The sequence below is a fragment of the Silurus aristotelis genome, assembly GCF_946808225.1.
Source record: "Silurus aristotelis genome assembly, chromosome: 2".
In the NCBI taxonomy this organism is placed as follows: Eukaryota; Metazoa; Chordata; class Actinopteri; order Siluriformes; family Siluridae; genus Silurus; species Silurus aristotelis.
Window position 1 is genome coordinate 4337496 of NC_139575.1, and position 67500 is coordinate 4404995.

At 40.9% G+C, this 67500-nt stretch overlaps 6 protein-coding genes across 8 annotated transcripts in view; 2 read left to right on the forward strand and 4 right to left on the reverse strand.

Moving 5' to 3' along the window:
- Positions 1-3051: 3051 nt before the first annotated feature.
- LOC310738323 (fatty-acid amide hydrolase 1-like) lies at positions 3052-20793 on the reverse strand. Its single transcript, XM_083563260.1, has 15 exons — positions 20512-20793; positions 18770-18883; positions 17041-17181; positions 13172-13305; positions 10701-10907; positions 9885-9925; positions 9547-9671; positions 9348-9473; positions 7817-7914; positions 7634-7733; positions 7322-7365; positions 6295-6334; positions 5118-5226; positions 4778-4923; positions 3052-4154 (listed from the first exon to the last, which is right to left on the reverse strand). The coding sequence occupies exons 1-15, from the start codon at positions 20719-20721 to the stop codon at positions 4020-4022; spliced, it is 1770 nt and encodes a 589-aa protein (XP_083419386.1). The 5' UTR covers positions 20722-20793; the 3' UTR covers positions 3052-4019.
- A 1210-nt stretch (positions 20794-22003) lies between these two features.
- LOC310739112 (uncharacterized protein) lies at positions 22004-24624 on the reverse strand. The gene is made up of 3 exons (XM_083564751.1): positions 24503-24624; positions 22470-22681; positions 22004-22364 (listed from the first exon to the last, which is right to left on the reverse strand). Exons 1-3 carry the CDS (start codon positions 24610-24612, stop codon positions 22090-22092), a joined length of 597 nt encoding a protein of 198 aa, XP_083420877.1. The 5' UTR covers positions 24613-24624; the 3' UTR covers positions 22004-22089.
- crbn (cereblon) lies at positions 24543-34949 on the forward strand. 2 transcript variants are annotated; one of them, XM_083563457.1, is made up of 11 exons: positions 24543-24720; positions 25843-25952; positions 27509-27711; positions 28613-28771; positions 28849-29002; positions 29106-29168; positions 29786-29870; positions 30394-30509; positions 30665-30729; positions 31500-31631; positions 33979-34949. In XM_083563457.1, exons 1-11 carry the CDS (start codon positions 24630-24632, stop codon positions 34154-34156), a joined length of 1356 nt encoding a protein of 451 aa, XP_083419583.1. In that variant the 5' UTR covers positions 24543-24629; the 3' UTR covers positions 34157-34949. The 2 variants fall into 2 exon arrangements, with proteins under 2 accessions (XP_083419583.1, XP_083419584.1); XM_083563458.1 differs by having other exon boundaries at positions 24586-24720; positions 25776-25952.
- A 7928-nt stretch (positions 34950-42877) lies between these two features.
- Positions 42878-47415, forward strand: vhl (von Hippel-Lindau tumor suppressor). Its single transcript, XM_083564773.1, has 3 exons — positions 42878-43440; positions 44548-44670; positions 46402-47415. Exons 1-3 carry the CDS (start codon positions 43233-43235, stop codon positions 46593-46595), a joined length of 525 nt encoding a protein of 174 aa, XP_083420899.1. The 5' UTR covers positions 42878-43232; the 3' UTR covers positions 46596-47415.
- A 1067-nt stretch (positions 47416-48482) lies between these two features.
- On the reverse strand, positions 48483-55572 carry LOC310739159 (ghrelin-like). 2 transcript variants are annotated; one of them, XM_083564820.1, is made up of 7 exons: positions 55461-55572; positions 51216-51268; positions 50897-50995; positions 49888-50033; positions 49617-49693; positions 48699-48810; positions 48483-48588 (listed from the first exon to the last, which is right to left on the reverse strand). In XM_083564820.1, the coding sequence occupies exons 4-7, from the start codon at positions 50009-50011 to the stop codon at positions 48575-48577; spliced, it is 327 nt and encodes a 108-aa protein (XP_083420946.1). In that variant the 5' UTR covers positions 50012-50033; positions 50897-50995; positions 51216-51268; positions 55461-55572; the 3' UTR covers positions 48483-48574. The 2 variants fall into 2 exon arrangements, with proteins under 2 accessions (XP_083420946.1, XP_083420947.1); XM_083564821.1 differs by lacking the exon at positions 55461-55572 and having other exon boundaries at positions 50897-50968; positions 51216-51314.
- Positions 55573-64177: 8605 nt separating this feature from the next.
- ip6k2b (inositol hexakisphosphate kinase 2b) overlaps positions 64178-67500 on the reverse strand; it is an 8524-nt gene continuing 5201 nt past the window's right edge. The window contains exons 2-5 of the mRNA XM_083563556.1: positions 67162-67375; positions 66925-67073; positions 65672-65847; positions 64178-65573 (exon numbers count right to left, since the gene is read on the reverse strand). Of these exons, the coding sequence (XP_083419682.1) occupies positions 65049-65573; positions 65672-65847; positions 66925-67073; positions 67162-67375 (1064 nt within the window). The 3' untranslated portion in view covers positions 64178-65048. The remainder of the gene's footprint in view (positions 65574-65671; positions 65848-66924; positions 67074-67161; positions 67376-67500) is intronic.

Here is a 67500-nt window from a genome sequence, read left to right on the forward strand (position 1 = left end):
AGCTTATGCTCAAGCCGCTGCATCCCTGCACACCATGGCGGTGCATCAGGCATATCAGGCTGACCTGCTGCATGAGCTGAATGTGGAAGGTGCCCCGGGCAGCCATTTTGATGAGCTTCTTCATACGGCAGATCTGGCTATCAGAGCCACTAAAGAGACCGCTAGGGCCATTGGCCGGTCTATGGCTTCCCTGGTGTCCACAGAAAAGCACCTGTGGCTCAATCTATCAGAGATGTCTGATAGAAACAGGGCCGTACTGCTGGACCCCAACCTCTTCAGGCCTCTTCGGCGACTACGTAAGCTTGGTGGTTGAAAAGTTTCAGGAGAATAAGAAACAGGTGGTGGTGTTCCAGCGGTACCTCCCATCCCGCTCACATGTGCACCCACCGAGCAGCCCCAACCGCAACCCTCTACCTCCCATCAGGAGGGTCAGAGATGCAGGGTCGCAACTTGCTCTACCTCTGTGAGGGATCCTGCTTGGCGCTCGCCGTCAGAGCCTCATGAGGTGACAGATCATCTTCAACAAAAAAGTCCTGACATGGAACTTTCTGGGGATCCGGGCGTGAAGGGGCGCACCACATCAGTGTATCCGGTGCTTGCCTTGTCCCGGCCCCCCCAAAAACCTGGTCCGTTAACCCTGTCACCCTTGATGCTTCAGAGCACGGCCTGCTCCAGCTTGCGCTCTCCTTGGTCTCCACCCAGCATTGTAGTGGTCCAGAAGATCTCGCCGCCTTCCTCTAGGTCCCTAGAGTCATTTTTAGGGCACTGCCCTGGCACAAAAGGTCAGTTTAAGAGACTCATACACTTAAGGCACTTTCTGGCAGCTTGGAAAGCTTTTCCAGATGTGTCTCAATGGGTACTGCACATTGTAGAGCGAGGCTATTTAATTTAGTTTGGGTCTCCTCCACCCTGTTTTCACAGGATCCTCTCCACCCTGGTGGAAAGCCAGCAGGCTCTGCTCATGGAACAGGAAGTTAACACTCTCCTGACGAAGGAGGTCATACATCAGAACGAGAGTCCGGGTTCTACAGTACTTCATAGTTCCCAAAAAGGATGGAGAGTTGCTTCCTATCTTAGATCTATGTCAGCTGACATACTGACCCTCAAGCAGGCCGTTCTTCAAATCTGATCAATATCGTGTTCTTCCGTTTGGCCTTGCCCTCTCGCCCCATACCTTCACAAAATGTGTGGATGCGGCTGTGGTCCCAGGGCATCCCCATCCTCAACTACATCGACGATTTGTTGATATTAGCATCATCAGAGCAGTTGGCGGTACGGCATCGGATGATGTCGTTTTTGCCCACATGAAGGTGTTGGGGTTTCGCCTGAATGGCAGAAAGAGTGTGCTTTCTACATTACAGAGAACCACCCATCTCGGTGTCATATGGCATTCGACTACTTTGCACGTGCACCTTTCCCCTGTCCGCATTGTGGCCATCCTTACTGCCATCAGGAAGGTCAGAAAAGGGCAGCCTCTCACTGTCAAGCTGTTCCAGAAACTGCTAAGGCTTATGGCAGCTGCGTCTGGTGTTATTCCACTTGGCCTGCTGTACGAAACCCCTTCAGTGGTGGCTCAGGAGATGGAGGGAGCAGAGCTGAAGATTCTAAGGTTTTTCCTTCTTCAAACAATAACTTCACTAATAACGTTTTCTTGCTGCCTCATATATCCCACCCAATAACAGGTGCCATGATAAAGAGATAATCAGTGTTAATCACTTCAGCACAAATAATGTTATAATGTCATGATGTTAGACAGACCTGTAGGTTGGCAAACAGACACACAGCTTTACGGTCAGACAGAAAGACAGGTATCTCGACAGACAGACAGAAGCATATGTATAGTTAGTCTCACCCAAGCAAACACACACTCCACATTTGCATTACATTAAACCAAGTGAAAGTGTGTAAACAGAGCTCAGGTGTGTGTTGAGAAGCACAAGTTTCTTACTAAACCTGTAATTTGAGTGCAGTATGAAGTGCTCTGATGAACAGGTAAGACCAGTGTGTCTGTCTGAGCACCTTCGCTGTGGCTTTTTAAAGTTTCCTCCTCACCTTCTCCTGTTTTCTCCATTTCAGTGGAACAACACTCACAACAGCACAGCGGCTCCACTGCTACACCAATACCATTACTTTAAAAAAGCTATTGTTATTAATATTAAAAAGACGACAATAGACTGGACTGCTGTTTTGTAGAATTTATTTTAAAAATATAAAAATATTCATTAAAACCATTTCATAAAAAAAACAAATACAAAAAATTAAGTTTCCAAACTTTTGACAGACACTGTTTTAAGCAGGTGCATAAAAAGCTGTAAATCAATGATGCTTTAAAAAAAACAATTATGAATAGTTCCTTTTTTTAATCAATTAACAAAATGGAAATTTTGTTAATTGATTAAAACCAGAAGAGGAATCCAAATCAAATCAATATTTGGCATGACCACTCTTTACCTGCAAACATCATGCATTTTCTTTTAGGTATACTAACAATCAGTTTTTAAAGAGACGCGGCAGGTTGGTTGTTCCAAACACCTTCGGGAACTGACCAGAGATCTTCTGACGTAGGCTGCCTCGAATCGTTTTCTCTTTAGATAATCCCATACAGACTTAATGATGTTGAGATCACGGCTCTGTGGGCACCAAAATATCCAGAACTCCTTGTTCTTCTCTAAGGTCAAGAAACTTCTTAATGACATTGGTTGTATGTTTGGGGTCGTTGTTCTGCAGAATTGATTTGGCGCCAATCAGACGCCTCCCTGACTGCATAAACTAGTATCTGCCTGTATTTCTCTGCATTAGGACACCATTAATCCTGATCAAATCTCTAATCTCTATTCACCCAACTCACACACACAAATGTTTATATAAATTATTAATTAAATTTAATTAAATGAATTACAAATTATATAAGCAGATACATTTATGCATTTAAATCTCAAAATCTGTATTTTCTTTTACAAAAAAACTTCTTTATAAAAATGTCTAATGGTAAAAACACTAAACAAATGAAATTAAAATGAATTAAAAATGAAATAATAACTCAAACACCCATTGACATACCCATTTTATTAAAATTGTTCAAAACATCATGTTATATTAATATCCCTGAATGATAGTTATCCAAAAAACAAACAATGAAATGCAAGTCCAAGCAGACGAGGAAAAATTAATAGCACCACTGAAAAGGCCACGTTATAGTGGCTGAGCTGCATCATTGGAACATTTTCACAGTACGTTAATGTTTTGTAGATCGGGTTGGTCGCTCAAGTTGGGTCTAGTTTAGCCTACACACACAAGCAAATTGATTCAGTAATTTTTTACTAAAATCATGTAAGATATACGAATTCGAATCAAAGTAAAAAAAATAAATAAATAAATCTACATTTCCACCAATTGTTTTTTGTAAGTTTTACGGTCCTCATAATTTTCTTTCCAATTTCCATCACCATCATCTGCTTTCCATCATCACTGAATTTTATGTAAACATTGCATTATGTTCTTGAACCCTAGTAAAATATACTTCACAATTGCTCCCTGCAGTTAATTCCTGTTTAATATGATCAAACGAAACAAACAAACAAAAACAACTATGAACTCTGGTGATCCAATTATGGACAAGGAAGGAGTCTCCGGTTTCAGAGCTTGGTAATATTCATCTTCAGGATTTACATTTAAGGCATTAAGCAGAAACCCTTATCGGGAGCAACTTACAACAGTTGAGGGTTGAGGGCCTTGCTCAAGCTTGGTGGTGCTGGGATTTAAACTCATGAACTTCTGATCCAAGGTCCAACGCATTACCATTGAGCTACCACCTCCCCAGGATGGCACAACTCATCTTGCCTTGACCGTGTGTCCGTTTAGTAAACATGTAATACAGTGTTGAGAAACCACACGAACATGTAGGTGATTTAGAGATGCACTAGTGCTGAACTAGTGGCTGTTTACTTCTATTAGTTGTTAGCTGACATCTTGTGGCTTCTTATCAATGATAACGCAATTTATATTAAAAGTGTGTGTATTTAGTCTGGTGGATTGGAGTATTTCTTAGCCCAGACCGTTTCCACTTCTCTCATTAGGCGTAAACACAATTCTTCCTGCCAGGGCGGCGCCACACACTGCACTGCTATGGGCAGACCCACACCACCTTGTATGGCCTGTAAAACACACACACACACACACACACACACACACACACACATTATAATAAATAACTCCTAAAGTCAGGCACTGATGTAGGTGAGGTGAGGAGGCCTGAGGTGCAGTCAGCGTTTACATTCATTGTTTAATAGGAGCTCTATAGCAGGAGCTCTATAGCAGGAGATCTTCAACACATATCCAACCCATGGAAACCCTTGTTCATGGAGCTGGCGTTGCGCATTATCACGCTAGAACAGGTTCGGATCTCAAAGTTCAAGTGAAGAGAGAATTTCATGCTATCAAATGCATCCAAAGATGTCCTGTACAATTGTGTGCCTCATCAAAGTTTGGGGAAGAACCACATTTGCCTGGAAAAGTACATAATGCGCGTGGCCTTCTTTAACGATTGACTACACTACTGAGAACCTTACGTCAATTTTTATCGGCGAGTATCGCTAAAACTGCACTCTCGCATTTTTAAATAAAACATTTCCTTTCTGCATCCTTATAACTGCACTTTTCAGAGCAGAAATGCTGGAAAGGATGAAGCTCCTTTCATAAGTGCGTATGCATCAAGTTCCCTCCATATCCCACCGTGCAACCTGAACCGAGAAAAATTGTGTCATGGTGACATGTTCACCTTGACGAAGGTCCGGTCCCAGATATCTCTAAAGTTCCCTTTGTAGTGTTTCAGCTGATCTTCATCTTCAGCTGTGACCTTGGTGACGGGAACGACTCCCGCAGGGAAGTTGAGGACGTTGTAGGGAGCGATGTAGCTCAGAGCACCTAAAAACATACAAAACACACATTCGATTCAACTAAACTGGTTGACTGTTTGGTTGTCAAACTCCGCCCCATTCTGTTTAGCCCTGCCTACTTTTATGCAAATTGTGCAAACTACAATTTAAGCATGCCGATGTCAGGAAATAATTGAACATTTTTACCACCCTGAGCTTTAAATGAGAAAAAAGGTATATTACCGCTCAGTTTTCCAGTGTAGTTGAAGTTGTAGGCTGGTCCCAGCATGGGGCAAAGCAGAACGTCTATCTCCAGCCTCCTCCACTCAGCTAACGTCTCATGGATATAAGCCTACAGACATGAAAAACAAGCTGTAATGCTTCCTGTAACATTAATGATGTCAGGCAATAACATTATGACCACCTGCCTAATATCGTGTTGGTCCCCATTTTTGCTGCCAAACCAGTTCTGACCAATCAAGCATCAACAGCATGAAATTCTTCAGCAGTTTGAGCTCCAGAAGCTTGTCTGTTGGACCTTCGCTCCCCACGTGCATCAATGAGCCTCGGCCTCCGTCACCGGTTCACCACTGTTCCTTCCTTGGAGCACTATTGATAGATACTGACCACTGCAGACTGGGAACATCCCAAAAGAGCAGAAGTTTTAAAGATGCTCTGACCCAGTCGTCTAGCCATTTTGTCAAAATCCTTCCGCTCGCCCATTTTTCCTGCCTCTTACGCGTCAGATTTGAGGGCAAAATGTTCACTTGCTGCCTAATAAATATATCCACCTACTAACCGGTACTATGATGATGCAACTGCTCATAATATTGTTATGTCTGATCTGTATATTTTCCAATAAAGCGCATCCTGAGTTGTTTGTTCGTTTAAACCACAGCAACTCATCATTTACTATTTCAAATAATGATGGAACGGCACATCGTAGGTTTACAGTTGCATATACAGAGCGTCGACGTTTTGCCTCTGTGTTAATACCTGTGTAATATGTAAGAAATAATAATGTAGTGCAGTAAAGAAAACCTGTGAATTTCTACAGCTGCTAGAACAGGAAGCTAACCAACAGTCTCTGACCAATCAGATTTCAAGCATTCACATAATATGTGGCTTCACTCTCATCGCACCTCAGGGACTCATGGTATTCATGATCCGCATGTTGGATTTGGCATGTTTTTACGCTGGATGCCCTTCCTAATGCAACCCCCCCACTTATCCGGGCTTGGGACCGGCACTAAGAGTGCACTGGCTTGTGCAACACTAATGGCTGGAGTTGGTTCCCTGACCGGAGATTGATCCCGGGCCGTAGCGATGAGAGCACCGCATCCTAACCACTAGACCACCAGGGAACTGTGCAAATTTCTTACTGGTTCAAAATTATTTCGAGCTCCACATGCATACATACCTCAACCTCCACGTGCTGCTTCCACAGTCCTGCTACATTCCTGCAAAGCAAAAAAAAATTGTATTGTAATTTGCACAGGACTGAACAGGATGGCTTTGGGTGTTGTAGGTTTTCCCTTGAATTTCACTTGGACTCGGAGAATCAAACCTTTGTACCTCTCATGACCCTGTACACAAAGAAAGCTCCATGAAGATATGAGTTGGACTTAAAGAGCTCCTGCTATAGAGCGCTGATCTTAATCCTACTGAACAGCTTTGGGATGAACGTGAACACTGACTGCACCCACCCCAGGCTTCCTCACCTTCATCAATGCCTGACTTTACTGTGCTTTCTTGTTTAACATCCCATTCCACATTTAGTCCCCATTTGGTCCTTAGAAGAAAAGGTCGACCGATAGTGGATTTTACCGATACAGATAGCTAGGTTCGATTGTAATTGGCGATAACCGATTAACCAACTGGTAGTTTTAAAAATAAATATTAGATAAAAAAAAATTTATATAAGGCTCCATGTAAAATAGTACTGAACTTCATTACAAAAATACTAAAATAAATGTAATTGTAGCAGACCTTCTCAGCCCCTGAAGCGCAGACGCAACCCGGAAAAACTATCGGTATGTATTAGTGCTAATGAATTGCCAAAATACAATGAATCAGTCGACCTTTATTTAGAAGCTCCTACTCTGGGAAGATGTTTTGGAGTGTGCATATTAAGATTTGTGCTCATTCAGCCACAAGGGTGTAAGTAAAACCAGGTAGTGATGTAGGTGAGGTGAAGAGACCTGGGGTGCAGTCAGAGTTCACATTTATCATGTTCAATAAGCGTGCAGCTCTATAGCAGGAGATCTTCCATGCCACCCCATGTAAAGTATATCTTAATGGAACTCACTTTGTGCACAGGGGTATTATCATGCTGGAACAGGAAAATTCCATGCTACAGCATCCAAAGACGTCCTGTACAATTGAAGAATCACATATGGCTGGAAAAGTCTCAAACTTTTGTCAACATCATGTATTTGCAGACTTACTTGACTCCACAGCTGCCCTGTATACCTGCAGCCACGCGTGGATACTGAGGAGAAAGGACAAAGTATTTATAGTGTGGCTGATGGTCTTTAAAAAAAACTAAACAATTAATAATAATAATAATAATAATAGTAATAAAACACAAAATATATACATGTAAAATAGATAACAGTTTAGCTGCTACTAAACCCACCAAATACATCAAAATGAGAGTAATTATCTTTTTCCCTTCAAATAAAAAATGATTTTTTTGGTATTGAATAATTTGCAATATATCCATACCGTACATGAACACAATTATTCGAATAACTCACGATTGGTCCGAGGAGTAGTGTGATTATTTTCTTCATAAACAGGGGACATCTAAGTAATGACACCTGATGCTGCAAACACTGATCCACTGGACCTCCCTCACTAAAAACACATCACACTTTACGAGATTGAGGAACAGTAGCTAGAACAATAATGACTAAATGACAGATGAAGTTTCGACTCACAAATGCTTTAGCAGTGTACAGCCTCCGTCTGGAATGTTTCCCCTCACGACGAACTCCTGCATGGTGTTGAACATCCGGGAAGGGTAATACGGGATCAGCTGCAGCCGAAAAGAATTAGGATAGTGTATTTATGGTTATGTAATCATAGGTTTGCAAAAAAAAAATTTTTTAAATACTTTTCTAGATTTCCTATCAGTAGCTGCCCCAGTTTTCCATCTCTCCGTTCTTTTCTCTTAATTTTACCAATTTCTGGGTCACTAGCTTTACTAATTTTCTACATCCTTGTCTCTCTAGTTTCCTGTCTGATTGGTTTCGGAGTCTCTCTGTGGAACTGCGGAGAGGTCAGAGTGCCCATGCAAAAGTTCCTACAAGGTACACTCAAGCATCAGAACCAGAGCAATAGAAGAAGGTGGCCCGGTCTAAAGAATCACATCAAGTGGGTGGCCATGTTTGTGTTCATCGCTTACATGAGGAAATGACTAGAGATCGACCGATGCGTCGGTTTTGCCGATTAATAGGCACCGAAAGTCGATTGCTGGAACTATCAGCAAAAATTTAGCAATAGTTTTTCTGGGTCGCATTATACAGTACAAGAGTGACCTCTAGAGGTGAATCACAGATGCCACTTGCTGAGTCGTTTCGTATGTAACTGTTTTTATTTTTTTGGAGCCTTACTTTTTGTTTGTTTGAATGCGTTCATTTTTTCCTCTTAAAACGCATTAATATAATATATTCATATATATTTCATATAACACATTTACAGAATTCAGTACTAATTTTTTATTTTTGCAATAAAGCTCAGTACTATTTCACATGGAGTGTTTATTTTTATCCTACGACCTCTAGAAAAAAGGCCATAGGATGATGTAAGGAAAGAAGGTGGGCCGGCAGAGGCTTTGGGATTCTCTGGGTGATGTTCTGCTGTGAAACCTTGAGTCCTGGCGGTCATGTGGAGGTTACTTACCACCGTGACACGTACCACCTACCAAACGTTCATGTTAATGGTATATCCTAACTACAGGATATCTTTCAACAAGATAATGCATCCTGCACAGTCAAAAGAATGATCAGGAATGGTTCGAGATCCAAGATGTGGACCCCCAAATTCCCAAGATCTCAATCTGATAAAGCATATTTTGTATGCACTAAAAAACAAGTCTGATCTATGGACTCCCCACTGATCATCTTACAGGACTTAAAGGATCGGTTGGTAAAATCTTGTTGTCAGACACCACATTATACCTGGGAATGTGGTAGCTCACTAGTTAAGGCATTGGACTTTGGACCAGAAGATAATGAGTTTAAACCACTGTACCACCAAATCAAGCTACTACTGCTGGGCCCTTGAGCAAGGCCCTTAACCCTAAACTGTTCAGTTATATATATTATATAATTGTAAGGTCACACTGGATAACAGAGTGCGCTAAATGCCATAAACGTACACCTTCAGAGGTCTTGTGGAGTCCAGGGCTTCACAGATCAGGTGGTTTTAGAGGTCTGATTGAAATGCATTTGACCCGAGCACTCATACCGTGTGTCCTGCTTTTTCCAGGAGCTCTTTGGTCTTCCATAGAGCTCTGCTCATTGCTGGAGACGGCTGATGGTACTCGTCGTTCTCGTAGTATCCGATCCTCAGGGGCTCCGAGCTCTCGTAGACCTGTTCACAAAGAAATGTGTTGAGTACCAAGAAGCATGACACACAAACACCACTGCACTGCAGTGTTCAGTACCTCCTGGTTGAACGGTAGTGGAGGAACCGTAGGGTCCAGGGTGAACATGTCTGGGCAGAGTAAAGCTTTCATACACAGAGCCAGACTCTCCACATCACGGGCCATGGGACCAACGGCCGACAGGGCTGCAAACACACACACACACACACACACACACACACACACACACACACACACACACACACACACACACACACACACACACACACACACACACACACACACACACACACACACACACACACACACACACACACACACACAGACACGTTTGTTCCAGATGTGCTAGTTACTTCAAAAAAATGCTTGAAAACTTTGATTTGTTGTGCTTCCGTTACCAGTCTTCCCGCCTTTCGCGCACGAGCCGAGTCCCTGCAAGCTGCAAAATAAACAGAAAACAAAAAACAAGAACATAATACTATTAAATACTGTTGTATTACAATAATCGCACAACCTTCTACAAAGATTTACAGCTTTGTTACAGTAATGTATTATACATTGCTGGAAATTTATAATTTTTCATTCAATATGATCATTTACAGAGTAGACCTTTATTCGATTTCAGAATCGGTATTTGTGGGGTTTACACTCGCAACAGGGGATAAATAAGGAACCTCTTGATGAATACTCAAATAAGATTCTACATATACTGTTTTTCCATCATTGAACAGTTAAAGGAGTTTAGGTTGAATCTATAATGATCTCAAATATAATTCAAATATAAGTGAACTTTATGTAATAAATATTCTGGCATGCTTTATACCTGATCAGTAGCTAATGATTAATTATAACCAGTACTAAAGCTATTAATAATTTACTTGTCTAGAAAGACAATGTATCCAAATTGCAAAAAAATTATAATAATAATAAAGAAATAAATAAATCAATCAATCAATCAATCAATCAATAGATCAATAAATCATTTTACTTTGTCTCAATGGTGAACTTTAACACACTAGATTATATTAGTTAAAAAATGTGTTAAATAAATTATAGAAAGTAATCTAATAATTATTTAAGTGTAACTTGATCCATTAGAGAATAAAGTTTAAATAAATGAATAAATAAAACTAAATAAATAATAAATTAAATGCAAGTTAAAAATAAAAAAAGATATAAATATTTGTATTTGTATAAATAAATAAATAAACCACCTGATCCTGTTGTTTGTTGGTTTTAAGCCACAGATGCCACAGAAGGCTGAAGGGATGCGGATGCTTCCTCCGATGTCGCTTCCCAAACCCAGAATAGATCCTCCTGCAGCAATCAGAGCTCCCTCACCTCCTGAAGAACCGCCGGGTGTCTTCTCGATGTTGCAGGGGTTCACAGTCCTCCCATATATGGGGTTACTACATTCATAGCTTTGATAAATAATAATAATAAAAAACATTAATTTTTAAATGAATACACAGAAATGCACAAAAAAAATACAATGAATTGCAAAATGATTGTATAATGCTGACACTTCTTCCTATAAAAGGGCCAGATATCAAACTTTGAGGGTTAAAGTAAATTATATTTATTTCATTAAATCATTATACTGTATTACATTAAATTTTTCCCCTGTTATCATTTCATAATATTTAGAAATAAAGTAATACATTAAAAACTTAACATTTTAGTTCATGCAGATTTATTCTGGAAGTTTTCTTGTTATAGAAACTTGTAGTACAATTAAAACAGAACAGTAGAGTTTGATGCCTAATTCATGCTTCAAGCAAGACAGCCATATTCATGTAATATCAGTCTCCTCTAATTAGAGACATGAGACATTCTTATTTTTCAAAAAAGTCTTTAAATTGTAAAAATCATCTATGTTTAATTTTAATCTATTATTTTTTGCTGTTTAAAAAATACAGCAAAAGATGTTTGTGGACACGACCATAAGATTGGCATGTAAGCACAGTCCACATTCCACCACTCTTCTGGGACGATGTTCTACTGGATGTTTGCTGACCTCCTATACAATTGTGTGCCCACAGCTTTAAGAGTTTGAGTGAAAAAGTCAGGTGTCCTAATGCTTTTGTTCGTATACAGTGGTGTGAAAACCTTCAAGAATAAAAACCTTCATTTAAAAGCTGTGTGTTTTCTTTTACTAATATTTGAATTAGTTGGATGATCTGAAACATTAAAGTGTGAAAATACATGCAAAAAAAATACAAAATCAGCACTTTTTCACACCACTGTATCCTCTAGTAAAAAATATTTAAAGGCAAGATTTGTTACAGGGAAACTCACTCAAATTTCTGAAAAAGGTGAATGATACAGGACATTAATTCCAATCATTGTGTATGATTATTAGTTTATTAGAAAAAACGTCATTCGTAGGAACCTCATGGTATGATGGAGATTCCACATCATCGAAGTCTAAAGCTAAAGATATTTTTTTTTAACAACAATTAAAAGCAAACAGATTCATTTTAATGTGGTAAATTAGATTTGTGAAATGATCCAATGAAAAGGCAAATGCTCCATAGCATTAAATTTAAATACCGTATTTTTCAGACTATGAGCTGCTACTTTTTTTCCCACGTTTTGAACCCTGCAGCCTAAACAACGATGCGCCTTATTTATAAATTTTTTCTGGGTTTTTCCCGGTTTTTACCCGCCAAAAAACAGAACCCCATAACATTAGACCAATGAAATTTCCAAACGGAAACGAAAAAAAAAAACCACGCACCTCACCTGTGTTCTGAGCTGCACGGCTTCGGGAGAAAAAACACGATTGGTTTTGTTTTACGCACGATGATGCCAAAAGATAAACTCCCGAGAGAAATAGTTGTGAAAGGAAGGAGGAAGACAGTGAACAATGACTTTCTTGGTAGGCTACTGTTTAGATACAAGCCATTGAAGCGCATTGAGTCTGGGTGAAGGGCGAGCTCACTAACTCCAGTTGCAACAGAAATTATATAAGCACAGACAGGTTTTCAAAACTCGTGCTTTAAAAAATTTTTTGGCAACAGCGTTATGGGTTAGTCAAAGAAACTTAGAAATGAGCATCAGAAAATAATAGGGACATATTCCTCGGTCTTGCACACATGCAGTAATAGCGGAAAAATGCGGCGGCAGGCTGTTCCCAAAATACCGCTCTGCTCTTAAAGGAGCCACAACATATTCCACCCGTTACACCGTGTAACAGACACTGTCTTTCGTTAAAGCCTGTGTAAAGTTCATTAGTTTCAGTGTGGCTTATTTATGATCAAAATAACAATCTTTGTCAAAAATACAGCATTACAATATAATTGGTCATTTATTAAATTATTTAGAATGTGTATTGTAATGTACGAATTATAACACACTTCAGAGCTTCCGACACTTCGGGCACAATTGTGTGTTCTGACCAGAAGCTTGTGAGTTTGAATCCCAGGACCACCAAGCTGGATAGGGGTGTGTGCCAAATACCATTAATGTAAATTCCTTATATTCATTTTCACTTTCAGAAGATTCATCCATTTCTACCTGAGGCCCCTCAGGTTTTTGCTCGGTCAATTCCTCGTTCAAAGTCAATATAACTTTGAGATGATTTTTTTTATTAGTGTTAAAACACTACTAAGCATGTGTAGAGTCAGTGTCACTGCTGAAGCTTATGGCTGAAAAAGTGCTGTTTTAAGGAGCGTTTCCTTACTTGAGGAGACCCTGTGGGATGTTGGTTTTGATGAAGGGAATTGCTCCCTGCTTCTTCAGCACTGTGACCACCACACTGTCCTTCAGTGCAGGATTGTCCAGTTTAGTCATCACACCACAGGTAGAGTCATAGCCCTATACAAGCACATACACAAACACAATCTTACAAAGCCAGAACAGTAAAAACACGAAACTTCTACGTCTCTAAAGGTCTAGAGGAGATGTGTATGGAACTTTAAAAAAAAAAAGAAAGAGAGAAAAAAAAAAAGCAAGCTCAGCACCTCAGGTGGTTTAGAATGTAAACTTAGTTTGTGCTGCTGTTTAGTTTCGAAAGCTGTAATGTCTAAAGGTTTGAATGTTCCAATATTTGCCTAAACAAGATCCAGTGATCAGGTTACAGCATCCAGAGTCCTAACTAAGACCAGAAGATATACTTTCGGGAAACTTTCCATGGGAACTTAATCTGGGAACTTAATTTTGCCAATATTCCCAAATTGGAAACTTACCAGGAATTTATGGAAAATGTATTAGAAATGGTAGGAAATTTATTGAAACTAACATATAGAAACAAATATACACATTGTTTGTATATAGATTTTTAAAAGTGACATTTATTATTTTATTGTTAGTATACATTTATTTTTTTTTTTTTTTTAATTTACATGAACAAATCAATTTTTTACATTATTTTGTGTTCAGGATTGCAGAAATGATGTGTGTTGTGTTATGGAGGAATGTTATGGATGTGTGTTGCATGTATGGGTGTGCTGTGTGCATGTGATGAATATGCATTAAGAAATTGCATTAAATCTAGTTGTTTTAGCCCAAATATTTCTGCAACATTTTTTCTTTAATGACATTTGAGTTCCCTGTCACCTGCACTTTTGTAAATTCTCAGTTTATCCCGTCTTAAATTCCCATGGGCAGTTTTTAATCTTGAAAATTCCCATGGGCAGTTTTCAATCTTGAAAATTCCTGGAATTTTACAATGCTATTCCTCACCAATGTCTTAACCTTAAAAATAATCCAATGCAAAAGTCATTTTATTGTCTTTAATGAGCCACTGTGACTGCTATGAAGAAAAGATGCAGGCTCTTTGTTAGTACCTAGAATAGCAAAGACTATGGCAGAGGCAGAACTTTCCATACAAAACCCACAGTTATGAAACCGCTCTATCATTTCTGTCCAGACCTCAGTACAGACTGAAAACCTTGCAGTTAATTCAACCTTTTTTGTTAGCAGTTACAAAAAGGTGCAGATTTTTGTTAAACTGGGATGCCTGAATTCGTTTCAACTCAATTTACACGGCATGACTCTAAAGTTATAACTATAGAGGAGAAATTATTTATGATCACATTTATGATCCAGGGTCACACAGATTTCATCCTCATGTCGTCTCAATGAGATTTTTCTTGCCAACATCACCTATAGCCCACTTTAGGGATCAGTTGAAATCTACATATGGATTTGCATAAAGCATATTCGTGACAATGTAAACCCAGCCATTAGGGGGGCACAAGCCAGTGCACTCTTAGTGCCGGTCCCAAGCACGGGTAAATGGGGAGGGTTGCGTTAGGAAGGGCATCCAGCGTAAAACATGTGCCAAATCAAATATGCAAAATTTTTGTGACAATGTTCTTGGAAAGTGCTATATAAATAAAATAGTATAGAATTTAAGTAAAAGGAAAGGTTTGCAAAGTATATCCTCAAACATATTTTACTTTAAGTTGCTATTTCGTGTGCAATTTATTTTAGTTTAATTTTTATTTTAGTTTAATGTATATTAGACAGCTTTTAGGGGAAAAGGGAATGCAATATGTAAATCAGAGAACAGTTGGCGAAGTTAAACATTGATTCAACCAAAATGATTACACTCAAATCATTTATATACATTTGAGGAAATTACATTCCAAGTTGTGTGTGTGTGTGTGTGTATATCTATCTATCTAACTAATATATATATATATATATATATATATATATATATATATATATATATATATATATATATATATATATATATATACACACACACACACATATACACAGTGAGGAAAATAAGTATTTGAACACCCTGCTATTTTGCAAGTTCTCTCACTTAGAAATCATGGAGGGGTCTGAAATTGTCATCGTAGGTGCATGTCCACTGTGAGAGACATAATCTAACAAAAAAAAATCCAGAAACCACAATGTATGATTTTTGAACTATTTATTTGTATGATACAGCTGCAAATAAGTATTTGAACACCTGTCTATCAGCTAGAATTCTGACCCTCAAAGGCCTGTTAAAATGTCCACCTCCACTACATTTATTATCCTAAATGAGATGCACGTGTTTGAGGTCGTTAGCTGCATAAAGACACCTGTCCACCCCATACAATCAGTAAGAATCCAACTACTAACATAGCCAAGACCAAAGAGCTGTCCAAAGACACTAGAGACAAAATTGTACACCTCCACAAGGCTGGAAAGGGCTACGGGGAAATTGCCAAGCAGCTGGTGAAAAAAGGTCCACTGTTGGAGCAATCATTAGAAAATGGAAGAAGCTAAACATGACATGCAAGATCTCACCTCGTGGGGTCTCAATGATCCTAAGGAAGGTGAGAAATCAGCCCAGAACTACACGAGAGGAGCTGGTCAATGACCTGAAAAGAGCTGGGACCACCGTTTCCAAGGTTACTTTTGGTAATGCACTAAGATGTCATGGTTTGAAATCATGCATGGCACGGAAGGTTCCCCTGCTTAAACCAGCACATGTCCAGGCATGTCTTGTTTGCCAATGACCATTTGGATGATCCAGAGGAGTCATGGGAGAAAGTCATGTGGTCAGATGAGACCAAAATAGAACTTTTGGGTCATAATTCCACTAAATGTGTTTGGAGGAAGAAGAATGATGACCGGGGCCATGTATTGCGAGATTTTGGGGAACAACCTCCTTCCCTCAGTTAGAGCATTGAAGATGGGTCGAGGCTGGGTCTTCCAACATGACAATGACCCGAAGCACACAGCCAGGATAACCAAGGAGTGGCTCTGTAAGAAGCATATCAAGGTTCTGGCGTGGCCTAGCCAGTCTCCAGACCTAAACCCAATAGAGAATCTTTGGAGGGAGCTTAAACTCCGTGTTTCTCAGCGACAGGCCAGAAACCTGACTGATCTAGAGAAGATCTGTGTGGAGGAGTGGGCCAAAATCCCTCCTGCAGTGTGTGCAAACCTGGTGAAAAACTACAGAAAACATTTGACCTCTGTAATTGCAAACTAAGGCTCCTGTACTAAATATTAACATTGACTTTCTCAGGTGTTCAAATACTTATTTGCAGCTGTTTCATACAAATAAATTGTTTAAAAAAATCATACATTATGATTTCTGAATTTTTCTTTTTTTAGATTATGTCTCTCACAGTGGACATGCACCTACGATGACAATTTCCATGATTTCTAAGTGGGAGAACTTGCAAAATAGCAGGGTGTTCAAATACTTCAAATACTTATTTTCCTCACTGTGTATATATATATATATATATATATATATATATATATATATATATATATATATATATATATATATATATATATATATATACACACATATATACAGTGAGGAAAATAAGCATTTGAACACCCTGCTATTTACTGTTACTATATACTGTAATTGATTTAGAGCCGGGTTTCACCACTTATTATTGGTTTGTTTTAATACTCTACTCAAATCCAGTGTCTGTGTGTATCTTAAATCCAGCTCAGATTAGCACGTCCTCATTCCCAACTCATCCCGTAGGAATTAAAAAAAAATTAAAAGAAGTAATAAAAATGAACAAAAATATATGGAAACTACTACAAATTCTAGATTAATAGTGATAGTCTTTACTGTACCTCATAATCCAGATTGTCCTTAATGCTGATGGGAATGCCATACAGAGGTTTGTTCTTGCATAATTCAAGGTCTTCCAGTTGGTTCAGACACTCCATGAGGACAGCGGTGCCACAGTTCACTTTCCTGTGCACCTCCAGAGCCTGTAAGTCACAAGACCAATTGAGATGTTTTTTTTTTAAAGAAAAAAAGAGATTATATTAAAATAAAGAAAAACAACTACTTAGACAGACAATTCAAAGTGCATGCATCATATATGGAAAAAGAAACAAATGCAGGAAAAACGATTGCAGGACAGATATATGTCCTCCCCCTCCCCCTCCCCCTCTCCCTCCCCCTCTCCCCCTCTCCCTCTCTCTCTCTCTCTCTCTCTCTGTCGCCTTTCTACTCTTCTTCACTCTCTCTGTCCAGCTTAACATGCTCCTGAGTTTCCAGTGACCAGTGATCTGTCCCTTCTTCTTTTCTGTCCCACCCGATTTATTCTTATGCCCATGTGTCAATTGGAGGCCAGTCTGTGCACCTGGGAATGGTTCCACATGACCAGCCTAAGGATCCATTAAGTTACTGATCAACTCAAGGATGAATTTGGTCTGTAATTAATATCACCAATGGCTGAGGATTGCAATTTGCATGAACAGTTCTGTATTTAAGCGCCCATCACTAAACAGTGCACCGCACAATGATGGAACAGTAATGAACAGACATTCGGTGAAGAGGATGGTTTCCTTTTGAGTCTGGTTCCTCTCAAGGTTTCTTCCACATGCCATCTCAGGAGGTGGTAGCTCGATGGTTAAGGCATTGGGCTTTGGATCAGAAGATCACAGGTTCAAATCCCACCACCACCAAGCTGCCACTGCTGGGCCCTTGAGCAAAGCCCTATAACCCTCCCCCCATGCTCAGTTGTAAATCGCTCTAGATAAGGGCGTCTGCCAAATGCCGCAAATGTAAATGTAAATCTCAGGGGTGTTTTCCTTGCCACAGTCACCACTCATTTGGGATAAAATTATAAATAACTAATAGGCATTAAAGTATACATTCCAACGTTATAACCTCCTTATGTCTGTAAAACTGCTTTGGGACAATGTCCTTTGAATTCTCAAGTCATGCTTATAGGACGACGACGACACCCGATTCCTCATAACGGTTTAAAGACACGATGTACAGAACTTTACACAAAGATAAAGCAGAAAAATAAATAATAAATTAAATGCAGTAAAGCCACAGTGCAGACAGGATTTGCATTTCACGTGTCGGCAAATCAAATCGTCTAAAATTGATTTACAGAATTAAATTAGAACAGAATATACCTTCACATAATCCCCCAGACATGTTAAATATTTGAATCCCTGCCATCACGATGTTCCAGTCTATTTATCAAAGGCTTTTCCTTTTCACATTTTTTATTTACGGCATCGTCATTAATAGGCTGTATATTAACTTATTGGGGGAAAACCGGGAGTTTTATGTGAGATCAGAGATTGAGCACCCCCATATAACCAAAATGGCATGATCCACGATTCAGAATACTAATGTTAAGATTTGACTGTGAGATTGGTATTCGAATCAGACTCCTTAACGATCAATAAAGTGATGAAGTGAAGTCTCAAACAGAACGTGTTTCATTCAACAAAAGCTGAAGAATCTGATAAGGCTGTAGCAGGACACTCACAGCAACACCATCAAGATATCGTGTGAGCACGAGTGTATAATAAACAGGAGTGTGAGGGGAACCTTCTGGATGTAGGCATGGATCACAGCGTCGGGCCGCAGGGATCCCTCTCTGATCTGCTGACGCAGCTCGACCAGCGAGAGAATCAAAATAGAGCTCAAATCAACACCAGGATTCTGCAAACACAAGATTGTTTAGGCCAGATGTTACAGTAAGGGTTGATTAGTAGGCCTAGTTCTGCGTTCTGTTGACAAAACATGGTTCATGTGAAAAAAAAAAATGGTGTGGAAAAGATGAGTTTACATTTAACACAATGCCATACCAGAATGTCACCAATGCCATGAATTGTTTTTGTGCTTACTCGGTAAAGGAGGTGGTAGCTAAGTGGGAAATATTTTGGCCTTTAATCCAGCCCCATTAAGCGCACACTCTTAAGCAAGGCCCTCAAACCCATAGCTGCTCTGTTGTAGAGGCCGACCGCTTTATCGGTTTTAATCGGCAACGATAGTTGATTGCTTGAACTATTGGCAAAAATTCATACAGGCAGTTTTTCCAGGTTGCGTCATACAGAACGAAAGTGGCCTCTAGAGGTAAATCACTGACACCACATGCTGTTTATTTGAAGCGTAATTTTTTATTCAATTTGGATGTAACTGGTTATTTTGAGTTTTACTTTTTGTTTAATTTTATTTAATATTGATTCATATAATTAATAAATTCATATTTATATAATTTAGCACATGATTCAAAAAAATTTTTTTAATGTAAATAAACAGTATTATTATATATGGAGCGTTAGGTTTGTTTATTAATCTTTTTATCCAATATGCATTTTAAAAACTATTGGTGGATTAATCAGTTATTGGCAAGTATGATCTAACCTAGATATTGATAGCGGGGGAAAACCTTTACCACCTAACTAGGGCTGAAACGTAACTGATTAATTAACCAATAGTTTTTAAAATTGGTGGAAAAGGTTGGTGGGGTTTTCGGCACGTGGAATCTTCTTGCAGATGCAGATTGCTAATGTATTGTCTTTCACAAACCCTCAACAAATTTGTCTCGCAAGTTTTGCGTTATCTGATCGGCCTTCATGGAGATCGTAGCTCAAATCCAGATCCAAGTCTCAGATGAAAATTGCCGACAGCTTATTTATTTGCTTTTACACGAATCCTACTTTATTCTCATTTTACACGCAAGTAACAGCTTTAGACTAATCATGAGAGCAATTCTGATTTAAGAAATCATATAACCATATTTATGTACGTGCAAGCATGTATGTTTATATGTATGCAGATAGATAGATAGATAGATAGATAGATAGATAGATAGATAGATAGATAGATAGATAGATAGATAGATAGACCTACATGTCAACCTACATGTCTGTAGACATACACATAGCGACAGACAGGCAGACAGACAGGCAGACAGACAGGCAGACAGACAGACAGACAGACAGACAGACAGACAGACAGACAGGCAGACAGACAGACAGACAGACAGACAGACAGACAGACAGACAGGCAGCTTGGAATGTAAACTCAATCTGTTCCACACACCATTTTCAATGGAATGTTATGTATAAATTATTGTCTAACGTGTCTTGAACGAATAAAAATTATTAGTACACAATAATAAATAATATAAAAATACAAAATTGCTGTTTGCAATGCAAATTATCGCTCGTGGTGCAAGTTACATTTGGATAAAAACGTTATTGTAATTAATTGTAAAAGGAAAACCCGCACTGTTACAGGTGAGTGCAGTATGAACAGGTGAGACAGGTGTAGTATGGACATACCCGAGTCCTAAATTGTAGGACTGCTTTTTCAGCCTGTTGGAGCTCCCACTGTCTCTTCGCTCTGGCTCTCTGCATTTTCTTCCTCAATTTTAGTCCTTTTCTCCATTTCAGCAGAAAACCATTCACAAAAGCAACACAGATCGCCGCCACCCCTACGGAGAACCAACCATAATACATTATTCCACTCGTCTGCTCAGACCTGCTCCTCATACCTTCTATATATCAGTCACACTCAGAGCTCCAACAAGCCCCGCCCCCCGCTCTGCTTTACGTCACAAGAGGAGCGATGATCAGTCAACTTCCGGGTTATCGCGTTTTTCGAAAAAAAAAAACAACTTGAAATTTTCGAGAAAAAAAACCTAGTAAAATAAATATCGAGAAAACAACTTGAAAATTTCGAGAGAAACAAATTGTCAAGTCAAAAAACTGAACAGTTTCGAGAAAAATACTCAATATATATATAAAAACTTAAATAAAAAAAAGAGATACAAAAACAAACAAACAAAAAAATTCTTTTTTGTTTTCTTTCTCAAATTTTTCTAAAAAAACTCTAAAACTTCGAGAAAAACATTTTGGAGAAAAAAAAACCTCTCTCTCTCTCTCTCTCTCTCTCTCTCTCTCTCTCTCTCTCTCTCTCTCTCTCTCTCTCTATATATATATATATATATATATATATATATATATATATATATATATATATATGCAAGGTTGCAAGTTTGGGCAGATGTCACTTGTTTTGCATTATGCCTGGAGTGGAAGATCAAATTAAACTTTACTTTTCCCTTGGATTAAGCAACAAGGAAATACGTTATTTTAGCCCAGAATCACCAGATCATCATAGGTTTGTTTTGTTTTTACAAAAATGGCCTCATGCTCTATGACAAATTGAAGGCGTATGGTATAGGGATAAACGGGTTTATCGATGGTCTTAGTCGTTTGGTTGTACGGATTGAGGCTTATACAACAAATAATGACCCCATGGTTGTGGCTGGTACTTATATTTAAAGCTTTCTGGGGTCCATAGAGGATGCGTGCGGACTACGGCACTGGAAAAACCACACCGACGCCTTTGCCAAAGATTCTAAGAAAACAAAGCGTTCAGTTCTGGATTAACATGTTCAAAAGTTTCCAAGACAATGGCCACTTCTCTGGAGACATTTTGAATAAAAGCATAATCCAATTCTGCTTCATTGGCCTTCTTCAGTTGCAGAATAACTGCACATTTGTTATTCTGCACATGCAGAATAACAAAATGAGTTAGAACTAATCCTCTAATGCTCAGAACTTACACTTCCCACAAATAAAATTATCGCTAGTGACGGAGAAAGACTGACTAAACATGTCACACTTCACCCACTGAATGAGCTGCTCACCATATCAGAGAAAATCCATACCTTAATGCGGTTACTGAAATGTGTTCGCAGTTCTCCTGGACATATTAGTTCATCAAACACACACACACACATTCACAGAAAAAAACTCGTTGACCATCTTAATTAAAACTCACGCTTTATTTCATCTCAAATAAAAAAACAATCAATATTCTTACAACTGTAATTACTCTTCTCCTCTGTGATCTTACAGCATACTGAACATATCGCTGAGATGATCACCACCATCATCATTCTGACCTTCATCCCACATAGTAAAGCTCCATCCCTGACCCAAACCTGCGTCTTCCCACATCATAAACTCATCCTCCAGTCGCAGTGTGTTGAGGAGTTCATGTAGACCGAAGGCCAGGAAATCACCGTTACCATAGGAACCGTGCTGGTCATCACCCTGCTTCTTCTCCATTTCAATGTTTTGGTCGTAAACTCTCCGTTGCGCTCGGTTAGACAGCACCTCGTAAGCTGAGGAGGAAAAAGTTTAGCAGAGAAGAAAGTCATGATGCACAGGAAGAGAAAAAAATCTGTAATAGAGATAACGTGTGTGTGTGTGTGTGTGTGGATACACACCTTGAGCAAGCTGTGTGAAGACATGTTGAGCATCTGGGCTGTGGTTCCTGTCGGGGTGAAGCTTCCGGGCCAAGTGGTGAAACGCTTTCTTAATCTCTCTTTCAGAGGCCGAGCGAGGAACTCCTAACACTGAATAATAATCAGCCAAACACACGGATACACACACGAACAGCAGCAGCACAAACATGTGCATTGCCAGAGCCATTGACTGCCTGTGCATGGACACACACACACACACAAACACACACACACACACACCCTGATCATTAGCTAATCTAGAAATCTTCCAGAAAATACACCTTCACTAACTAAATTTTTTTTTATGATGTGTGCGATATATGCTTAATAATTTATTAAATAAATAATAATAAAAAATAAGTGTATTTTCATCTGTGATAGTATTGTCTATCTATACTATATGGACAAAAATTTGTGGACACCTAAACACATCCCATTCCATATTGAGTCTCCATTTGCTGTTATAATAACCTCCACTCTTCTGGGAAGATGTTCCACTAGATTTTGGAGTGTGCTTGTACATGGGTATTAGTGAAGTCAGATACTAATGAAGGTGAGGTGCAGAGGCCTGGGGTACAGTCAGTGTACACATTAATCTCAAAGATTTTCACTAGTGAAGGAAAGCATTCCCCTTTATTTTGGTGACAAGCTGAGGGAGGCGAGATTTAGATGGTTTGAACATGTGCCGAGGAAAGACATGGGGTATATCGGTAGGAGAATGCTAAGGATGGAGCCACCAGAAAGGAGGAAAAGAGGAAGGACAAAGGAGGAGGTTTATGGATGTGGAGAGGGAAGACATGCTTTTATTTGGGTTTAAAGAGAGAGATGTAGAGGACAGGGGGGTATGGAGACGGATGATCCGCTGTGGAGCCCCCTAATGGGAGAAGCCGAAAGAAAAAGTAGGAAAGCAGTCCTCTTTAGTTGTATTTCGACGCTTCACCACTAGAGGGAGATTCACAGTTTACCAAATCATGATAATTTACCTATGTGACATCACAGTGCACCTTTCTCCATTCACCAATCTCTCGACCGAGTGCTTAAAAGGTCTAACACTGAGCAGCATTCGTCCTCACGAAACATATCAAACAAAAGCTGCCAGATGACAGCAAAAATCACACCACACAATCAAATCTTACACCTAGTAAAGTTTGAGTGTTCGGAGTCCTATACTGTGAACACACTGGGGTGAGTACAATCTCCTGATCAGGGTACACCAGATAACCTTCCTAACAGATAGTGAAACGTCCTTGGTCTTTTGAGCCATATAGTAAACCTTCTTAACAAATAGTCTGGGGCTTTACAGCAGGAGAGCTTCCACATTTTCCCACCCATGTAAAGCATATCTTCATGGAGCTGGCTTTGTGCACAGGGGCATTGTCATGTTGGAACAGATTCGGCTCAACTGAAGGGAAGATTTCATGCTACCAAATGCATCAGAAGACGTCCTTTACAATTGTGTGCCTCCAACTTTGTGGGAACAGTTTGAGGAAGGGGATCCAAACCTGTTCCAGCATGACAATGCCCCTGTGCACAAAGCCAGCTCCTTGAAGATCTGATGTGCATGGTTTGTAGTGGTAGATCTCTTGCTATAGAGCTCCAACCCAAATGATCACCTTTGGGATACATGTGAATGCTGACTGCACCCCAGACCTCCTCACCTCCATCACCACCTGACTTTACAACCAGCCTTGTAGCTGAATGAATCTCCACAACATCTTTCCAGAAGGGTGGGGGTTATTATAACAGCAAACAGGGACTAAATGTGGAACTGATGTTTAATAAAAATAAATGAAATGGTATTAGCTGTTGATATAATCCTTTTTTTTTTAAACACATAATGGAAGTCAGCCATTTTCAAATAAAATAAACCACATCTTGTTTTTCTAATTAATTTGTGCAAGGATTCACATTTATTCGGAATAAGCAGGAATAATTGTACAAAAGTGGACATTTGGTAACTACCTTATAAAAAAACAAAAACAACAACAACCATAAAACAAAATCTGGGTTTGTACCGTTTGCACAGCGTGGTGTAGTTCCTCCTCCGGACAACAGGGGGGCAGTAGCGTCCCGGGGTCTTTTCACTTCTTTTCGTTATCTGACCGTGTTTTGGGAGAGGAATCATGGTGTAAACACACGGCCATGGCTGATGAGCAAGAAGGAGCTGAGAACAACAACAACAACGACTACGAAGTGAACGACGACATGGGGAACCAGCTGCAGCTCTTACCGGGTGAGTGTTGGTCTGAACGCGGTGGAAATGATCTTCCACCACGCTGACACCCTTCCACCCCGAGAAAAGGGAAAGAAGAAAAAGCTGGGTAACTGCGCACTTTTCCCAGGCCAGACACCTGATCGGGGGGGAACCTGAGGACGAACCTGAGATTTTACACGTTTCATGTTTTGTTCAGATCTGATCTTAGAGGGATCTGAGAGTCCTTCATCCAAACAGTCTATGGTTTCAGACTGAAAATGAAGCAATACAAGGGGAAAAAATGCATTAAAGTCAAAATGAAACCATGAACCAGGTCTGGATCTGGAATTCCACCTTATTTTATCAACAAATCAGATGTGCACTTGTTTTTATTTCAGGCGGTTAAGGTTCATTTCCTACCTTATAATAACATCAGAACCAATAGCTGAAATGATTGACAGCTTCCCCACCACATGAAGCCACGCCCATTTATTCTATTCCACTACATATTAGTGTAAATATAAATGTTTTGACCCCCAAGCAGGCTGTTGCTTTCAGTTAAGTTCAAAAGAACTTCCTGACTTCATAAATGATCAAAGCAAAGTGGGTTCCAGACGTCCTATCCTGGGACCATTTCCTGATATGAAGACCTCCATTCTTCTGAGAAGAAAAGTATTGGAGCAACTGAATTTTCCATCCATATGTGGTTCTTCTCCAAACTTCTACCACAAAATCGGAGGCACACAATTGTGTGTTGCTGGAATCCCAACCCAAAACCTGTTCCACGATGACCATGCTCCTGTGCACAAAGCCAGATCCATGAAGATGTAGGATGGGGTGGAAGATCTCCACAAGTACCCTCCACAATCTAGAACATCTTCCATTTATCTCACTAATCCAACTGAGGTGCAGGTGAGGGTTAAGGGCCTTGCTCAAGGGCCCAGCAGTTGATGTCAGGTTTCATCCTGGTACTGTAATTGGATTGGAAAAACCCCCCAGAGGTATCCCCCCATCCCTATGTATTATATTTGGAGCTTAGTGTAGCTAGATGTAGCTGAGGTTGAGGAACTGATGCATCACGCTGTTTTTTTAAGGTTTGGGACACGCCCACAGCCGCTTGTGCAACCGTGCGAGATCCTAATGTTCTCTGTCCTTCTGTAGGAAACGAGGAGGAGGAGGAAGACGACATGGAAACGGAGGATCGGGACAGCGAGGGTGCAGAGAAGCCGAGCATCATCAACTTCGACCCCAGCCTTCCCACCTCGCACGCTGTGAGATCATGATTCTGAGAAGATGTTTCTGGTGAAATGTTTGTGACGTGTGTAATGTTTTTACTGTCATTCCAGCGATAAGTTCGACTATGATATTAAACATTACAGTCAGGGGACAAACAAAAAAAGTGCAAGAGCTTCTCTCCTGATTTCCCATTTTACTGCAAGTTCTACATCATCATCATCATCATCATGAGGAAACCAGACTCGGGAGAGATGTTCGAGCGAACACCAGACACAGAATCCCCGAATGCAGTGCAGGGTGTTGATGTTTGAACAGGGAGACGATGGAGATGGACAGAATAAAAGACATGCAGCATAGTAACGTCGCAGTAGATACATGTCTTTTTTATTGTTGGGAAAATTGCTGCGAATACGACCAGCAACCGGATTCGCGTCACGCTCCAGGGAGAAAACAAATCAGGCATCTGAGTGGTTACGGCTCTGGGTTACTGAGCGGAAGGGCGGGGGTTTAAGCTCCTTTCTTTCTTTCTTTCTTTCTTTCTTTCTTTCTTTCTTTCTTTCTTTTGTTCGTTCTTTTGTTCTTTCATTCTTTCTTTTATTTGTTAGTCCTCTTTTCCCTTTTCTTTCTTTCTTTCTTTCTTTCTTTCTTTCTTTCTTTCTTTCTTTCTTTCTTTCTTTCTTTCTTTCTTTCTTTCCTTTTTTCCTTCCTTCCTTCCTTCTTTTTCTTTCTTAATTTCTTTTTCTTTCTTAATTTATTCGTACCTTAAAATTCTTTCTTTCATTCTTTTCTTCCTTACTTCTTTCTTTCTTTCTTTCTTTCTTTCTTTCTTTCTTTCTTTCTTTCTTTCTTTCTTTCTGATTCTTTTTTCTTTTCTTCCTTTTCTTCCTTTCTTTCTTTTAAATTCTTTCTTTCTTTCTTTCTTTCTTTCTTTTTTTCTTTCAGATTCTTTTTTTCTTTTCTTCCTTTTCTTCCTTCCTTTCTTTCTTCATTCTTTTAAATTCTTTCTTTCTTTCTTTCTTTCTTTCTTTCTTTCTTTCTTTCTTTCTTTCTTTCTTTCTTTCTTTAGATTCTTTATATCATTCCTTTCTTTCAGATTCTTTGTTTCTTTCTTTTCATTATATATTTACTAAATTGGACGGCAGGGCGGTACGACTATAATCAATGCTGCCTCTATTTCGTGACGTGTCTATCGGTTGTACATCGTCACGTGACACTAGTTCGCAGGCCCGTTTCTGTACTTGCGCGAGTACGAATGTAAAGGCATGAGGAAGAAACCCTGAGAGGAATCAGACTCATCACTGAATGTCGGTTTATTACAGTTCCATCGATGTCGAGGTGAAAACAAGCATCGCTATCTTCAGCTAGAAATGGAAAAGAGGTGAAGCCCAATGCACAGATTCGGGGAAGTTGTCGAAGTGCATCAGTGTAGGAAAGTGAACGTATCAGTGTGTGAAATAAAAATGAATGTTTTTTTTTTCTTTGTAGCTCATATTAGTCTACATTTTCACTTCTATTACATTCTTTCACTTTTACTACATTATATACTTAACTTGTTACTTATATGACTTCCTGTTGTGTGTGTTTGTGTCAGTACCTGGGTTTAGACATGGAGGAGTTCCACGGGCGCACTCTCCATGACGACGACAGCGTGCAGAACCTCCCCGTCCTCCCTCACGCCGCCCTCATCCTGATCCCGGGTCAGACGCTGCCACTGCAGCTCTTCAGGCCGCAGGAGGTCAGCATGTTCCGCAACCTCGTCAGCCACGACCGGACGTTCGCCGTGCTGGCACACAGGTGAGCGCTCCATCAGGGAATCACACGCTTTTATCAGACGAGGTCTTGAAGGAAGAAGATCCATCCATCCATCCATCCATCCATCCATCCAAATATCGCCAATGCCTTCGTTTCTGTTCAATGTAAATCCTAGACCTTTTACATACGTATATAATAATCATCTTTTTTTTATATAGCACCTTCAAAAGTTGAACAAATTGGAAACAAAAATGACATTAAAAACAATAAAATAGTAAAATAAACATGACAAAAAAAACCACCAAAAGTTGGTTTTAAGAGCAAATAAAAACAAAAAACAAATATTCACCATCTCTTCTCAAAATGCATAAAGTATAAAATATATAAATTATAAAATTTCAATTCATGTTTGTTGCCTATAAGTTTATTCCCAATGAGTAAACCAGTGGCGACTGTAGCAAGGAAAAACTCCCCGAGATGCCATGAGGAAGAAACCTTGAGAGGAACCCGACTCAAAAGAGAGCCAGTTCTCATCTGGGTTGCACCGAATGTCCATTCATTACAGTTCCATCATTGAAGTTCAACTGTTTAAATGCAGAAATACATGTTAATTATAGTCTGAAGCTGTTGTAACTGACTGTTTGAAAGTGGTAGGTCAGAGTTTTAAGGCTCTGGGCTACTGAACAGTTGAGGTCAGAGATCTATAGCAGGAGATCTTCCACTAAAATCCATGTAAAGCATATCTTCATGGATGAAGCTTTGTGCACAAGAGCGTGGTCATGCTGGAACAAATTTGGGTCTCCCAGTTCAACCAAAGGGAAGATTTGATGCTAAAGCAATTGTGCGCCTCCAGATGTGTGGTAACACTTTGGGTAAAACACCAAATAACCAAACAAATCTCAGATGTTCAACTTTATTTTCATTCGTTTCCCCCCCCCCGCAGTCCGGATGTGGGCCAAGGAGAGCCGCCGGCGGAGTTCGGGACCACGGCAGAGATCTACGCCTTTCGCGAGGAGCAGGAGTACGGCATCGAGACCGTAAAAATCAAAGCAATCGGACGGCAGCGTTTCAAAGTGCGCGACATCCGTACGCAGGCAGACGGGTGAGGCTAACGCTTCGATGGTGGACGAGTTCACACCCGCGAACCAACGAACGCTTATCGAACGCTTTGTTTTTCAGGATTCGTCAAGCAAAGGTGCAGATTTTGCCGGAAAGGATTTTACTTGACCCTTTGAATGCAGTGCATCTGTCACCTCGCGTACACAGACGTGTTTCAGACGCCAGACCCACGCCAGAGCAGAGCCAAGTGCAACGCCGCCACACCTACAGACGGGTAACGAACACGCGGGACCTTAAAATACATATACCACAAACGTATATCTGTGTCGTTATTAAAGATTTTTTTTTTTCTCCTATTTTTTTTTTTTTTTTTTTAGAGGAAGTTGTTTATGGCTGGTATGACCCCGTGGCCCTCCTGGGTTTACGCCCTGTACGATTCGGTGAGTTCTTATTCGTAAGTGATGCATTTTTATTCGTACATACAGTAGATCAGACTGATAATGTGCATAACATTTTCTCTGAGGTACTTTATTAGAACAATAAAACAAAAAAAACTTAAAACAATCGTAGAAATTACAATAAAAGGTTTTATTGCGACGTCACTGTTTGTCTGCTGAAACGTCTACGAAAAATGTATATTATCAAAACCGAAACAAAATGAATGAAAGAACAGTTTTAACAAATTTGTTTTTTTGTGCAGCTTTTCCTTGTTTACTAAAATAACTATACAATACGTAGTTAATAACAAACATCACATAATTTGTTTACAAAGTGTATTTATGACTGTTTTGTTTTGTTTTGTTTTGAAAAACATCAGCCAAACCGAAAGATTTATCTGGAAAGATAATAATAATTAAAAGAAAAAATTCAAAATATCAGTCGATATATCGCCCACGACGATATATCGGTCGAGTATTAGTACACATAGTCGAGCCAAAGCAGATCCATCATTTGGAGAACTTGTATTTAATTAGGTTTGTGATTATAGATTATATATGTTTTGTGTGTGTGTGTGTGTGTGTGTGTGTGTGTGTGTGTGTGTGTGTCATACACACAGGAGACTCTAATGAGCAGAGTGAAAAAGCAGCTCCATGAATGGGACGAGAACCTCAAAGATGAATCGCTGCCTACTAATGCTATAGGTATACACCACTCCATCTTCCACTCCTACCCATGTGAAGCATATCTTCATGGAGCTGGTTTTGTGCACAGGAGCAGGTTTGGGTCTCCTAGTTCAAGAGAAGGGAAAATTTCTTTGTGGTAACCCCATGTGGCTCGGGAAAGTCAGGTGTTAATTTGTCAAGGACAATTAATTTGTTTTTTTTTGTTTTTTTTGTAATTGGCCATTTAGTTGTTCCATGTGCCAGATGCCTTAATTAATGCACTCATAAATAATAAAAAATATATATTATATACAGTAAAATAGAGTATTTGTCCAATTGTTTAGAGACAAAAACAGATCTGGCAACCCGACTGGCTTCGTACTACTGATCAGTTTTGAAGTGTCGGTTTGTACATTTATAAATGTTGAGGTGGATAAAGCCCATGAATTCCTGTGTGTGTGTGTGTGTGTGTGTGTGTGTGTGTGTGTGTGTGTGTGTGTGTGTGTGTGTGTGTGTGTGTGTGTGTGTGTGTGTGTGTGTGTGTGTGTGTATATATATATAGATTTCTCTTACAGGGTGGCAGCATGTTTGCCAATAGACGATGCTCTGAGACTGCAGCTACTTAGGATCGGTAGCGCCATTCAGAGACTTCGCTGCGAGCTGGACATCATGGACAGGGTGTGTGTGTGTGTGTGTGTGTGTGTGTGTGTGTGTGTGTGTGTGTGTGTGTGTGTGTCTGTGTGTGTGTCTGTGTCTGTCTGTCTGTCTGTCTGTCTGTCTGTCTGTCTGTCTGTCTGTCATGCCCTAACCTACTGACTTGTTATCTGCTGCAGTGCACGTCCCTGTGCTGTAAACAATGCCAGGACACCGAGATCACGACCAAGAACGAGATCTTCAGGTGAGAACTGAACTTTCACTTGCACATATCAGTATGTCCTTTTTTGAACATCACATTCCACATTTATTTCCCTTTTGCTGTTATAAGAACCTCCACTCTTATGGGAAGATGTTCTGCTAGATTTTGGAGTGTGTTTGTGGAGATTTGTGTTAGTAAAATCAGGTAGTGATGTAGATGAGGTGAGGAGGCCTGGGGGTGCAGTCAGCATTCACATTCATCCCAAAGGTGTTCGATAGAGTTTTTAGCTCTAGAGCAGTCAGAGGTGGCAAAAGTACACACCTCCTTCATTTAAGTAGATATATTCAAGTTAAAGTAAAGAAGTTTGGGCTCTGACATGCAGGGGCATTGTCATGCTGAATCAGGTTCCAGGTCTTCTAGTTCAAGTAAAGGGAAAATTACATGCTACTGCTTCCGACTTTTTGCCAAATGGGTGGAAAAGGGCGGGCGTCCCAATACTTTTGGTCACAATCTATGCCCTATAAAACATTGACATGAAATTTATGCCCTTGTCTGAGCAGCTACAGGGTTCAGGGCCTTGCTCAGGGGCCCAGGAGTAATAGTTTGGTGTGGTTGGGATTGGACCTTAGGACTGACAGCAAAAAGAGTATTTTTTTATAGACAGACAGACAGACAGAACTTTGTCATTGTATAGTACAGGTATATATTGATAGATATGCTGACTATCGCATGGTATTCTGCTATTCAATACACTGTATATTTCTCTCTGTGTTCATGTGTGTTGTATGCCTTTATCCGTTCTGTCTCTGCAGTCTGTCTCTGTGCGGACCGATGGCTGCCTACGTGAATCCTCACGGTTACGTCCATGAGACTCTGACCGTGTACAAGGCCAGTAACCTGAACCTGATTGGGAGACCCTCCACCCTGCACAGCTGGTTCCCTGGGTGAGCACATCATCGTTAAGGGTTAGAGATGCAGCTGGTTTGCTATTACCTTAAATTCCATATAAAAACATTGATTAAACATTAGTAGTAGCGAAATTCCCAGACTTATCACAACTTCATTCTTATGTTCTTTTTCGAATTGTCCACCCACAGCGCCTGTAAAAAGTGTGGAAACACCCAGACGTTTCTGGTTTTTGAGAGACACGTGCATGTTCCTTTTGTTTCTTTGCTCCAAACTCGGTCGTGTGAAATTATAAAGATTTACTTCGACCAAACAAATATATAAATGTCCAGATGTTCACTTACCGTATTTTCCAGACTATAAGCCGCTACTTTTTTTCCACACTTTGAATCCCGTGGCTTAAACAATGAAGCGGCTAATTTATGGATTTTTCCGGGGTTTTTCCCGGTTTCACAAACTTCAAGCCAAAAAAACTGAACCCCATAACATTAGACCAATGAAATTGCAGAACGGCTTCAGGTGAACCAATGAAACTCTTTATAATAAATCAGATGCGCTCCCATTGAATCGGGCCGCACCACATCATAAATATGGATGTGGTTTCTCTGATGTTTGACCTGCCGCTCACTCGGACTGTCTACAGGAAATGCGAATCATTCGTCACGCTGAAAACAACCGTATATGAAAACACACTTCACCTGTGTTCTGAGCTGCACGGCATCGGGAGAAAAGCTTCACCGATGGTGATTTTAAAACGCACGACGATGCCGAAAGATAAACTCGAGAGAGAAATAGTTGTGAAAGGAAGGAGGAAGACAGTGAACAATGACTTTCTTGGTAGGCTACTGTTTAGATACAAGTCGTGTAACAGACACTGTCTTTCATTAAAGCCTGTGTAAAGTTCATTAGTTTCAGTGTAGACAGGCTTATAGACAGGTGCGGCTTATTTATGTTCAAAATTAAAATCTTTGTCAAATTCAGTGGGTGCGTTTAATAGTCCGGAAATTACGGTAATTTTTATTTTTATTTTTTTTGGAAGAGTTTTTCACAAACTCTGCATCCAAACATTCAGCTGCAATACTTTCTTGTAAAACTTTGCAAAGATGTTCTTCACTATTTGGAGAGTTCTTTTTTTTGTGGTCAGGACTCCTTTCACTGTGGGGGTGAGGCAGTCTGATCACATCTTCTCTCCTGTTCTCTGACTTTTACATAAGATCTTCTGTTAGAGACAAAATATCGCATTTGGACCCCACAAAAGTTTCTTCCACTTATTCACTGTCTACTTCTGTTTTTGTTTTTTGTTCTTGTACCGAGTTTGTTGCTTAGAAACAAAAGGAACAAACACATGTCTCAAACACTATAAAAGACTAGATCTTTCCATTTTTCAGACTCTGTATTTATCATTTGAACCCTGCCAGGCAGTGGGCGTGGCTCTGTCAGGCAGTGGGCGTGGCTCTGTCAGGCAGTGGGCATGACTTAGCCAGGCAGTTGGGCGTGGCTCTGTCAGGCAGTGGGCGTGGCTCTGTCAGGCAGTGGGCATGAATTAGCCAAGCAGTGGGTGTGGCTCTGTCGGGCAGTGGGCATGACTTAGCCAGGCAGTGGGCGTGGCTCGGTCAGGCAGCTTTTAGCGCTAAAACCACCTTTTTAATGTCCATTTTCTCATTCAGTCCATGTTTTCAACTCCACATAAAAACGCAAAGTCTGTAAATGTGAATGAACTCATGAATACGTTCACGAACCAATCAAATGATCTAATGAAGGGTAGAATCAATAAATTGCTGACAGATGAGTTCATGGATAAAAGAATGAAGTAATGAACAAATTAAAACACAAATAAACAACTAAATTGATGAAAGAAAGAACTAATGATTGTGAATGAATGAATAAATAAGAATCTAGAATCGTGTATTGAATGAACAAGTGAATGCACGAAAAAAGAAACGGTTGACCGAATGAAATCGGGTGACGGTAAAAGCAAATAAACGAGCGAACGCGTATCATTTCTGAGCTGATGAACACTTTAATTAACGAAAGACTGAATTAATGAAAGAGTATAAACTGTCTACAATAATTTTTTTTAGTAAATAATTTAACTAATGAATGTATGAAAAAGCAACTGATTAAGTGAATGAAGGGATGAACAGACTTTTGAACAATTTATTGAACAAATGAATGAACGAATGAATGAACGAATGACTGAATGAATGAGTGCACAAATGAGTGAACCCACTTTTGAATGATTTACCAAACGAATGAATGAAAGCGAACAAAGTTTTGAATGAATGTAAATCTGAATAATGAATGAACAAACTAATGACTTGCCCTATTAAGGATTTAATGAATAAATAAAAGTAAAAAAAAATCGCGTTTGTGTGTGCGTTTCAGGTACGCGTGGACCATTGCTCAGTGCCGAACCTGTGGTTCTCACATGGGCTGGAAGTTCTCGGCTGTCAAAAAGGATCTGTGTCCTCAGCGATTCTGGGGTCTGACCCGCTCTGCGCTCTTACCCACAATCCCTCAGGGCGAGGAGGGTGTTGAGGGCTCGCGCCTGCTCTGCCTGTGACCTCAGCACAACGCACATCGCATTTCACCCAGCCTCCATCACACACACACACTATACCCCGAGCGGATGAACTGGAGGAAGATGAAGAACCGGATAAGGAGAAAGAGGAAAAAAAAGAAACACTGAAAATTGTTTAAAGAGATTTATTAGAATCGGGACGTCACGCAACAGCGTTTTTTTTTTTCTCTTCACGCAGCAAGCGTGTGTATCATAATCGTCCTCTTGTGCATTTTTTTTTTTGCTGTTTGGTGTTGATCTAAATAAGCTTTTCAAATGTCAGACGAGGGATCTTTCTTTTTCCGTTTGGCCCAAGCACGATGACGTTTCACCTGTGTATATATGTGTGTGTGTGTGTGTGTGTGTGTATAGAAGTGTCGGCTGTGGTACCATGTGCCACTGGGACGGCTAAAAAAATGGACAGACTGTGATTTATATAAGAAAAAAACAGAGAAATCTCTTATTATTGACGTTTCGAGAGACTCGCGTATCTACTGTATTTTTATATTCTCCCCTCTCTTTTGTCAGTGACAATGTCTTTGTGTGTGTGTGTGTGTGTTAAACGCTGAAGACGTTCTCTTAAGACGTGTGTTTTTAGAACGATCTGTGTCTAGATTGAGAAACTTTGGGTTATAAAGGACTATACATTTACTATACACACATCATACACACAATAGAGCTTGTGCAGATTTCATCAGTCTCATGTTGCAGCGCCATCCCCTGGCGTATTTATGCCGTACTATTCCAAGGATTCATGCTGATCAGAACTAAATGCGCTAATAAAATCTGGAATGTGTTTTTTTTTTTATATATATATATATATATATATATATAATAAGTATTTAATAATATAAAGTTTTTTTTTTTTTATACCAGGCAGTTATTTGTCTGGGAGGGTTGCATCAGGGGTTTTTAAGTGTCCTCCTAATACTGAAGATTTACACTGATCAGGTGTAACATTATGACCACCTGCCTAATATTGTGTTATTCCCCCTTTTACTGCTAAACCAGTTCTGACCTGTTCAGCATTAACACTATGAACTTCTTCAGCAGTTTGAGCTACAGGAGGTCTTCTGTTGGATCGGACCACACGGACCAGCCTTCGCTCCCCACGTGCATCAATGAGCCTCCTCCACACGTGAACATGTCTCTTGGAGCACAATTGATAGATACTGACCACTGCAGACCAGAACATCCCACAAGAGCTGCTGTTTTGGAGACCCAGTTGTCTAGACGTCACATTTTGTCAAACTCGCTCAAATCCTTATGCTTAGCCACTTTTTCTGCTTCCAACATAAACTTTGAGGACCAAATGTTCACTTGCTGCCTAATAAATAAATCCACCCACTCACAGGTGCCATGATGAAGAGATAATCAGTGTTCTTCACCAGGCATAATGTTATAATGCCATAATGATATACCTGGTCGGTGTATTAAGATAAATAGATGTGTGAAGGGTGTATTTCTAGGTAATGGCCTGTGTTCTAGAGATCCCAATTTCCTGAGTGCTCCAGAACCAAAAGTCCTTGGGTTGTAGTCGGACCTGTTGCTGATCCTTATTCTGCTTTTATTCGGCCTACAACTTTAAACCTTATAAGTACAAGTGATCCAGTGGCGACTCTGGCAAGGAAAAGCTCCTCGAGATGGCATGAGAAAGAAACATCAAGAGGAACCGGACTCAAAAGGGAACCCCGTTCCTCTTCTGGGTGGCACCGGATGTCAATTTATTGCAGTTCCATCATTGTTGAGGTGTACTGTCCAGCGTTCATGCTACCTGTGGTCCTGAACCATTGTAGCAGACTTTTGATATTAATTCCAGTCCAAATTTATCCTCATAGTTCTTGAGTTGCTCAGTAATTTCATGGATCTTTAGGCTGTTCATGTGGATCCATCCCCAGCTGTCTCCAATTTGAAAAGAACTCCATCCAGAGGTAGGATGTTGTGATGAATAGGGTAGATCCGAAAAGAAGGAAGGGACAGGAACACTGGTCAGTGGTACCTCAGGAGCATGTTTAACTTGACTGAGAGGAAAATAAAGATTATTAAGTATTATTGTTTCATAAATGTTTAAAGACACTGTACAGTGAGATCACAGTGTAAGAAGGGACTCTAGCAAGACTTGCTATTGCAGCAGAACTAACAGAGAGCCAGAAGGTAACATACATGAAAGATTTCTAGGATAAGAGACAAACCACCCACACTTCCATCAACAAACCTGAGTGAATGTATGAGAGTGAGGGGATGACAGCATCCAGATATCCCAGTTCACCAAAACACTCAACAGTGATCCATCCAGAGCTGCTCCTTTACCTCATAAAAACTTACTGACTAAAAGGCTTAGTAAGTAAATAAATATATTTTAAGCCTAGACTTAAACAACGAGACTATGTCTGAGTCCGTAACCCTAATTGGAGGCGGTTCCATAACTGTGGGTTTGTGGTAGAGCGGCCTTACGGGTTCGCACTTTACTCAAATGATGGCAATACTCGCTGTGATGTTCCGTGTAAAGTGATGTTTATTTACAGCGTGCTCAAGTGCAAAGTCCAAAGTATTTACAACCCCACAGAAAAAAACAAGTGGACAATTACTTGACCAGAACAAAGACAATTACGAGGAGAGTAAAGAAACCTATATACAAAGTAGGCGCACCTGCTCATGTGCATTCACTACAATAGCTCTCTAATTTCACTTACTCCACAATACAACACTCCTACAACTCCTACAACTCCAACCTCGAATTGAAGTGGGAGACTGGTTTATAAAGGGTAAGCCCCTCCCCTTGGACTCAACCATCTCACCCAAAGGGGGTTTGGTAATTGGTAGCCAGTCACAGAATGGCTTAATAACATCATAAATATCATAATAAATAATAAACATGATAACAATAATAATACTAATAATAGCAATAATAATAATAACAGAAATTATAACAATACCAATAATAATAATAATCACACAAAAAAAATGTCCCATCAACATAAACTTGCTGACTTCCGGTTTTTACTGCGCAGGCGCGACGCAGCGCTGGCGTACAGGAAGGCGACTGGTCTCTGGTTGCCTTCCTCACCCTGGGTCAAGACTGCTCCAATGCCCACCGAAGATGCATCAACCTGGGTGGTGAACCGCTTTGTGAAGTCTGGACTGCGTAGGACAGGCTCTGCTCACATTCTTTCCTTCAGTGTGACGAAGGCTGTCTCACAGTCGTCAGTCCACTGTATAGGGTTCTTCCACTTGGGGCCTTAGCTCCCCGTCACCCAATCGGTAACCCAGGTAGTCTGCCTCAGCCTTGGCCCACACACATTTAGCCACGTTCAGTGTCAGGCCCGCCTCCTGGACCCTCCTCAGGGTCTGTTCGAGGTGGTTTAGGTGATCAGCCCAGGTCTTGCTATGGACCACCACATCGTCCAAATACGCGGCCGACCATTCTTCCCCGCCTTGCAGCACTTGGTCCATCAACCTTTGGAACGTTGCTGGTGCCCCGTGTAGGCCGAAGGGAAGAACTGTGAACTGGAACAGTCCTAGTGGGGTCCTGAACGCTGTGTAAGGTCTGGACGTCTTTTCCAGAGGCACCTGCCAATATCCCTTACACAGGTCTAAGGTGGTCACGTACTTGGCTCCCCTGATATTTTCCAGCAGATCATCAATGCGTGGCATCGGGTACGCGTCGAACTGGGACTGGGAGTTTATTAGACGGAAGTCAATGCAGATGCGGAGGGTGTTGTCCTTCTTCAGTACGATGACCACCGGACCACTCCATTCACTGCTTGACGGCTCAATTACTTCCATCTCCAGCATAGTCCTAACTTCTGCCTTCAGTGGCGCCACCAGCCTCTCAGGTACCCGATACGGTCTCTGTCGAGATGGGGTTGTATTGGTCAGGCGGATCTTGTGGTGTGCCAGGTTGGTCCGTCCAGGCCTCTGACGAAACAACGCCGGGTATCGACCAAAGAGCGTTTGCAGCTTAGCCTGTTTGGGTGCCTCCAGGTGTCCGAGGTGTACCTCTGCTGGCTGTGTCTGCCCACTAGCCTTTGGTTCCGGATGATCCTCCTCCTGATCTTCCTCCACCTTCTGAATGAGCAGTACCGGGTCCACCTTTTCGCTGGGAGGTTCTTTTCACTCCTTCAGCAGGTTAATATGGTAAGTTTGCTTTGCCTTGCCTTTGTCAGGATGATAGATTTCGTACGACGTCTGCCCCATCCTCCGTACCACACTGTAGGGCCCCTGCCACTTCATAAGGAGCTTACTCGTGGATGTTGGCAGCAACAACAGTACTTTCTGTCCTGGTCGTAGCTCTCTGGAATGGGCTTGCCGGTCATACCACGTCTTCTGGTACTTTTGAACCTTTTGGAGGTTCTCCGCTGCCAGCTTTCTGTAGTTTTCCAGAAAATCCCTCATCTCTAGGATGTACTGGACTATGCCCTTTTCAGCCTTCTTTTCTAAACAAGGGTCCTCCCAGTTTCTCCGGAGGAGATCCAGAGGTCCTTGGACCTGCCAACCGTACAGGAGCTCGAAGGGTGAAAAGCCAGTCGAGGCTTGTGGCACCTCCCGGTAGGCAAATAGCAAGAAAGGTAGCCATTTGTCCCAGTCCCTTCCAGTTTCAGACACAAACTTCCACAGCATGCTTTTGAGCATTTTATTGAAGCGCTCCACCAGTCCATCTGTCTGTGGGTGGTATGGACTGGTCTTGATAGCGGTGATCCCCAGCTGTCGGTGTAAATATTTCATCAGCTTTGAGGTGAAGTTAGTCCCTTGGTCCGTGAGGATCTCTTCTGGGATTCCCACCCGAGAAAACAGCTGAATGAGAGCATTTATTATCTTAGGGGTGGTGATGGAGCGGAGAGGAAATGCCTCGGGGTACCTAGTGGCGTAGTCACTGATGACGAGGATATACTGATATCCTGTACTGCTCTTTTCCAGTGGCCCTACTATGTCCATAGCGATGCGTTGGAATGGGACGGAGATTACGGGCAATGGTTGTAGAGGGGCCCTGTCTTGTAGTCGCACAGCACTGGTCTGCTGACAGGTGGGGCATGTGGTTCAGTACTTTTGTACATCCGTGTACAACGCCGGCCAGATGAATCGTGAGCTGATACGTGCGTAGGTCTTCTGCAGAGCCAGATGTCCTGCCCAGGGAACTGTATGTGCTAGATGCAGCACCACGGGGCGACAACATCTCTGCACCACCAACCTGGTTACATCCGAGGCTTGCATATAGAGGATATTGTTGTTAATGACGTACTGCTCCCCACACACGTCCGCTTGCTTGCCTTGCAACGCTTTCTCGAATAAATGTTTTAACGACTCGTCTGTGCGCTGCAGCTCCACAATGTTCACCGGTACAGTCCATCCACTCACCTCCAGTCCTTTGGTTTTAATCTCCGGCACCGGGGTACCAAGTCCTTTCTCTAGCCGACGTTGGCGACGTGATTTTCTGGGCCCCTTGGTCCCGCCTTGCAACAAGCTACTGTCCATGTTAGGCAACGGCTGCAGTCCCATCTTAGCTTGGGCCCGAGTGACGACTGGACAGACTAGCTGGATGTTGGATCTCGCTCGTTCTTCCTCCCAGTTTGCTTGTACCAGTTCTGGTAATACCGGTACATCACGTCCCAAAATAACATCCACCGGTAGGGTTTCCACAACAGCCACAGTGAGTAGGTATGTCTGCCTATTTATGGACACATTCACCTCGGTTTGGGGGTACTGTTTCACCTCTCCATGCACACATTGTAACTTTGTGTGATTCTTGAAAGACACACTGGTCAAGTGACATCTTTTCAGCAGTGATATTGAACTCACAGTGTCCAACAAAGCCTTCCACTCCTTCCTATTAACGGTCACTGGAACGAGTTGGGGGTTCCCCATACAGTTCAGTGTACTGTCCTCCTTCCTTGGGACATAACAAAACCCCGTCAGCTTGACCTTTCTTGCTGGGCACACGGTTGCTTTGTGTCCTGGCTGTTGACAATAGTAGCACGTGAGTTTCTGTTCTCTGGTGACTTTGTCCCCCTTGCTGGCTTGAATGTGGCGGCGAGATTCTCCAGCGCTCCATCCACTGGTAGAACTCTTCTGGTCACCTTTCACCAGTTGGAAACGACGACTCTCCTGGTGAGCGTTCCGATACTGCTGGGCAAGTTTGGCAGCAGTTAGCCCAGTTCTCGGCTCCCGTTCCTTTACCCATATCCTGATCTCGTATGGCAGGACACGGAGAAACTGCTCCAGGATGACCATCTCACCAATCTTCTCCTTGATGTGTAGTTCCGGTCGCACCCAATGGCGGTACAAGTGCCTCAGCCGATTATACGTGTCTCTGCAACTGGGGTCGTAGTCGCACGAAACCGCTGACGATAGGTTTCTGGAGAAACATTAAACTTCTCCAACAGCGCCTTCTTGAGCTCACTGTAGACCACTGCTTGGTCTTCATCCATCGCCAGGTAGGCTTTCAGTGCTTGCCCGGTCAACAGTGGAACCAGCTGGTAGCTCCATTCGTCCTCCGGCCACTTCCAGGTTCTGGCGAGCCACTCGAACCGATGCAGATAGTTCTCAATGTCTTCCCCTTGCTAGAAGCTTGGCAACTTGGGCTCGGTTCTAAACATTGGCTGACTGGTGTGCTCGGGACCCTCAGTGCAGTAGTACTTCCCCGGGGAGCTGGTGTAGGAAGCTCCAGTTGTGGGCTTCCTGTTGGAGTGTGCGGAACCCTTGGGGACAGGCTAATCCTCCGCTGGTGTGGGCAGCTCCATTCGTGGGCTCTCCAGGCCCAGTGATGAAGAAGCTGTTTGGATGGCTTGCTGCATGGTCTCCTGCAGAGTCTGCAGCGCTTGGAGGTAGCGTTGCTCTTGCTGCTCCTGTGCGTGCATGAACTGCCGGAACACCTCTGCCATCCCTTCTTCGAATGGTTTAATGGGCGGCCCTGCTCCAGTCCTGGATGCCGTACCCTTGGGTCGTACAGGAGGCAACCAATCCTCCTCTCTTTCTTCCTCAGTTGAATCCACTGTTCTGGGAACGAAGCACCATCCTGGCCTTGCGTCCTTTTGGCACTGTCCTGCGAGTAGCCATCCCACTTTTGACACCAAATGTGGTAGAGCGGCCTTACGGGTTCGCCTTCTACTCAAATGATGGCAATACTCGCTGTGATGTTCCGTGTAAAGTGATGTTTATTTACAGCGTGCTCAAGTGCAAAGTCCAAAGTATATACAACCCCACAGAAAATAACAAGTGGAAACACTTGACAATTACTTGACAAGAACAAAGACAATTACGAGGAGAGTAAAGAAACCTATATACAAAGTACGCGCACCTGCTCATGTGCATTCACTACAATAGCTCTCCAATTTCACTTACTCCACAATACAACACTCCTACAACTCCTACAACTCCAACCTCGAATTGAAGTGGGAGACTGGTTTATAAAGGGTAAGCCCCTCCCCTTGGACTCAACCATCTCACCCAAAGAGGGTTTGGTAATTGGTAGCCAGTCACAGAATGGCTTAATAACATCATAAATATCATAATAAATAATAAACATGATAACAATAATAATACTAATAATAGCAATAATAATAATAACAGAAATTATAACAATACCAATAATAATAATAATCACACAAAAAAAAATGTCCCATCAACATAAACTTGCCGACTTCCGGTTTTACTGCGCAGGCGCGATGCAGCGCTGGCGCTTTAAAGCTCTGTGGTCTGTTTTCAGGGTGAATTCTCTTCCTAGCAGATAGTACTTCAGGCTCTCCAGGGCCCATTTGATTGCCAGGCAACTTGCCGACTTCCGGTTTTACTGCGCATGCGCGACGCAGCACTGGCGCTTTAAAGCCGGCCGCTCCGGTTGGCTGCTATCCAAACCCAACCCAGAAGACCAACGCAACAAACAGGTGAGTACATTAATCTGGGAAACAAAAGGAAACAAAGAACATCTACACAAAGTTTAAGGAAGTCCTTTTGGGTGTGTGTGTGTGTGTGTGTGTGTGTGTGTGTGTGTGTGTGTGTGTGTGTGTGTGTGTGTGTGTGTGTGTGCTTATTGTCCAGGATGAGAGATGAGAGAATGGAGTGTGTGTGTGTGTGTGTGTGTGTGTGTGTGTGTGTGTGTGTGTGTGTGTGTGTGTGTGTGTGTGCGAGCGGCGTGCTACCTGGCGTGTGTGTGCACCCACAGCGCTCTAGCAAGAAACGGAGGAGAAGTGAAAGTGTAGTGTGTAGTGTCATGCTGACCATAGGGACAGTTCACTCTGTCACAGGGTTTTTGTAGAATCAAGCTCTGCCCCCTGCTGTAGTCTTTATTATTTGAGGTACCAACAAATAACCTGTACCTTTTGATCGAAGTAGTTGTGTAGCGGATCGTAATGAAACAAAGATTTACTCAGATACTCTGGCACGAGACCATTCAGTGCTTAATACATAAGTATTTTCCAATCAATGCAAGATTTAAATAGAATCGCAATTGTACCTCATGTATGCGTTACTGGAACCAAAATGTATTCCATTAAAGACGTCCTGAAACGAATATTCCAAATGTCCTCAGGTAAAATTTTTCATGGTCTACAATTTTGGGTAGATTTTCAAAATGTGGATTTGTGGACGCTTTTCAGGAATTGGTGCAATCAAGAGAATGGTGAGTCGTTTCATTTCTATAAGGAATAACGAATAAAGGGAAGACGTTTTTATATAAAAAAATAAAAAATAATGGGTTGTCTCGGTGCTTATATACATTTGCTACAGAAGCAAAAGTATGTACATTTTCTTCACAAAAAGTGTGAAGAACTGGGAGCCCTCTGAATGAATTATCAAATTCCCACAAATCCATAAAAATAAAAATAAATTAAATTGTGGAAAAGCCTTCCCAGAAAAGTGGACATTACTATCTTTGTCATCTTCATATCTCAGATGCGCCACCAGGGGGAGATAGTGATCATGCGCTGTGGGTTTTCTACTTCGACTGCGGTTGATGACGCAATCAAAAGGCGACAGATAAGCGCTGGGCGTAGTGTAAACAAATCCCCCTGTGCTTGTTTATCAACAAGGTTTGTTCCGTCAGCAGCTTTTTGGACCGCACCGGGGAGAAGGAAGGTGATCGGTCATGCCTCAGCCGCCGGAGGCCGGAGAGGGACAGCAGCAGCAGCAGCTCCCTCTGGTCCGCTCTCTGGTCAGTCATCTTCCGGCTCATGTGCTGTTCTGTAACCGCAGCACCCGAACCGTGCAGCTGCTGTGGATTAATTTCCGGGGACAACCGGAGTCTTACGGAGTGCTGCAGCCGAGAACGGGCAGGAGGATGAACACCTTTGTCGGTCAGTCCTTCTTTTTTTTTTTCTTCCCCTCATCCTTCTTCACCTTAATCCTCTTCTTCTCCTTCTTCTTCTCCGCATCCTTCTTCCTCTCCATCCTCCTTATTCATATTAATCCTCTTTTCCTTTTTCTTCTCCTCATTCTTCTGCTTCCTCTCTGTCATCCCCTTCTCATTCTTTTTCTTCTTTTCTTCCTTCTTCATCCCCCTCATTGTTCTTCTTCTCATCATGCTTCTATTTCTCCTTCTCTTTCTTCTTCTCGTTCTCCTTAATCAACTCCTTCCTCCTGTTCTTTTCCCCTCTACTTTTTCTCTTTCTTTTCTCCCATTTTTCTGGTTCTAATTAATCTTCTTGATCCTCATATTCTTCCTCCCATTTTCCTTTCTTTTTTTTCTCCTCTTCATCTTAATCCTCTTATTGTTCAGCTTCTTCTCCTTATCATCTATTAGGTCATGTGTGTTGTGGCGAGTTTGAGTGTGGAGTTTCTTCATAATTTATTCTCTCTAAAAGAAAGGAAGGACGTAAAGAAGGAAAGAAAGAAAAGAATACTTTTTAGTTTTATTGTTTAGTGGTGTTCCTCAGCTTGCTAGAAGAAGGAATTTCTTCTTAATAATGTACCATGCACGTGAATTTGCCGTACTGTTTTTATTGATTATTCGTCACGAAATAAAGAGGACAAGAGCCTCACGTGACTACAAAACTTCTCGACAGTTGAGTGTCGGAATACTTCATTTTATTTTAATTTTACGAGAAGAGACTCCATTATATGGACAAAAGACACTTCCAGGCATGTTCAGTTCTTCAACCAAACAGTTACCACAAAGTCTGGGGCACACGATTGTCTACATATGCGGGGGCATGAAAATGTTTCCTTCGCTTGACGATGCATGACGATGCTCCTGTGCACAAACTAGCTCCATGAAGAACTGCTTTACATGGATTAGAATAGAAGATCTCCTGCTATAGAGCTCCTATCCTATTGAACATGATGACTGTGTACATCATTACCTGAGTCTCATAAATGATTGTCACAGCAAATGGAGTTTAAATGTGTTCAGGATGTTTGTGATGAAAGAAAGGTATAGAAATGTGTCTGATTCTTTCTAAAAGGACACCCCTGGATGTTTCGCGATGCCGAGACAGACGACCAGATGTTGGTGAATAATAAGGAGATGTATTTGCCTACTGCGCTGGAAAACGGTCAAGTATCCGTAGTCAACATCACGCTACCAGGTAACTAGTTCTGAGTGCCGGGGCTCAGATTCCTGTTTGATTTGAAGCAGCCTGTAAACTGATGTACAAAAACCATGTAGATGAGTAAAGGTAGAGATTCACTCGTTAAAATACGACTCAAGTAGAAGTGCTGCTTTTTTAAACGTTTACTGGAGTGAAAGAACGTTTTTGCCTTGTACTTACGTATCCAAAGCACTATGATTTATTATAACTATAATGTTCCTATTATCATTTTTATCACAAGATTCTTTACCTACCGTAATTTCTGGACTATTAAACACACCCATATATAAGCCGCACCCACTGAATTTGACAGATTTTTATTTTGAACAGAAATACGCACCTGTCTATAAGCCGCATGTCTACACTGAAACTAATGAACTTTACACAGGCTTTAACGAAAGACAGTGTCTGCTACACGGCTTGTATCTAAACAGTAGCCGACCAAGAAAGTCATTGTTCACTGTATTCCTCCTTCCTTTCACAACTATTTCTCTCGGGATTTTATCTTTTGGCATCGTCGTGTGTTTAAAAATCACCATCGGTGAATCTTTTCTCCCGATGCCGTGCAGCTCAGAACACAGGTGAAGTGTGTTTATATGCCCGGTTGTTTTCAGCGTGACGAATGATTCACATTTCCTGTAGACACTCCGAGTGAGAGGCAGGTCAAACGTCAGAGGAACATCATCCATATTTATGATGTGGTGCGGCCCGATTCAATGGGAGCGCATCTGATTTAATATAAAGAGTTTCATTGGTTCACCTGAACCCGTTCTGCAATTTTATTGGTCTAATGTTATGGGGTTCAGTTTTTTGGCTTGAAGTTTGTGAAACCGGGAAAAACCCTGGAAAAATCCATAAATTAGCCGCTTCGCTGTTTAAGCTACGGAGTTCGAAGCGTGGGAAAAAGTAGCGGCTTATAGTCCGGAAAATACAGTAAACACCTCAGTTTATGTGTAAAAACTCGAATGTGACTCTCAGCACACTGATCTATTAATAGAATGATATTAATGACTCAAACACTGATTTCTACTACAATTATCATGAACCCAAAACCTTTTTTTCAACTACTTCAAATAAATTGTGTAAATGAGGTCACGTGTGTTGTGGTGAGTTCGAGTTTCTTCATCATTGATTCCTCTCTAAAGGTTCTGCTTGATGTTGAAAAGATAGGAAAGATAGAAGGAAGGAAGGAAGGAGGAAAAGAAACAAGGATGACCTTGAAGAAGGAAAGAAAAAAAAGGTTGAAGGAATTTTCTTCATTTTATCCTTTCCTTCCTCACTTCCATCCTTTTTTCTTGGAAACAATGAAAAAAGGATGAAAGTAAAGAAGATTAGAATGAAAGAAATAAAGAATCGAAGTGTCTGGAGTTTCTTCATCATTTATTCCTCTCTAAATGTTCTGCTTGATGTTGAACTGATGCTGAACTGTATGTTGGTGATCAGTAGATACACCGAGCGCCGATCAGAACACGTGTAAAACAGAGCGAGCGCTCAACCCTGATTGGTGACTCGCTGCGTGTTTCATCAGTTACGTTTTTATCCTCATAAATAAAAAGGAACGGCTGATTTCACAAATTGTAGTCGAGTAAAAAGTCAAATATTTGACTTTGAAATGTAGTGAAGTTACAGTTAAAAGTCTATTTAAATGAAAATTCTTGTCCACTGCTGGCTGTATATAATGTATTGTGTGTGTGTGTGTGTGTGTGTGTGTGTGTGTGTGTGTGTTAGTATTTTCCCTGAGGGAACGCTGTCTGCAGGTGGTACGGAAGCTCGTCCGTAGTGAAGATTTCCCCCGGTTAGAAATCGCTCGCAGTCTTCAGGAAGATCTCGCCCAGAAGCCGAGCATCGGATCCGACCTGCGGAGAATCAGCCAGAGAGTGGAGCAGAGGCTTCTGCAGAACAGAGAGGCACAAAACACTTGAACATCTCCACCAGCTTTATTATTACTGATATTCACTCATATTATTATTATTATAATCGCTACACCCTCACAAACGTTCAGCCCGGCTGATTGTAGTAACACAAAACCGGGAAACCGTTTAGACTGCGCTGATGTTGATTATAACGGGGTGGATTTACACCTCTTTAACTGCAGGAATCTTTTTCTGGGAGTATTTCTTTAGCTGGAAAGTGGAGGAGGAGGTAAAAGAGATGTAAACGTTGTGAGACAGAGTGCAGGCAACAGTGAAAATACAGTTTAAAATATAAAGGTGTAACATGCGATTTTGCCCCCCCAACTTGTACAAAGAAAGAAATGTAACAAAAAAAAAAGATTTTATATATATTTATATGAAGTGGTATAAAAAAAGATCAGAGATTCGTTTTGTGACACGCCAACAGGTGGCAGCAAAAGGCTGCGCGCACAGTCACAGGGAGCACCGACCTTCATAAGTCCGTGTGCCAAAAGGCATCGTGTACATTCAGGTGCTAATCTGACCACGTGCGTACCCTGTCACGAGCTTCTCGCACGTGAGGGCACTTCCGCACCCACCCTACTCACCAGATCTGGCTCTTGTGGACTTCATGAAGATGAAGGTCTGGCTCAAAGGTCGACGTTTTGACACCATTTCGGAGATCCGGCGCGTATCGCAGAAGGCGCTTGAGGGGCTTCGGAAACAAGACTTTCACTACACGTTGCAGACGTGACAGGAACGCTGGTAGCACTGTATTGCTGTGCAAGGGGACTGTTTTGAAGATGATGGTATGGAAATGTAGACAAATAAAGAACTTTCCTTTAAACAGTCTCGAAACTTTTTGATTCTACATCTCTTATATACTGTGCATTCAAAGTTTTCACAGCGCTTAACTTTTTCCATATTTTGTTACCGCCTCATTCCAAAATGGATTAAATTGACTATCTTCCTCAAAATTCTACAAACAAAACCCCATAATGACCGAGTGATAGAAGTTTGTAGTTTTCACAGATTTTGCTCAATACTTTGTTGAAGCTCCTTTGGCACCATTTACAGCCTCAAGTCTTTGTGAGTTTGATGCTGCAAGCTATTTCTAGGATGTTTCTCCCATTCTTCTTTGCAGGACCTTTCAAGCTCCATCAGGTCTGAAGGGGAGCGTTGGCCAGTTTCATTTTCTATTCGCTTAGCATTCGGGCCAAAGAGTTAAAAATTGTGTTTCTCATGATCTAAGAGTCCGTCAGGTGCTTTTTGGTAAACTCCAGCTGGGCTGTCATGTGCCTGTTACTGAGGAGTGGCTTCCGTCTGGCCACTTTACCATATAGGTTTGATTGGTGGAGTGTTGTATTGATGGTTCTTCTGTAAGGTTGTCATCTCTCCAAAGAGAAACATTGGAGCTCTTTCACAGTGACCATCGGGTTCTTGGTCACCTCCCTGACTAAGGCTCTTCTCCCCAGGTCGCTCAGTTTGGCCGGGCGGCTCCGCTCTGGGAAGATGGTTCATAACTTCAGACTTCTTTACAGATGATGGTGGACACTGTGCTCATTGGGACCTTCAATGCTGCAGAAATGTTTCTCTCCCCAGATCTGTGCCTCGATACAATCCTGTCTTGGAGGTCTACAGACAATTCCTTGTACTTCATGGCTTGGTTTGTGCTCTGTTAGCGCTGGGATATGAACTCATGACCTACTGATCAGAAGTTTAACATCTTAACCACTAAGCCTCCACTTACACTACACCTTTGTCTCTGGGTTACTGTTTAGAAGGACAGGGGTTGAAGCCCCCGTATCGCCAAACGACGTGTAAGTTTGTGTGCTCTAGGGAGGCTGTATCATTACTGACCCCAGCTACTTAACATCTTTAACAAGATACACAAACACAAAAAAACACTGAACACTCTTTAGATTGTCATCTTGTCATTTTATTTATTTTTTTTTTTTCACAATCATTCTGAACACGAATGGTGCGAATCAGGATCCTTCCAGGTGCTGTTAGTTTGCTTCGTCTGAAACATACAGAAACAAACAAACAGTGAAACAAACAGAAAACACAAGCAGGTGTGACTTCAGGGTGTCAGAATCACTTCTGAAGAGCGTGTGAGCCATTAGAACTCACCCCAAGCTGGTGGATCACCCAGGACATCCAATAACATCTTGTGCAGCACAGGACCGTACTCCTCGTACTCGGTCTCACTGAGAGACACGGCCAGCTGGAACGGTGCGCTGGCCTGCAGAGACGGCAGAGCGATTCTCGAGAAGTGTGTCGAGACGAAGAGCAAAGAGAGAAACGATCAGCTCACACATCACTGCCTGAGAATTCTGCTCTCAGATCGAGACTTGTGGGACGTGATGATGATTATATCTAATTGTACGTGTGTAATCCAAACCAAGTTATTTTTTTCCCCTAAAATATAAACAGCAGCTTTAACACATCTAACATGATCCTGACCAGGTAGTTACTAAGGATGAACAAATAAATGGTGTAAAACTTCACACATCTTTCCTCACGTCTGACCTCACATTTAAGGGACGTGTTTTCAGGAGTCCAGATGTGCATCTCCAGCATCACCCATCTGCCCTGTGAACCTACAAAAATATAAATATTCGCCTCGAATTTGCATCTATAATCACATGTACATGTTTAGTATTAAGAGATATGATTAATCCTTTATCCATTAACAAAACATGGGGGATGCAAACTTTTGAGAATCATTATTCCCACTTAGTATCACCCTCTCAAGGTGGTTAATCATCATCATCATCATCACCATCACTCCCATATAGTTTACATAGCACTGATTTCTTCATCTTATACAAATGTGTCACTTTGAAGATGGTCCCTAACTCAACACATTCTCAAACTAGTTTTATTTCAGACGTGTGTGTGTGTGTGTGTGTGTGTGTGTGTGTGTGTGTGTGTGTGTGTGTGTGTGTGTGTGTGTGTGTGTTTCTTGCCCCACTAAAGGAAACATCGCCTAATGACATTTTTTTGTAGTTTTTTTGCCTCCCATTTCTTGCCTCAACATTTTCATACCATGATCTTTTCTTCAGAGGGAAGAGGAGGCTCTAGTTCAACTGCAGTCCTCCGTCCCACTCGAGGCGGCTTTCGGTCTCCACGATTCTGAAACACACACACACATCTATAAATATATCTGCTGATATAAACTGGGGAATTAGTCTTCAGGTGCTTTCACACACACAGACACTTGCATTCAATCACCCAAATCCACAAGTTGAAAAAATCTGATATGTTTCTATTTTGGGGAGATTTGGGCCCTAGTAGATTTATAAACACACACACACACACACTCTTAGCTGGGGTCTCTGGCTTGGACTGAGGAAGCTGGAGCCACACATCACAGTTTCAGCCCACAAGGAAAAAGCACAGAGGAGCAGCAGCACGTGAGAGATCCGGCCGTGACCCAGCATGGTGAGTATCAGAGAGAAGAACCTGATAATTAACCACACACACTTTAGAATAAGAAAAAGCTACAAGCACATTAGACAAATCACTTCTCTAATACCAGTACAATGATAAAGTTATATCTAATCTCATCTGATCTAATCCACTTCTCTAATACTACACTAACTACACTTTCATCTCCTCTAATTTTGATGATATTGGATGTTATTGATTTAGAACTTCCTATTTCAGTAAATTAGACATTTCTAAGTAAAAAGTAAACAAAGTAGACAAAGTAAAGTGGGGAATGTCAGAAAAAGTTTGAGAACCACTGCTCTCTACCAATCAACCACCTATCCCCCCATCCTAAACCACTGATCCCTCCATCCTCGACCACTTATCCTTCCATCCTCAACCACTCAACCACTTATCCCTCCATCCTAAACCACTGATCCCTTTATCCTCGACCACTGATCCCTCCATCCTCGACCACTCAATCTCCATCGTAAACCACTTATTCCTCCATCCTCAACCACTCAACCACTTTTCCCTCCATCCTAAAGTACTGATCCCTCCATCCTCGACCACTGATCTGTCCATCCTCGACCACTGATCCCTCCATCCTCTACCACTCAACCACTCACCCTCTCCATCCTCTACCACTGTATGACTGATCCCTTCACCCTCTACCACTGCTCCACTGAATTCTCCATCCTCTACTGCTGCTCCACTGATCTCTCCATCCTCTACCACTGCACCACTGATTTTTCTAAGTCTCAGGATACAATGAAGACAAGCATCCAGACTCTTCTCTTATTTAGTGTCAGAATAACTGATTGTACAAGAATCTAAAACAGCAACTGCACAAACTGTAGCACTGAAAATCTGCAATATAATTTACACACTCTTACCGAGAGTCAGAATGGTGTTATGAGTCGGTCTGATCCACTCTCGTCTCTTAAATACGCTGAAGTTGACGACCTCTGAGACCAAAGCGAGACGATGAGATACTGTATAAACAATATAAAAAATCCCTGTGTGTTTAGAGCACTGAATATTTTCCATGCTATAATAACAGTGTTGTTTAAATATTTATGCTGTGTGTGTGTGTGTGTGTGTGTGTGTGTGTGTGTGTGTGTGTGTGTGTGTGTGTGTGTGTGTGTGTGTGTGTGTATAAAGATAAGATATAGATTTTTGGTGAGTGAAATTCCGAGTGTGTATTAGCAATACCTGGATGAGGAGATAAGTGTGTAGGTGATGAACACCAGGACGTCTGCTCACCTCTGGGAACCAAAACATCTCACTCATCAAGTACACACATTAACATGGACAAGTGTGTGAAGTCTTATGGTTTAGAAGTTAGAAGGTTTATAGAAAATTCTCGATAGAAATGTATTCAAAATTAATCCATCCCCTTATTATCACTGCACGAGCAAAATCAGACAATGTTGGTAGAAATCTTTACACTGTATAGCCAAAAGTTTGTGGACACCTGATTGTAAATTTGTATGTGGGGTTTACGTTAATCTCAATCTTGAAAATCCTGAAAATCTTGTGTTTGGTGTATACTGACAGCCTCCTTTTTAAGTGCCAGAAACGTTTGTGTAAGTTGCCAATTTTCACATCCATGTTGTCAAAAAAAAAAGAAAAGAAATATATATATATATATATATATATATATATATATATATATATATATATATATATATATATATATATATATATATATATATATATATTGCTTCTCTGACAAGTTTACATCAGATTTGCAAAAAAACCAAGAGCTGCATTCGTGGGACAAGAAACATTCCCTGCCAGGCCACTAGAGGGCAACCTCATCCTTGTAGTCAAATTACAAGACCATAACTGTGATGAGTTGATGATATTATTATTGTCTACACAGTCTCTTCTAGTTTAGACAGATTAATTTAGCATATGATTCAAAGCAATCATCTTCTTCATAACCTTCTACACCCTATTTTTCTCTTACCAACATGCATTAATGCTCTTCATCTGAAATGTTGACCACTCTGACCTCTGAACAAAGCCAAAATAGCTAGAATGCTGCTAGCTCAATGAACCAAAACTATAAACCCTACCTGATCTAAGAGCATGTTTAAAAAAAATAAAAATAAGACATGGTCACACTAATAGTTACAGTGACTCCCAATCAGTGCATGTGTACGATGGAGACCGGAAATGTGAACTCGCATGTTGCTGCCTTCCAAGGTTTATATTTGGTGAACTCGGTTCAGGCGCATTTGTATCGAAGGGGAAGTGAAAGCAGTTTAGGACTTCGGATTGGAAGGTTGCGAGTTTAAATCCAAGCACCATCAAGCTGCCACTGCTGGGCCCTTAAACAAGACCCTCAAACGGTCAGTTGTATGAATGAGGTAACTGTAAGTTGCGGTGGATGAGGGTGGTTATACTATGATAATTATTACGGTATATATCTGTCATAGTCACGACTATTGCTATCATTATACTTGCCATAGGTACCACAGTAAAACCACGATAATATCAGAGTAAAGAGTCAAACCCAAACCAGAGTTATCATAAGACACCACAGTAAATTTGTGGCTGTTACATATACAGGAATATATAATTATTAGTAAGACCAGAGTACCATAGAAGCATTAGGGTTAAATTATGTAATGAGACGTAGTGGATAATATTCAGTTATTTCTAATGATTATTAGTACTCAAGATCACTGCACTGGGCATTTACTTTTATGGTTTTTGGCAGACACACACCTTATCCAGTGTGACTTACAATTATCTTGCACAACTCAGCAATTAAGAATAAAGAGATTTGCTCAAGCATCCAGCAATGGCAGCTTGTTAAACTTGACCTTTAGATCAAAAATATGATGTCTTCAGCATTCACAGGGTTCCTACGCATTTTGGAAAAGTATGAAAAAGTATGGAATTTGATTTGACTGATTTCCAGGTCTGGATTAGTATGGGGAAAAAACAAACAAAAATAAAACAACACTGAGTATTGAAAAATATTTTTGTTTCCAAACTATTGCCCTATTTAGTTTCCTAAAATGTAAAATTCTGTATTTGTAATTTTGATACAATAAATTTGATCGAAAACCCGTTCCCTGTCCATACTTTCATTATCAATCGCTCCGCAAAAGTTGCTCACCCACACCGAAACGTCTGAAAACGCTCACGTTACGCAAAACGTGAGACTCTTCGACCCGTATCGTTTCCGCCCGCCGTTTGTTGAATTTCCGGCTCTGTGAAACGTCACGGCCAAGACTACAAATATGTCATCGTTTCTTTGAACGCCTCCGTTTTTACAGTTCACACGCTGCGACTCGAAAAACTACGTTTCAAATTTACCCGCGCTGTAGAGTGTTTAAAAAATACCTACGTTTTTTGTTGAGTGAAAACGCCGTCTCAGTGTGGACGGAAGGGTAAAAAATGTTTTTTTTATAAATGTCTCAGTGTGGACGAGGCCAAGAAGTGTTTTTATTAATGGACTTTAGATCTGTTTTTGTAGTTTCTTGGTGAATTGCACATGAAATGTGCAGCAACAGAAGGAAAATTGTGGCTGGGTTCGGTTCCCTGAGAGCGCCGAAGCCTAACCCCCCAATTTATGAGTTGCTCGGGAGTTCAGGAACTCCAACTGACTGTAGAAGACTGTAGAAAAGACATCACTCATAATCACTCTCTCTGGTGTTCATGATATATCTCACTCCCTAAGACCCTGAGATGAAACTCAATAAGGCTCTGGATTACATGTATATTCCTACCCCAGACTTTACTGTTTCTTTTAGCGACTTTTTTTCAGGCCTGTGACGTCACCTTTCTCCATACAGTGCAGCCCTGACACCTTTCTCTTAGCAGTTTGACACCTGGTCACGCCTTTGCATTTCAGTCAAAGTCATCTAATCATTAACGAGTTCCATCATGTCAGAGGTGTGAATTATTCACAGATATTAATAGTGGGGAATTCCTCCTCATTTTGTCACACTTATGGCCTTTGAACGAGCGTCAAAACTGTTCCAGGAGTGAAACCAACATCCACTCCTCATGACCTCAAACTGCACTAAAAGTTGTTTCACATGTGTCTGTTTCTCCCACCTGGAATGTGTCAGATGACTAAGGCTGGAAAGACTGATGTCACTGGCATTATGCCTGACTCACTGGCCTCACACACACACACACACACACACACACACACACACACACACACACACACACACACACACACACACACACACACACACACACAGATGCCGTCCTCTGCAAACCTGATCCACACCCTGCCTTTGTAAACAACTAAGGATTACTCCAGATTTATCCAGATAAAAGGTTGCTTCTATATACATTCTATCTATCCACATTTACATGTATGGCATTTGGCAGACACCTTATCCAGAGTGACTTACAACTGAGCAGGGGAAGGTTAAGGGCCTTACTCAGGGGCCCAGCTTGGTGGTGGTGGGATTTGAACTTGTGACCTTCCAATCCAAAGTCCAATGCTCTAACCACTGAGCTTCTATCTATCTATCTATCTATCTATCTATCTATCTATCTATCTATCTATCTATCTATCTATCTATCTATCTATCTATCTATCTATCTATCTATCTATCTATCTATCTATCTATCTATCGTCTGTCTGTCTGTCTGTCTGTCTTTTTTTCTTTGCTAACTTATAATGTTTACTTCTACACTTTGTACAGTATATTTACATTTACAGTATTTGTCAGGTCAGATGTTCTTATCCAAAGCGACTTTTATCTCATTTATACATTGGTTTTATTTTGAAAGCAACTTTATGGATCTGTTATGCATCATTGCACAAACCTTGGTAGGCATCTTCAGGACAATGACTTGTGGATATCTAAGAAAAGTAGCAATCACAAACTCAGGCCACAAGTGGCAGCAGATGAGACCAAGGGTCAGAGTAACAACATCAAGGGTCAGGAGTGATGTCATGCTGGTGCCCATTTATCACATATTTATCCCTGATGCTTTCACGGCACTCTGGTCTTCTTTATTTATCAGAATAATCAACTAACTGTAATACAGTCTCAGTTTAACACAATGTAACTGCACAATTCTTAATCAGAACTCTTACAGTTTTTCTCAGTGGCTTGGAGCGTTTCTCAGATCAGATATTAAATTCTCAAAACTACTTGTTCAACCTCCACGTCATTTAGTCGCTTGTGCTATATGTAGTGTTGATCAAAATATATTATACTGGTTTCACCTGAATAGTTTTAACCCCCAAAACATCGCAGGATCAGTTTATTGTATACGTCATTCAATCCAAAATGGCTAAAACCAGTTGTCAGAATCCGTCATCTAATATTTGAACGGCATCAGATCAACCAATAATCAACCAGTTCTCTAAAACAGGTCAAAGGTGAATCTCGTAAACCTTCAATTGGCAACAGAGCAAAACACAGAATTATAAATTCTGTCTCAGTGCTCGAAGAATTGAACTTCTCTCACACCTGGAAGCCTCCTGGAATCTCTTAATGCTGAATATACTACATTCACTACATCGTGCCCAACAAATTCCACCACATGCACTTAATTCTTTTTCATTTCTACCATCCATGCATGCTAATATTGCTCTGTGCAGCCCTCAGCATGTTCGCAGCAGCCATAATCGGTGATGTTTATCAGCGTTATGTAACACGGCTGGCCTTTGAGTGAGAGCAGCCGGCTACCAAATCAATTATTGATCTGATCTGATGAATAGTCGCTTTATTACCTGAGCTGACGATCATTTTTATTAACATTCTTTAAACAAAACTTGCTAAGTGGGTTATAATCATAGTATGTTTATGAGTTTATATATCTTTAGATATCTGGTCTTTTTTAAAAATGAACTTCGTGTATACAGTATTTTAAAGCTGTCAGCATTTTAGTGAACTTTGCTCTATATGGGATGGAGAAGGAGGAGGGCGGCACGTTCACGGTCTTAGCCAAGATCAAAGTCTTAGTTGGTGTGTTTAATTTTTTTTCAGTCTCTCATAGAAGGTAAATGTAACAGTGGACAATTCAGAGTCTGTGTCTGTATATATCTACTATAATATAACTGATAACAGTGAAAAGTAGCAGAAAAAATAAGAAAAGTGCTTCACAACCCGTGTCAATGAAAATGGACAAAAAAAAATCATACTATAATAAATAATTTTTTTTGGGTATAAGAGGAATAATACTTAGAATAATGGATTTGGATTGTAATTCATATCAAAAGGTTGCTACAATGGCTCTGGACCACAGGTTGAACCATTCTGCATTGTGTGAAGTGTGAATTAATGGAGTGTGTGTTAGAGAAGTGAAGAAAAGAGTGCAGGCAGGGTGGAGTGGGTGGAGAAGAGTGATAGCAGGAGTGATTTGTGATAGAAGAGTATCTGTGAGAGTGAAAGAGAAAGTTTATAGGACTGTGGTGAGACCTGAAATGTTGTATGATATTCAGTAAAAGACAGGAGGTGGAGCTGGAGGTAGCAGAGCTGAAGATGTTGAGATGTTCATTGGAAGTGATGAGGATGGACAGGATTAGAAATTAGTTTATGAGAGGAACAGGGCTGGTAGGAAGTTTTGGAGATGAGGTAAGAGGCGAGATTGAGAGTTTAATCATGTGCAGTGGAAAGACATGGGGAAGAAGAATGCTGAGGAAAAGAGGAAGGTCAAGAAGGTCAGTGAAAACATGCAGGTAGTGGGTTAGAAAGAGGCAGATGCAGAGAACAGAGTGATATGGAGACGGATGATTCACTGTGGGGAGCAGAAGATAGAAGAAGAAGAATGACAGATTATTTACTTGTATTACAATTCTTGACAATCCCTTTCCAAGGCTGAATAAGATAAGAATAAGAATAATGGTTGATTGACTGATCGATTGATTGTCTATAAGCATCTTTATGTGACCTTCCTTATTATTCAGATGCTAGTAAATAAAGCTATATTTAAACAATTATCCCAATTAATCCTAATTGTACTCAGACAGTATTTGTGGATTCACATGGACATGCATTTGGTCGACGTTTGACTAAAAAATTCACAAAAAGCTTTCGAAAAAAGATGTTTATTGATGGAGAGGAATACACCAAACAAAGAGAAACAGCTGAAAGGGGTGTGGGGGGTTAAAGAGAGAGAGAGAGAGAGAGAAACTCAGTAAAAGGTATAGAGATACACACACAAGGACAGAGACAAAGAGAAAGGAAGAAAGAGAGAAATCAAATTTATAAGAGAGAGAGAGAGAGAGAGAGAGAGAGAGAGAGAGAGAGAGAGAGAGAGAGAGAGAGAGCGAGAGACTGAGTGACTGAGTGACTGCGTGATAGGTATAGAGAAAGACACAAAGAGACAGAGAGAAAGAGAGAAAGCAATGCAGAGAGAGAGAGAGATAGAGAGAGAGAGAGAGAGATAGAGAGAGAGAGAGAGAGAGAGAATGAGGAGAGGTATAAAACAACAGAGGCAGAGACAAATACAAAGAAAGAATAGGAGAGGGAGTGAGAGAGAAAAAGAGACAGAGAAAGCTTGCAGAGAGAAAGCAAAGCAAGAGAGACAGAGAGAAAGCATAGGAGAGCTATGCAGAGAGAGGGATTAGTGAGATAATTAGTGAGAGAGAGAGAGAGAGAGAGAGAGAGAGAGAGAGAGAGAGAGACTAAGTTAGAGGTACAGAAAAACACATGGAGACAGAGTAAGAAAGGGAGAGAGAGAGAGAAAGAGAGCGAGAGAGATTGAAAGAAAGCAAGAGAGAAATGCAGACGGAAAGAGAGAAAGAAAGAGAGAGAAATAAATGGTGAGAGATTGTGCAAGAGAGAAAGAGAAAGAGCAATGCAGATTGAAAGAATCAGGAACATCTTAGTGTTTTGGAGCTTTATAGATTCCTCTGCATTCTGTCCTGTATTCACCTCGAAAATACTGAAACTGTTGCCATAGCAATCCATCTCTATTGTAGGTCTTATTCCCATGGCAACAAGAAGGCAGAAAATAGGATTGTAGAGCAGCTGGAAAAGTGCTGATTAACTCACACACACACACACACACACACACACACACACACACACACACACACACACACACACACACACACACACACACTAGCACGTGCAGCACGTGCATCCTGACACTTACTAATTTTGCCCTGTGGTACAGAATGCCTTGCAGAACATTGCACTCTTAAGCGCTTTCACATACACTGTGTTTAGTGTGGGTTCTTGCTGGGTTCTTCTCTCTGTACTATTCTTTTTGCAGTCATCATGTGTTGGAGATTTGGGCCCACAAAGATTACGTCATTAGTTTCAGGCTTGTATCTGAGTAATCTTCCGTTCCGTTATAATCCCCCATGCCTACCTCTATCAGAAGGTGCAGGCTATTTGTTGGTACCTCAATAAATGAAGACTACACCAGGGGGCGGAGCTTTCTTTTACAAAGCGCCACAGTTATAGAACTGCCTTCCAATTGGTGTTTGGGTAATTTTTCTAGAAAACACATTTAGTTAGTCAAGCCTTTAGTTAGTAGGTTTCTCTGAGGTAAAGGAGCAGATCTGGAGAGATCATGGATACAGAGTGTTTTGGTGAATTGAGATGTTTGGATGCTGTCGTCCCCTTCACTCTCACATGTTCACTTAGGTTTGTTGATGGAGGTGTGGTGGGTTTGTCTCTTATCCCAGAGATCCCTCATGTTGCCTGCTGGCTCTCCCTACTTTTTATGCTCCCAAAGCGAGTTATGCTGGAGTCCCTACTCACATCCTGATCACACTGTACAGTGTCTTTAATCTTTGTATAACAATAAGGACACTTTTTAATCCTTATTTCTCTCTCTTTGTCACCACTTTACACTCCTTCTCTCTCTGGATGGAGTTCTCTTCAAGTGGAGACACTCTGTGCAGCTTAAGATGGTTCCACATAACCAGCCTGAAGATCCACGAGGATCCATAACCCTAGAACCATATAAACTTTGAGGATGAATTTGGTACATTGGTCTAGTACAATGGCTCAGGACAGCAATTTGGATAAACAGTTCTTCATTTAAACATCCATCACTGAACAGTACACCAGAACTAGGATGGAACTGTGATGAATGGACACTCGGTGCTACCCAGATAAGTCTGTTTTTTCTCAAGTTTTCTTCCTCATGATATCTCGGGATGTTTTTTCCTTGTCACTATAAACACTGGTTCACTCATTAGGGATAAACTTTATAAGCACTAACATAAATCCATGTTTTATAACCTTTTATCTCTGTAAAGCTGAATTGAATTGTTCTCCAGGTGATTTTTCTAATTCTATGTCCACTTCCCAATATCTTTGTTTATTGCCATATTTGTATCTAATGAAGAAACATAAATTATGTGCGAAAACAACACAGAAGTCTCCATTTCTTTCTGATTTAGAGACAACAAAGTGTGTGAACGCACCCTCGGCTAGTATTAGCGATGAGTGACATTGTGACAATTGGATCCCACTTCATGTGGAGTTTGGACACTGGACCTCCTGGAGTGTTTAAAGGCTCTGGCATGAAGAAGCTGGTGTTGGATCTGTGATGATCACAAATGTTGAGGTATTTTATGAGTTGCTCAGTAGCTCCTAGTTTTATAACCATAAAGACTGTATGAGACTGTAGAAAGAACATCACTCATAATCTTATACTCCAGTACTCATGTTAGTTCTCACTCTCCAGTGTTCTGTACTGTTGAAAGATTTATAATCACACTCTTGATGTCACCCAAATAAGAATGGGTTTCACTTTTAAGTCTGGTTCCTCTCATGGTTTCTTCCTCATAACATCTAAGGGAGTTATTTCTTGCCACAGTCGCCATAGCTGCTCATCAGGAATTAATGCACACCATTCACCTTCACTGTTGATTTCTGTAAAGCTGCTTTGAGACAATGTCTGTTGTGAAACGTAGAAATAAACTTGACTTGACTTGTTTGTTGTTGTCATATGGACATGTTTGGCTGCTGTTAATTAAAACTCAATGATGATGAAAATCATGTGGTGATCAATGTAGGACATTTCCATGTGCATGTATTCCCATAGGTCCTCATGATTTTTAAGATGATTTCAGGTTCATTTTCATTGCATGAATATATGCATAAATAACATTAATATCACTTCTACTCGTCACACTGTTGGAGCATAAGTTCAGATCTCAGGAGAATCTGTGAATGTTTTGGTTCCTGCACCAGTTGCTATGTGTTTATCAGGACAGGTTAAGACCAGGTTAGATCCTCAATGAACTGTGTGGTTAACATTTGGCAGAGTGCAGTTATCTTCAGAACATCATAAGAAAGACATCTAATGACTGATCATTACCTTAAGAACCTACTCATTTTCAAATAGCTTTTCTTTTTCAGAGGTGATATATTCTGTTATTGGCATCGTCCAAGAGCATATTAAAATCTCAAATTCAAATTTAAACCAAATTCAAATCAAATTTAAATCAAATTTAAATCAAATTTAAATCAAATTCAAATCAAATTTAAATCTGATTTGTATTTGATTTGAATTTGAATTTTAGATTTTCTCAAATTCATAAATCTCTTTAAAAAAAAAAAATGAATATTCAAACCAGTGATCTTGTCACCCTTCTGCTCTCCAGACCTTCTTAATCCACCCTGATCCCCTGTCTGGATGAAGTTCTTATCATTTGGAAACCACTTGCTGCTACTGAATACAATCCACATGAACAATATAAAAATAAGCTATATAAACAAAAGTTTGTGGACACCTGACTATAAACGTTATGTCTACCATTTCACATTTAACTTCCACTCTTCTGGGACGATGTTCCACTAGATTTTGTTTATTCAGCCTCAAGGGTATAAGTGAATTTGGGTACTGATGTAGGTGATGTGAGGAGGCCACGGGTGCAGTCAGCACTCACATCCATTCCAAAGATGTTGCAGAAATTGGATGTAAAGCATATCTTCATTGAGCTCGCTTTGTGCATCCAAAGACCTCCTGCATCCAAAGACCTCCCTACAGGGTTTGGTTCTCCATTTCAAAATATGTAATGCTACTGCATCCAAAGACCTCCTATACAAATATGTGGCTAAAGAATGAGAAAAAAAGTACATATGGCTGTTAGGTGTCCCAATACTTTTGGGGCAAATAGTATAATTATTTTGGTTATTTTTATTCATTAAAGTCTCATTGGACAAATTAGGTTTGGCCGAAGTACAAGCAAAAAACTCTTTTCCAATCTTTATAGAGAAGTATGTATTATCCAGGACCTAGAATCATCTAGAACTTGAGAGTAGCACTCCCAGCATGCAGTGTGTTCTACAGTATGATATTGCTGTTTTTTTTGCTTTATAGAAATTATGTAAAAAAAAATAATAATAATTTTAATGCCTGAAAATCCACACGTATCTCTTAATATTCAGAAAGGGTGCCAATATTTCTGGAGCTGATAATAACAGTGAATCATAAGCCCTGGTCATGACCTGGTTGTGCTGTGTGTGTTCTTTCCGATATGGGACTTAATAGTTTATTCCTCAAGAGGTTTGTTGAGAGCAGCAACAGGCTGCACAACTGAGGCTGTACAGCGGTAAACACACTCCTCGGAAAACATACTTACACACACAAACACACACACACGCACACACATCTGTACACATTTCAGTTTTTGGTCTTCAAGTTCAAAATTGTAATGCCACCACATCCAAAGACGGCCTAAATAACTGTGTGCCTCCGAGTTTGTGGTAACAGTTTAAAGAAGAACCACATAAGGCTAAAAAACTGGGTGTGGAAAAACCAAGCTCTGCTGCTAAGGTGAGGTTGTGGAAGATATTTTCATGTCATACATCATGGCAAGACTGAGCACAGCAACAAGACACAAGGTGTTGCATCAGCAAGATTTCAAGATTTCAGGATTTCAAGATTTCAGGATTTCAAGATGCGCTCTTCAAGCTATATTGCAGAAGCATGAAGAAACAGGTGATGTTGAGGACCATAGGTTAAGTGGTCGACCAAGGAAACTCAATGCAGCAGATGAAAGACACATCACATTTACTTTCCTGTTTCCTCCTAGTTTTATAACCATAAAGACTCTCAAGGTTTCTTCCTCATAACATCCAAGGGATTTTTTCTATGCCACAGTCACCATGGCTGCTCATCAGGGATAAATGCACACCATTTACCTTAACTGTTAAATTCTGTAAAGCTGCTTTGAGACAATGTCTGTTGTAAAAAGCGCAATAGAAATAAACTTGACTTGACTTGACTTGACTTGACTTGACTTGACTTTCCTTTGACATTAGAAGACATCCGGCAATACTATCAACAAGGAACTGAAGAAAACCAGTGGGACTCAGGTACACCCATGTACCAATGTGCTGTCTGGAGAAGTCAGGCCAGAAGTGGAAACAAACCTAAGCAGCTCAACAATGCATGAAAACATGTGGTGCTGAAAAAAATGGAAGCAGTTGCTCAGTATGACGGGTCAGAATCTAAAATATTTGTCTGTATCAAATATTGTTCGACGAAGCATATAAACTGGTAAAATAATGAATATCTGGAGGTAAACAGTGAACCACCGTGGTGGTTTCCTGCACCGTGGTGTCCTCAATGCTGAGAAATACAGACAGACACTAGATCATGCAGTACCGTCAGGGAGGCGTCTGAATGGCCCCAAATGTATTGTGTAGCAGGACAATGATTCCAAACATACAGCCAATGTGATTAAAAACTACCTTGACTTTAGAGAAGAACAAGGAGCCCTGGATGTAATAGTTTTGGCCACCACAGAGTCCTGATCTCAAAGTCGATGAGACAGTCTGGGATTATATGAAGAGAGAGGAGGATTTGAGGTGGCCTACATCCACAAAAGATCTGTGGTTAGTTCTTCAAGATGTCTGGAATAACGTACCCAAAAAAGTAAACGTGTACCTAAAAGAAATACTCGAAGAAATATTGATTTGGATTGTATTTCTCTTCTGTTTAGTAACTAACACATATTTTGGAAAATATTTTTACTTTAGAGCAAAAGTTGTAGTACGTGTATACGAGGGGGCATTCGAGTGAAACCGGGATTTTTTATTTAACATCTTTAAAAATGGATGCTAGTGAAGTAGGTAGCTAGTGTGTCCTATTCCTGATAGGCAGTGCACATGTTGCATGTCAAGATCTGCTACAGGAGACTACAAGCACAGTACGGTGATGAGACGCTCAACTCTGGCGTAAACGTGTAAAAGATGGCCGTACATACGTCAGTGAGGATCCCGGTCATGGTGGTTCTCAGCCCATAGCAGTCTTTCCTATGCGGTGGACATTTAGCGTGTTAAAGGCATGATCCTGCATAATCTATAAGATCTTTATGGGTCAGCACTTCAGCACTGATTATGAAGTGAAGCAGGCTGTCTTAAGATGGTTCAGGAGTACTGGCAAATCGTTTTATGCCGAATATTTCTAGATGTTTGTAAACGCTGGTATAAGTGTATGAATGCAGGGGAAGATGAAGAAAAAATGAATGCAGATTCTACTCCTTAAAATTGTATTTAATAAACTCAAGTCCATGTTTGACTTGAACAATGTATATATATATATATATATATATATATATATATATATATATATATATATATATATATATATATAATTAACACGTGATTAATGTAGCGCGCATTTCTGTGACCATTTTTACTAAAAATATAAATAAATGAATATAAAAATTAAAACCTTCAACGTAACGCACATTTATTCACGACATCCTTTCTTTACTCGGATATAAAAAACTAAATAAACTCCACCAAAAAATATTTTTCATCACTAAACATTTGTTTTACTGACGTGGCAAATCTCAAATCAGCACCAAAATCCACCATGACGCACACATCCGGCGATTAAAACCGTCCGTGTGGAAACATAGCAAAAGTTCAGTTTGGTGTCCTGATGATTTACGTCATTTAAAATACTGTCATTACTTCAAAACATTTACGAGAATATTTTGTCTTCATGCTTCATGTTGAGATCGGTTTCACTAATAATAAACATGCATTAACAGAAAGCATCAATATTTGGGTATTAAAAATGTGAAAAGTATTCATTTAAGGTGCATTTAGAACAGATAAAATTTAAGCGATTAATTAATACGAGTTAACTCATGACAATCGTGCGATTAATTGCGATTAAATATTTTATACATATACATACACACACACACACACACACACACACACACATTCGCATACACACAAAGAGTTTAACACAAATTAGTGTTCCTCACTACAAGTTATTTTATTTGTTTTGTGTTGTGTTGAACAGAGACAGAGCACAGTGAAAACCAGGAGTGATTCCTATAAAGATCACATTATAACAACAATACAGTAGGATGGAATGTCAAATTCTCCCATTTCCGTTCATCATAGACTTATCACTCGTCAATAAATAAAGTTCTGTTTATAGCATCTCCTATAGCGTCCTGTGAACTACGGAATGAAGTACGAAGATAAACAAGTTTTATAAAGTGTCTGTGATAAAAATCGGTCTGTTCATCCCTTTAAATAACAGTCTCTTTCACTTTCCTATTCACTTCACTTTCCTTCCTTAAGTATTAAATCTCTCTTGGTCTTCACGGCATTTATAAAGCACCTTGATGTCTGTGAGTTGTTTGTAGAATAATGGCTTATGTTATTTATTTTGTGCAAAAGATCCACAACTCTTTTTTTTTCGTATTTGCTACAAATCCAAATCTCATTCGAAAGTGTATGAAGAATGTCTCTTTCTGCATTTCTGAGCAAGAACTGAGAAAGACATCTGCCAGTTTGCAGATGGTGGTGTGTTTCCATCCTGCTATCACATACAGAGAAAGTAGACATGGCTAGAGGAGAGAGGGACCACACTAGATATTACAAACAATGAAAAGAAAAGCCAAAGTGTGAGCAGTTCAGTCCCATCAGCTCCTGAAGGTCTTTCAGAATTAGACCTTCCACCTTTTCCTTACCCCTCCGGTGCCTCGAATCCGGGGCGTGATTAAAGCTCTGAGGGGTTTGGAACGTAGCCTTCAGCCCTGTTACCTTTATCCAGGTATCCACTATAAGCCTAGCATAGCGGTCGGTGCACAGACGATCGTTTCAACATGGTTTAATCGTTGCTGTGTTCCTCGAGCTGCGACAGAATGCTAATGAGATTCTGCAAGCCGAAGATATATCCGCTGTCTCCCCCTTCGTGCACGACGCCGTCCTCGCCGTAATCGCGGCACGTCGTGTGAGCGAAATCGATCATCCTCACGTCCACCAACGCCGAGGACGACCCGGAACTATCCCGGACCTGAGAACGCTCCCCGTCCGCTCCTTCTTCCTCGTCATCTTCCTCCTCTTCGTCTTCCTCCTCTCCTCCATGAGAAGTTCGAGATCTGACAGGAGGCAGTGCAGGTGCTCCGTCGTAGATGATGAGGAGGGAAGAGGAGAAAAAGCGGTAGCTCTCACAGGCCTCGAGGACGGCACGCATGTCTTTGAGGCGCTGGAGAACCGGCGAGAGGAGTTCTCTTCGGAGAACACGGCCATCGCTGAAGAACTGCCATAGGGCTTCTTTGAAGCCGGCCAGACTCAACTTGCGCCCGTGGTACTTGTTCATGAACATCAGCTGCCCCGTTACACTGTGATACACCTATGTGAGAGAAAAAGAAGGGAAATGAGAAAAAATCGGTGACTCTCACAGAAAAAAGACCCCTGGATTAGAGCTTTACTATTATATACCGTAGCTACCTGCATCCCACAGAGGCGCACTCCTATCGACGAAGATGTGCTCTGCTGGCATTTGCGGATTTGGTTGGCTTTCTTCTCTTCTGAAGCGTCGTCACCGTGCTGCCTTGTTCCCATTTTCAGATCAAGAACGCAAGGAACTCGATAGCGCCATGTCAGGTTCTCCAGTAGGATAAACTCTGGTAAAGGGGTTTCGGTTAAAAAAATAACAATCCCAAATTGAAAAGGTTTATTATAACGGTGCATTTCCTCTCCTAATCACTGTCTCAATCTGATCACGTCTGCGATATTAAATTATTAGATTAGATATTAAAAGTGTGCGAAACGTTCATATGTCCCACCCGAATCCAGAACGATCGGCTAGCAGTGATTTCGGAAAAAAAAAAAGCTCAGCTTTATTTGGTTACATGTGGAAAGTGCATTAATGGATAAATAGATTTCAAAAGCAGATCGAGTTTTAAAATGATTCCAGACATTCTTTGGGACGTCTCCAGTTCGAAGGTGAAGAAACCATAGAAGCCAAAATCTATTTTAAACATTGGAGCTGATTCATGACACAAAGATATATGGACCAAAGTTTGTGGACACCTGTGCATAAGATTGGTTTGTGCTCATTTATGAACATCCCAATTCAAATTTAGTCCCCAATCATTGTTATAAGAACCTACACTCTTCTGGGAAGATGTTCCACTAGATGTAAGAGTGTGCTTGAGAGAACCTTTAGTTACAAAGGTGTTGATGAGGTCATGTGCTGATGAAGTTGAGGTGAAGAGGCCTGGGGTGCAGTCAGTGTGAAAAAAAATTATCCCAGATCTTCCACTTCAACTCAGATCTTCATGGAACTGGCTTTGTGCACAGAAGCATGGTCATGCTGGAACAGGTTTGGGTTTCCTGGTTCGAATGAAGGGAAAAGTATCCAAAGTATCCTCTAACTTTGTGGTAACAGTTTGGGGAAGAACCGCATTGAAAATTGAGGTGTCCCAATACTCTTGCCTATATAGTGAAATACGAACTTTTTAAAAGTAATGGCACCCTATAAATGATAAAAATGGAAAGAAATTAAAATTTTCAAACTGAACTAGAAAGTATGGAAAGTATTTAATTTCAGTGTTTTTTTCCCCCCTTTTTATATTATGTTTGGCTGCTAACTACATCCCTGGCATGTTCTTTCCAGACACCTTCCTGTGGGTTGTTTGTGTGTAGATTTTACACGATCTAGTTAAAAATACATATTTATTAAAGCATGTGAAGGATACTGTGCTGGTTCCGATGTTTAGAGTTCTCTTTCATCCTCTGCAGATGCTGCTGGTGGCACTGCAGACTCCAGGGGTTGTGTTTGATCTGCGGTGACAGGTTTCCTTTCTCCAGGCTGTAGTACAACACCTCCGCTTTATCCTCACGATGACTGCCAAAACAATCCGAGAGTTGCGTGTCAAAGTCTGAGACGGTTTTCATTAGATCGCTATGATAAACAGTCCGTATTTACAGCTCACCTTTTGCTCTTTTCTTCTTTGCGGCTCGGTCTCATCCTGTCATTCTCCAGCAGGCCCGACGCCTTCTTTTTGCTCCACTTCAGCATCTTGGTTTTGGGTTCTCTGTCAGATAGGGGTTCGGTGTTCTCCTGGTCAGACGGATCGCTGTGCAAAGGGTACGCAATCAAACACAGGTTCCCTTCCTCGTCTTCCTCGAAGCTCACCGATACCACGCCTACAAGGAGAGGAAAAAAGGAGAGTGAGATCTTTTCGCTACTTATCATCCTTTTTACCTTTTTATCTCATTTCCAGATAATCTAGACCCCTTCAGCGAGTCTCCCGTTTCGTTCCCAATGCCAA

Bases quoted from the DNA above. Each gene is read 5' to 3' on its own strand.
- LOC310738323 (XM_083563260.1), bottom strand. From the start codon at position 20,721: ATGAGGAGCAGGTCTGAGCAGACGAGTGGAATAATGTATTATGGTTGG. The intron at 17,182-18,769 runs GTTCCCCTCACA...TGTGACTTACAG, and splicing joins TCCATGCCTACATCCAGAAG to GCTCTGGAGGTGCACAGGAA. The intron at 6,335-7,321 runs GTAAGTCTGCAA...TTTGCTTTGCAG, and splicing joins CAGGGCAGCTGTGGAGTCAA to GAATGTAGCAGGACTGTGGA.
- LOC310739112 (XM_083564751.1), bottom strand. From the start codon at position 24,612: ATGATTCCTCTCCCAAAACACGGTCAGATAACGAAAAGAAGTGAAAAG. The intron at 22,682-24,502 runs GTACAAACCCAG...GTCCATGCACAG, and splicing joins TACACCACGCTGTGCAAACG to GCAGTCAATGGCTCTGGCAA. The intron at 22,365-22,469 runs GTGTGTATCCAC...TTTCCTCCTCAG, and splicing joins CTTCACACAGCTTGCTCAAG to CTTACGAGGTGCTGTCTAAC.
- crbn (XM_083563457.1), top strand. From the start codon at position 24,630: ATGGCTGATGAGCAAGAAGGAGCTGAGAACAACAACAACAACGACTAC. The intron at 29,871-30,393 runs GTATACACCACT...ATATATATATAG, and splicing joins GCTGCCTACTAATGCTATAG to ATTTCTCTTACAGGGTGGCA. The intron at 31,632-33,978 runs GTGAGCACATCA...TGTGCGTTTCAG, and splicing joins CTGCACAGCTGGTTCCCTGG to GTACGCGTGGACCATTGCTC.
- vhl (XM_083564773.1), top strand. From the start codon at position 43,233: ATGCCTCAGCCGCCGGAGGCCGGAGAGGGACAGCAGCAGCAGCAGCTC. The intron at 43,441-44,547 runs GTCAGTCCTTCT...TCTTTCTAAAAG, and splicing joins GAGGATGAACACCTTTGTCG to GACACCCCTGGATGTTTCGC. The intron at 44,671-46,401 runs GTAACTAGTTCT...TGTGTGTGTTAG, and splicing joins AGTCAACATCACGCTACCAG to TATTTTCCCTGAGGGAACGC.
- LOC310739159 (XM_083564820.1), bottom strand. From the start codon at position 50,011: ATGCTGGGTCACGGCCGGATCTCTCACGTGCTGCTGCTCCTCTGTGCT. The intron at 49,694-49,887 runs GTGTGTGTGTGT...AGAATCGTGGAG, and splicing joins GAGACCCCAGCTAAGAGTGT to ACCGAAAGCCGCCTCGAGTG. The intron at 48,811-49,616 runs GTATGAAAATGT...CCGTCTCTGCAG, and splicing joins CCTCTGAAGAAAAGATCATG to GCCAGCGCACCGTTCCAGCT.